Genomic DNA, 70,162 nt, shown 5'->3' with positions numbered 1-70,162 from the left:
ACTTATCTGCTAGAAATAGAAGGGACCTTGAAAGGTCATCAAGTCTAGTCCCTGCCTTCACAGCAGGACCAAGTACCATCCCTGACAAATTTGGTCTCTGCAAGGATTGAACTCACAAGCCTGGGTTTAGCACACCAATGCTCAAAACACTGAGCAATCCCTCCCTCTCAGGTGCTGTTCCACCGGTCTATATTACAACGGCATTCCCTTCAGTTGTGCAGGCTGATACCTTCACTTAGAGGACCGTGTTTTCAGTTGCTTCTCGGCTTGCCCAACTTGAAGCATCAGAACTGAGATGTCTAAGCTGGACAGCTGCTCCCAGCACAGATTTTTTTCCAGTTTCAGGCATAAGCGTTGAACTGAATTGCCAAATGAAGCTAAGAAGGAAGATGGCTGCTTATGTTGACAAAAGATTCTCAACCTTCCAGTGCGGAGCTCTTCCCCCTGCGTGCCTGAGAGGGGATATCATTCAGGTTACAGCTCCCACCCCCAGGCAGATGTGCCCGTATTAATATCAAGAGCCCTGAAATGCAAGAAGAGGAGGGGACAGTGTCTGAGCAGGAATTCATTGCGGCTCCTGAGGTCTTCCCTCAGTTTTTATTCTAAGCAAAATTTTGTCTCAGGGCAGTATGAGCAAATTAGGAGCCATGGAAGCAGAATTTGGCCTTGTATCATACATCTACTGACACCTTTCCCCCTGAAGGGTTCTCTGTGATACCGAGGCAGGCACATTGGATAGGGAGCCATGCGCTGGGGGGATACATTGAAAAATGTGACATTTTGGCCAGTGATACTGGAGCAGTTATAAACTGTGACAAGAACCCTGTGATGGTTACAGTCTGTGTGGAGCAGAAAGGGCCCCGGCTGACTCCCTGTCCCATCATACACACCTGGCCCTGGCTTTGTTGAGCCAGACGTGCATACCTGTGAATTTGGAGGCATAATGATTTTCCTGGGGAATCTCTCTTAGGCTACCATGTGCCACATCCATCTGACTCCAACCTCCGCTGAAAAATCCCATGCCAAGAGCTGATAGCAACCGGCACGGTTTATAACACGGCTCTGTGCAGTCCCGGTGGGGTTTGCTCAGCCTGTAATGGAAAAGCGGCATCTCCATGTAAACAGGCTGGAGACCAGCTTGTCTCTGTCTCAGTGTGCTTTATGCAGCTCTAGGAATAAACAGCAATTAAGGACCGTTCCCAAAGGGAGAGGAGAACTCTTGGGCTCTGGGGTGAGTCAGGGAGGAGCTGGATGTTCTGTCCATTCGTATTTCACACTTAGAGTTAATTGAACTTTGGATCATGTGGAGATCTCTAAAGGGTCTGATACTCTGCAAATGTCCAGGGTGGATGAGTAAATAGTGGACAGACAGACAGACAGACAAGTCTGGAGAAAGGGGCCTGAGATGTCCACATGACCAATTTTTGCCAACTAAACTCATGTCAACACTCAAAAGTCGACAAAACACAAATTGCCAGAGGGTGTTCATGCTTGCTCCTTCTGTCGACAAGTCACGTCCACATTGGGGGCACCATCATCGACATGTGCGAAATGCATTGTGGGAATGTGTCCTACAGTGCCATGCTGTGGGATGGCAGAGCAGATCCCTGCACATTTTGGGGTTTCCTCTGAGTTCTCCCGAAAGCAACCTCAGCTGCCGGGAGAACCATGAGCCTATCTGTGAGCTCTCCATGGTAAGGAAGATGAGAGTAGCAGTGTTTTTCCTCCCTCACCCCGCAGCAGCAGCCTGCCTGTCGTGTGTTCCTAGTGCCAGCCAGAACAGGAGCAATCCAATGGTTTGTTCTTTGATTGTTACACAAAGGAACAGCTCACTCAGTTGTCAGACACGTCCCGGGCTTTGGAAGGGGAGGGGCACAGGCCTGCGGGGCAGCAGAGATCAAAACACTGAGCAGAGCCATCAGGGCAGGCTTTCTGGGATACTGGGGGAAGCCAGTTCTGTCAACAAAACAAACAGCAGACACTGCACTAGCTCTTTGTTGACAATAAAGGAAGGGTGAAAAAGGTCTCTTGTGGGAGGGGGGGAGTATTTTGTCTTAAACTGTGGGGCTATGTCTAGACTGCCCCCTCTTGCCAAAAAATGTGCAAACGAGGCAAAGCATGGAATATTGTCATGCCTCATTTGCATAAGTAACGAGGCCCCATTTTTGTGGGAGAGGCTTTTGCGCAAAAAGGAGCCAGCTACACGGCTCCTTTCTGTGCAAAAACCCCCTCTTGCACAAGAGCCGTTCTTCCTGAAAAAAAGAGGACTAACGGCTCTTGCGCAAGAGGAGGATTCTGTGCAAAAAGGAGCCATGTAGATGGCTCCTTTTGGCGCAAAAGCCTCTTGCGCAAAAACGAAGCCTCACTAATTATGAAAATGAGGCATGGCGATAGTCCACGCTTCACCTCATTTGCATTTTTTTTGCTCAAGAGGGGGAAGTGTAGACATAGCCTGGGTGTTTTTCTGGACACAAGGCCCATTGCAGTGTGAACACTCTGACTGTTGTGTCACCAAAAAGCAGTTTGGGACAGTAAAAGTTGGCCCTGTAGACATGCCCTGAAAGGAGGCACAAACACTTTCTCCAGGCATATGGGCTGACTAATGGATTAGTGAACACTCAATCTCATCATTATACCTGTCAGCAGCTTTCACTGAAGGATCTGCTAAGCACCTAGCAAAAGAAAAAGTGACTTTCAACATATCCCCATTGTACAGATAGGCCAACTGAGGCAAGGGGAGACATAACTAGGCCAAGATTACCTAGAGATTGAGCGTCAGGCTCAGAGACAGAACCCAGGTGCCCTGGCTTCCCTGCTGTAACCAAGGTCTCTCTGTCACGCCAAGAGGGAAATGGACTCCCGCTCTGGCAGGGCCTGTTCATTGGGTGGGAGACAGAGGAAAGGCTGGAAGAGGGAGCCTGAGCCTTCACCATCCTCCCAAGGTGAATCTGAGGGTTTGAGACCGAGCTGGAGCATGTGAGATGTGAGATGTGAACCCCAGGACTTCACTTCTGCTGCAAAGAAATGGGGGACCGATGTGGATGCTGACGACCCTTGGGGGAGGCTGAGGAGCCCCAAGGCGGGAGCTTGGCCTGCCAGCAGGCGGCTAGGCACACTGAGAGCAGGTCTGAAGCAGACAGCACCACCTGATGGACGGTGGGAGTCTTGGGGACCGGGCCCAAGCTACACGGCCACCCAAGGGAGCCGACTTGCTGCAGGAGCCCACCCAGAAGGGCTGCGGGGAGAGTGGGGGGAAGAGATGTCACCTTGGTAACGAGCCTTGTTCAGAGCTGCCTGATGTCAGTGAGGAGTGAGAAGCCACCGGGCCCCATCCGCAGCCTGAGGAGACTGCCAGACAGCAGGGAGCACAGAAGATTTACTAGGCAACAGGGGCACAGACTTGTCAGAACAGAAGCCAGAAGCAGCCGGCAGCATCCATCTTGGGAGAGGGGGCTTGGAGTGAAAGGCCATGACCCTCCTCCCTGCACCTCATGCCAGCCAAGACACACTCAGCTCCCTGGTCCAAGCCTTTCAGGTCTTGGCCTTCGTCCCACTTCCTGGGCAAAGGAATCCCCTGTTCTCTCCCGGCCTGGGCTCAGGATATGGAAACATCAACCATTGCACCCATGGGGAAGACGGTCACACCGAAATCCCCCTCCCCACCTCGGTATTGGTGCAATGCCCAGGGAACAAAGGATAAGACTATATTAAAGGGGTCTCAGAACACTTGGGGGAGCGAGCAGCACAAGGGCAAGAGGGATTTACTGTTGAACAATGCACAGTCATGCACATGGCAAAGAATAACCCCAACTAGAAATGCCAAATATTGGGCTTTCCATTCCCACTCACGAAGGAGTCACTGTGGACAGTGCTTAGAAAACATCTGGCCAGTGTGCAGTGGCAGGCCATACAGCTAACAGAATATTGGGAACCATGTAGATAAAGGCTAGACAATAAGGCTATGTCTAGACTACAGAGATTTTTCCAAAAAATGTCACCTGTGTCTAGACTGCCATCGCGTTCTTTCGAAATTAAATTGAAAAGACACGGTGTTTTTTTCAACAGTGGTAAACCTCATTTTACAAGGAAGAACGTCTTTTTTTTAAAGAGCTCTTTTGAAAAAAGGTGTTCTTGAACGCAAACAGGGCTTTTTCAGAAGAGAGCGTCCAGATTGCCTGTATGCTCTGTTTCAGAAAAGGAGCTTGTTTCTCTGAAAGTCTTGTGGCTGTCTAGATGCTCTCTTTTGAAAGAGGCTTGTAGTCTAGACATACCCTAAGATACAAGTATTATATTGCTTCTATATAAATCCATGGTATGACCACTTTTGGAAAACCTGCATGCAGATATGGTCTGTCCATTTGAAAAAAAAAAGTTCTATTGAATTTGAAAATGATACAGATAAGGGAACGAGAAAAGGATTAGGCATAAAGAAGTCCTTCCATATGGAGAGAAACTTAAAAGACCAGGATGTTTCAGTTTCGAAAAGAAACGATTAAGGAGGGAGATGCTAGAGGTCTAAAACATTGTAAATGCAGGGGGGAAATGGAATAAGGAAATGTTATTCATTTCTTCACATGGGACAAGAGTCGGGGACAGCAAGGCTATGTCTAGACTGGCATGATTTTCTAGAAATGCTTTTAATGGAAAAGTTTTCCGTTAAAAGCATTTTCGGAAAAGCACGTCTAGATTGGCACTGACGCTTTTCCGCAAAAGCACTTTTTCCGGGAAAGCGTCCATGCCAATCTAGACACACTTTTCTGCAAAAAAGCCCTGATCGCCATTTTCGCGATCGGGGCTTTTTTGCGGAAAACAAATCTGAGCTGCCTACACTGGCCCTTAAGCGCAAAAGCTTTGCGCAAAAGGGACTTTTGCCTGAACGGGAGCAGCATAGTATTTCCGCAAGAAGCACTGATTTCTTACAGTAGGAAGTCAGTGCTTTTGCAGAAATTAAAGCAGCCAGTGTAGACAGCTGGCAAGTTTTTCTGGAAAAGCTGCTGATTTTCCAGAAAAACTGGCCAGTCTAGACACAGCCAATTGGCACTTTATCCTTCTCATGGTAGCGTACCACCCTTATTTTCAAATAAAGTAAAATAGGAACGTATGTCCAGCACAAAGGGTTCCCGTGTTTTCTTTATTTATGGCAGGAGTGGGGAACCTTTCACGGGTCTGGGAGCCCCTGAGACACAGAAAAAACAGTTGGGGACCACACAAGGGAGAAGGGAAAAAAACCTCCTTCAAAAATCCCCAACCTTCACTGCTGTGGCCCCCAACTTCACTCCTCTGTGCTCCAGCCCCATTGGGGGAGGGAGAGGGGGAGGGGGAGGGGGAGGGAGAGGGGGAGGAGGAGGGAGGACTGAGGTTAAAAATTTCCCATAGGCCAGATTCACTCTTCTGGGGTTTCAGGATAAGTGGATTTTGTGGACCCCCCCAGGCTCTGGGTTGGGACAAAAATGGTGGAGCGGGGTTTCAGTGTGCGGGACAGGGCTGCCAGTGAGAGGAATGGGGTGCAGGATCTGGGTGGACAGAGGGGTGCAGGAGCAGGCTGGGAGTAGATGTCTGACCAGCAGGGAAGGTGCAGGAACAAGGGAAGGTGCAGTCTCTGGCCCGGGGGAGTGTACAGGAGCAAGGGAGGATGCAGGAGCAGGTTGGAGAGGTGGGGTCTTGGCAGGGTGGTGGTGAGTGAAGGGCTGAAGATGCGGGGGTCTGGGTGTGGGGGGGCACTTACTTGCCTTCATGCCTTGCACCAGGCCCAGGCACCACCTCCGCTACTCCCATTGGCTGGATTTCACTGGAGTGCCAGTGCCGGCTTCCGGGGGGGGGGGGGAGCGGAGGAGATGGGGAGAGAGAAAGCTCCGAGCCTCATTGCATAATCTGGGAAGAACTATGCGGGTGGAGGGGCGAGCTCTGGCTCCCTGAGGCAGGGGGAAGAGGGAAGCTGAGCTCACGCCTCAGACCACATGGAAGGCAGCCACGGAGCCCCCTCCAGAACCCACCTCACCCCCCTGCCTTTAGTGGGTCCCTGTGCTGGTTGTCTGGTCACTCCCAGGGTGGGTGTGGCTTGAGCTGCTGAGGGCAGGGGGACTGAGACTTTAACCCACAACCCTACCCTCCTCAGGCAAGGGCTGTATCCCCGACTCCACTCCAGAACCCACCCCACTTCCCTACCTTCTGGGGTTCACACCTTTCACTCTCCCTTCCCCCCCGTGAAGCCTGCTGGAAGAAAAAAGCCAGCCATCAGGGAAAAGGCCCCAAAGGGGAGGGCTGGAGTCAGAGCTCTTCACTGCACCCCCCTGACTGTAGTGCCCTGGGCTTAGACCTGGATCGCCCAGCCCTAAGGCCGACCCTGACTCTGTTCTGCACGTCCCAGGTCTCCCTTTGCCAGAAGCTGGGACCGAACAACAGGGCTGAATCCCTCAGGGTATGTCTACACTACAGCACTAATTCGAACTAACTTAATTTGAATTAGTTAATTCGAACTAAGCTCATTCGAACTAACGCATCCAGACTAAAAAACTAGTTCAAATTAGCGTTTTGCTAATTCCAACTAGCATGTCCACATTAAGTGGACCCTGAGCCGGGGTTAAGGATGGCTGGAAGCAGTGCCGGCAGGGCAGCAGATGAGGACTTAGAGCGTGGAGCTGCTGTCTCAGGCTAGCCGAGGGCTGTGCTTAAAGGGACCCGACCCCCATCCCGGACAGACAGTTCTCAGGGTTCCTGGCTTGCAAAGCAGTCCTGGCTTGGAGTGTCCTGAGGGCCCACACTGGCCACATCACAGCACTCGGCCATCAGCCCGGCTGCACTTGCCACAGGCTGCCATCTGGGGAGAGGGGGCAATTGGGGGGCTGCAAGAGAGCTTCCACCCCAGAAGCCCGCAGAGCCAGCCCAGTACTCCCCATCGGGGGCTCGTACCCCATTCCTCCCTCACCTCCTTCCACTTACCCTTCCCTAGCCCCCCTTCCTGATGTACAAAATAAAGAAAACGTGTGGTCAAAAATAGAATCTCTCTTTATTGAACAAAACTCGGGGAGACTGGGAAAAGGAGGTGGGAGAGGGGAAGAGAGAGGGTGGGAGAGGGGAGGGCAACTACAACGATCAGGGGTTGGGAACAGGTCCCATATGAAGAGAGGCTAAAGAGACTGGGACTTTTCAGTTTAGAAAAGAGAAGACTGAGGGGGGATAGGATAGAGGTCTATAAAAGCATGAGTGGGGTGGAGAGGGTGCATACAGAAAAGTTCTTCATTAGTTCCCATAAAGAAGGACTAGAGGACACCAAAGGAAAGGAATGGGTGGGTAGCAGGCTTCAAACTAGTAACAGAAAGTTGTTCTTCACAAAGCAAAGAGTCAACCTGTGGAACTCCTTGCTGCAGGAGGCGGTGAAGGCTAGAACTAGAACAGAGTTTAAAGAGAAGTGAGATAAACTGATGGAGGTTGGGTCCATGGAGTGGTATTAGCCAGGGGGTAGGAGCGGTGTCCCTGCCCAAAGTTTGTGGAAGGCTGGAGAGGGATGGCACAAGACAAATGGCTTGGTCACTGTCTTCGGTCCATCCCCTCCAGGGTCCCTAGGGTTGGCCGCTGTCGGCAGACAGGCTACTGAGCTAGATGGACCTTTGGTCTGACCCAGGACGGCCATTGTAAGCTCAGGGCTCAGGGTCGGGGGTCTCAGTGGACCCCCTTGATTTTCATGCACACCTGCTCCTGGGTGGCCAGGCTGGCAGCTCTCCTGCCCTAGACGGCCACTTTCCTGTGCCTAGTGCAGAGGTCATGGACGAGGTCCACGATGTCCGTACTAGCTCAGGCAGGTGCCCGCCTCTTGCGGTCCCGGGCAAGCTCCCAGGAGACGCCAGCCTGGTCCCAGGAAGAGGGGGAGGGCTGGGGGGCATCAGGAGGCTGGCTCTAGCTGTGCCAGGTGCAGGGTCTGCTGGCTGGGTGCTGGCAGGCTTTCACCTGGCACAGGCACCGTAGCCAGCCCGTGCCCCTTTAAGGGGTCCGGGGCCGGGAGGGGGGGAAATAGAATTTCCCTGGTGGTGCCCAGAGTGGCCACCAGGGAAAGCTGGGGAGGGCTAGCCTACCACTAGTTCGAATTAAGGGGCTACACAGCCCTTAATTCGAACTAATAAGTTCGAACTAGGCTTAGTCCTCGTAGAATGAGGTTTACCTAGTTCGAACTAAGCGCTCCGCTAGTTCCAATTAAGTTCCAACTAGCGGAGCGCTAGTGTAGCGCTTATCAAAGTTAATTCGAACTAACGTCTGTTAGTTCGAATTAACTTTGTAGTGTAGACATACCCCTAGTGTTTCCCACTTCTCATTCCGTCGAAAGCGCCTGCTTTTGGGCACTGCTGGAAAGCAGGAGACTGGATTGGTTGGACTCGGCATGGCCATTCTGACACTGTTATAGGGAACCTGCATGTATCTGTCCTTCTAGAGAACCCAGAACGTCTACTCCCCTCCCAGATCTGCAGGAGAAACCAAGAGGCCTGTCAGAGTTTCTCCTTCTCTGCAGAGTTACTAACAAAGAAATTACAGGAAATTATTAACCTAACAAGGGTTCTGAAGAGACTAGCCACGACATATGAGACCATGGTGGGATTAGAGCTCGGTGCTTTTATTATTGTTTTATTTTTCTTTCTTTTCTATAAGAATGAGATATAGTTCTCCTGTCAGCTAATTTCTCTGCCAGAAAACTGGAGCTTTCAAGGGCATAAGTAGCCACTGGTATGAAGCTCAAAATCCCCACAGTGACAAAAGATAAAATGGCTCCCTTGTAGCATTGGGAAGGGGAGGGAGAGATGATCCAGCGAGTGAAGAGGAAAGGGTGGCAGCAAATGATAGGGGCAGAGTCCTGGGCAGTAGAAGAATAGAAGAAGCAAGGGTTATGGCCATGAAAGCACAGTCAAGAACAATTGGACTGGTGGCTCACCTATCACTTAATCAGCTTCCCTATTGAGTCATGCTAATACACTACAGAATGGTCAGGAAATGAGCTATGTCCTTTTGGGTATGTCTACACTACCCCCCTAGTTCGAACTAGGGGGGTTAATGTAGTCATACGGAGTTGCAAATGAAGCCCGGGATTTGAATTTCCCGGGCTTCATTTGCATGAAGCCGGCCGGCGCCATTTTTAAATGCCGGCTAGGTTGGACCCCATGCCGCACGGCTACACGTGACACGGACTAGCTAGTTTGTATTAGGAAGCCTAATCCGAACTAGCTAGTTCGTGCCGCGTGGCTACTAGCCGGCATTTAAAAATGGCGCCAGCCGGGATCATGCAAATGAAGCCCAGGAAATTCAAATCCCGGGCTTCATTTGCAACTCCGTATGACTACATTAACCCCCCTAGTTCGAACTAGGGGGGTAGTGTAGACATACCCTTTGATTAACTAGTACCTAATTTAGGACAGAGGGCCCACAGCCATGTCACCTGCCAATGAAACCTTTATGTTCTTTTGTGAGGCAAGAGATGGAGAAGCCTGTCCCGTATCTGTCTGGTCCTCACCCCATAGATGATGGGATTAACCATAGGGGGCACCAGGAGGTACACATTGGAAAGGAGAACGTGGAAATGCAGGGCCACACTGTGGCCAACTCGGTGCATGATTAAGGAGAACAGAGCTGGGACATAAAATGCTAAGATGGAGCAAAGATGGGAGCCACAGGTGCCAAAAGTTTTGAGCCGGGCGTCCTTGGTGGGGAGGCTGACGATGGCCCTGAGGATCTGGATGTAGGAAATGGAGATAAAAATCAAATCCAGACCGGTCACAAAGAATAACAAAAAGAGGCCGTAGTAAGAACTCATGCGGATGTCGGCGCAGGCCAGCTTCGCCACGGCCATGTGCTCACAGTAGGTGTGGGGGATGAGGTTGGTTCTGCAATATGGCCACTGCCTGGTCATTAAAAGATTGGGAAGTGTGAACACGCTGCTGCGCAGGGCCACAGCCAGACCTGTCTTGCCCACCACGGGGTTTGTCAGGATGGTGGAATGTCTCAGGGGATGGCAGATGGCCACGTAGCGATCCAAAGCCATGGCCACAAACATCCCAGATTCTGTCACTGAAAAGCTGTGAATGAAGAACATCTGGGTGAGGCAGGCACTGAAATCGATCTCCCTGGAATTGAACCAGAAGATGCTCAGAGCTTTGGGCAGGATGGAGGTGGTCAGGACCAGGTCGGTGACAGCCAGCATGCAGAGGAAATAGTACATGGGCTCATGGAGGCTCGGCTCCCTCTTCACAATGAAGAGGATGGCGACGTTCCCCAAGAGGGCTATGGTGTACATGGCACAGAAGGGGATGGAGATCCAGACATGGGAGGCCTCCAGGCCAGGGATGCCCACCAGGATGAAGTTGGAGGGGTTGGTGAAGTCGGTTGAATTGAAATTTGACATGGAGAAGAGGAGGTTTCCAAATCTGAGGCAGAACGGTGTCTCGTGCATGTATCACATGTTCCCCTCAGTCTCTGTAGGTGCTCAGGTTCCAGAGGGATGGTTGCAGGAGAAAAGCCTGGATGGAGAGAGAATGTTAATATGAGACACGACAGGCACTAAGTGAGCGTGGTATTTTTTTTTTTCATTTTTTGAATGGGTGAAGCAGATTGGTCGCTTTTCACACTCTGAAAAATGACAAGTTCATTATTCTGATACTGAGTTATGAACAACGGACCCCACTAATGGCACTTCCATATCTGATGGCGCTCCATGTGCCAGTAATTCCTACCCAGCATGGCATGGAAAACCCTTATGTGCCCCCGCAGGAAACACAAGTGTGAATATTAGTTATTGCTCCTCATTGTTCCTTAATGCAGGGAAAGCCAGGCTAGAGAGTCTATGCAGAACAGCGTGCATCATGCAGCCATTTTCCCAACACTGAGACTGTAAACCACCCCAAATCTTTGCCAAGACAAGTGCCAGGGAAAACCAACTAGAGCACCCCTCATCTAGGTTCAGGGCAATTCTTCAAGGAAGAAAGGAAAGTTGACAATGTTGCAGAAATGTAAGATGTGTACAAGAGATAGCTGTGTTCTGCATTTTGAGGTATTCATACCTCATGGGTGACCCAATACTTTCCAAGGTGTAGGCAGTCCAGCAAGATGTTAAGCAGCACGGACAGCGGAAGCCCAGAAATATGAACATCAACATGGAATCATAGAATACTAGGACTGGAAGAGACCATGAGAGGTCATCGAGTCCAGTCCCCTGCCCTCATGGTCTAGACCCAGTACTGTCTAGACCATCCCTCATAGACAGTTATCTAACCTACTCTTAAATATCTCCAAATATGGGGATCCCGCAGCCTCCCTGGGCAATTTATTCCAGTGTTTGACCACCCTGACAGGTAGGAAGTTTTTCCTAATGTCCAACCTAAACCTCCCTTGCTGCATATTAAGCCCATTGCTTCTTGTTCTATCCTCAGAGGCCAAGATGAACAAGTTTTCTCCCGCCTTCTTATGACACCCTTTTAGAAACCTGAAAACCGCTAATATGTCCCCTCTCATATTCTCTTTTCCAAACAAAACAAGCCCAATTCTTTCAGTCTTCCTTCATAGCTCATGTTCTCTAGACCTTTAATCGTTCTTGTTGCTCTTCTCTGAACCTTCTCCAATTTCTCCACATCTTTCTTAGAAAGTGGTGCCCAGAACTGGACACAATACTCCAACTGATGCCTAACCAGCGGAAGAATGACCTCTCGTGTCTTGTTCACAACACACCTGTTAATGCATCTTAGAGTTATGTTTCCTTTTTTTGCAACAGCATCACACTGTTGATTTATATTTAACTTGTGGTCCACTATAACCCCTAGCTCCATTTCTGCCATGCACCTTCCTACACATTAGCTTCCCATTCTGTATGTGTGAAATTGATTGTTCCTTCCCAAGTAGAGCACCTTGCATTTGTCCTTATTAAACTTCATCCTGTTTACCTCAGACTATTTCTCCAATTTTCCAGATAATTTTGAATTACGATCCTATTGTCCAAAGCACTTGCAACCTCTCCCAGCTTGGTATCATCTGCAAACTTAATAAGTGTACTCTGTATATCGATATCTAAATTATAGATGAAGTTATTGAACAGAACTGGTCCCAAAACAGACCCCTGTGGAACGCCACTTGTTACTCCTTTCCAGCAGGATTGTGAACCGTTAATAACTACTCTCTGGGAATGGTTATCCAACCAGTTATGTACCCACCTTATAGTAGCCCTATCTTAGTTGTATTTGCCTAATTTATTGATAAGAATATCATGCGAGACCATGTCACATGCCTTACTAAAGTCTAGGTATACCACGTCCACCACTACTCCCTTATCCACAAGACTCGTTATCCTATCAAAAAAAGCTATCAGACTGGTCTGACATGTCTCTTCTGCCGACTAAAGAAGCCCAAATCTCTCAGCCTTTTCTCATAGGTCATGTGCTCCAGCCCCCTCATCATTTTGGTTGCCCTCCGCTGGACCCTCTCCTATGCATCCACATCCTTTCCATAGTGGGGTGCCCAGAACTGGACACAATACTCCAGGGCTGTGTCCAGACTGGCAAGTTTTTCTGCAGAAGTAGCTGCTGTTGTGGAAAAACTTGCCAGCTGTCTACACTGGCCACTTGAATTTCCGTAAGAACACTGATGATCTCATGTACGAAATCAGTGCTTCTTGTGGAAATACTATGCTGCTCCCGTTTGGGCAAAAGGCCTTTTGCGCAAATGCTTTTGCACAAAAGGGCCAGTGTAGACAGCTCAGATTTGTTTTCCGCAAAAAAGCCCGATCGCGAAAATGGCAATTGGGGCTTTTTTGCGTAAAAGCGCGTCTAGATTGGCCACAGATGCTTTTGCGCACTTTTGCGCAAAAGCATCCGTGAGAATCTAGACGCTCTTTTCTGCAAATGCTTTTAACGGAAAAGCTTTTCCGTTAAAAGCATTTGCGGAAGATCATGCCAGTCTAGACGTAGCCCAGATGTGGCCTCACCAGTGCCAAAAGAAGAGGACTAATCACTTCTCTAGATCTGCTGGCACTGCTCCTCCTAATGCACCCATGTATGCCATTAGCCTTCTTGGCTATAGGGGTGCCCTGTTGACTCATGTCCAGCTTCTCATCCACTGTAACCCCAGGTCCTTTTCTGCAAAACTACCACTTAGCCAGTCAGTCCCCAGCCTGTAACTATGCTTGGGATTCTTCCGTCCCAAGTGCAGGACTCTGCTCTTCTCCTTGTTGAACCTCATCAGATTTCTTTTGGCTCAATCCTCCAATTTGTCTAGGACACTCTGGGCCCTAACCCTGCCCACCAGTGTATCTACCTCTCCGCCTAGCTTAGGGGCATTGGGGAACCCGCATGCATGCAATTTTGAGCTCCATGTTTTGAGAAGGAAGTTGAAAATGGAAATGGTTCCAAAATGCAGCCACACAAATAACCTGAGAATGGACAAAGTGCCCAGCAGAGGGACTGAAAGTGATTCATTTCGACAATCAAAGACATAATCAAGGGAGATGTGCCGGGGTAGAAAACTGTAGGTGAGGACGGGCTTTTTAATGGAGCAAAGAAAGGCAGGGCACGACCCAGTGTCTAGAAGCAGAAACCAGACAAATTCCAGTTAAAAGCCAGGACCACATCTTTAGCACAGAGGGGGATGAGCTGTTGCTACAAACCATGAAGGGAAGTGCTGGATTCTCCAACTCCCCATGTCTCCAGATCAGACGGCAGGTAGAAGATCAGCTTGAGGTCTTGACTACCCTTCAAAGGCTACAGCTGATCTGCCGTTGGACCTCAGTGCAGACATTGCTTACACCGAGGTCAGGGGTTCTCTTGCCAGCATGGGTTATCCATCTCCCAGAGAGGGGGTCACTGGGTTGGTGGAAGAACAAAGACACGCTCACTGGCAGGTCTTACTCAGTGCGGGGGTAACGGGGTGGAATGTAATGACCTGTGTTATCCAGGACGTTAGACTGGAACACTGAATGGAACATTCTGCCCCCGGAGCCTAGAAAACTATTGATAAAGACTCTAGTCTGGCATTTATATTTACGCTGTCTCACAACACAAGAAGAAGGGAACGTTTCCTTACATTGAGAGTCTCGCCATGTATCGCTGATGAACAAAAATTATTTACATATAATAGCTATGTCACCTCTTGAACTTCTTCCAAAGACATTATAGAATCCTAGAACACTAGAACTGGAAGGGACCACGAGAGGTCATCAAGTCCAGTCCCCTGCCCTCATGGGAGGACCAAGCACCATCTATCCATGAAAGATGTCTGTCCTACCTAGATGGTTTATTAGATGATGAGCTTTCGTGGGCCAGACCCACTTCCTCAGATCAAATAGTGGAAGAAAATAGTCACAACCATATATACCAAAGGATACAATTAAAAAAATGAACACATATGAAAAGGACAAATCACATTTCAGAACAGGAGGGGGGATGCGGGGGGGGGGGAAGGAAGGAAGGTGTCTGTGAATTGATGATATTAGAGGTGGGGAGAGTGGGATGTCTGTGAGTTAATGGTATTAGAGGTGATAATTGGGGAAGCTATCTTGGTAATGGGTAAGATAGTTTGAGTGTTTGTTCATTCCTTTTTGGAGAGTGTCGAATTTTAACATGAATGACAGTTCAGAGGATTCCCTTTCAAGTGCAGATGTAAAAGTGATAGAAATGTAGCCGTGTTAGTCTGGGGTAGCTGAAGCAAAATGCAGGACAATGTAGCACTTTAAAGACTAACAAGATGGTTTATTAGATGATGAGCTTTCGTGGGCCAGACCCACTTCCTCAGATCAAATAGTGGAAGAAAATAGTCACAACCATATATACCAAAGGATACAATTTTAAAAAATGAGCACATATGAAAAGGACAAATTGTTTTAAATTGTATCCTTTGGTATATATGGTTGTGACTATTTTCTTCCACTATTTGATCTGAGGAAGTGGGTCTGGCCCACGAAAGCTCATCATCTAATAAACCCTCTTGTTAGTCTTTAAAGTGCTACATTGTCCTGCATTTTGCTTCAGATGTAAAAGGTCTTTGTAGCAGAATGCAGGTGGTTAAGTCATTGAGACAGTGTCCTTTCTGGTTAAAATGGCAAGAAACTGTTTTTTCTTTGTGATCTTGTCTGATATCTCAAGATGATTCTTACCAACAACCACAGGTCATGCCACACTAATACCAACCCTGGTACCTTCCCTTGCAACAAACCCTGTTGCCAGCTTTGTCCACATATTCACTCTGCTGATACCATTCTTGGACCTAACCAAGTGAGTTATAAGATCAAGAGCACATATTCCCGCGCATCCAGAAATATAATCTATGCTATCATGTGCCGAAAGTGTCTGTCTGCTATGTACATTGGACAAACGTCTCAGACACTTCGCCAAAGGATTAATGCCCACAAAACAGATATCAGACAAGATCACAAAGAAAAAACAGTTTCTTGCCATTTTAACCAGAAAGGACACTCTCTCAATGACTTAACCACCTGCATTCTGCTACAAAGACCTTTTATATCTGCACTTGAAAGGGAATCCTCTGAACTGTCATTCATGGTAAAATTCGACACTCTCCAAAAAGGAATGAACAAACACTCAAACTATCTTACCCATTACCAAGATAGCTTCCCCAATTATCACCTCTAATACCGTTAGCTCACAGACATCCCACTCTCCCCACCTCTAATATCATCAATTCACAGACACTTACCTTCCTTCCTCCCCCCCCCCCCTGCATCCCCCTCCTGTTCTGAAATGTGATTTGTCCTTTTCATATGTGTTCATTTTTTTTAATTGTATCCTTTGGTATATATGGTTGTGACTATTTTCTTCCACTATTTGATCTGAGGAAGTGGGTCTGGCCCACGAAAGCTCATCACCTAATAAACCATCTTGTTAGTCTTTAAAGTGCTACATTGTCCTGCATTTTGCTTCAGCTACCCCAGACTAACACGGCTACATTTCTATCACTGTCCTACCTAGTTTTACATATCTTCAATGATAGAGATTTCACAAACTCCCTAGGCAATTTATTCTAGTGTTTAACCACCCTGACTAGCAAGAAGTTTTTCCTAATGTCCAACCTAAACCTCCTTTGTTGCAATTTAAGCCCATTGCTTCTTGTCCTGTCCTCGGAGGCCAAGGAGAACAATTTTTCTCCCTCCGCCTTATAACTCCCTTTTAGGCATTTGAAAACCGCTATCACGTCCCCTCTCAGTCTTCTCCTTTCCAAACTAAACAAGTCCAATTCTTTCAGCCTTCCCTCCTAGCTGATGTTCTCTAGACCTTTCATCATTTATTGTAGCAAATGGCTTTGCTGTATGTTATTCACAAATGGACTGGCCATTGTTATCAGAGCTACTGGCGTAGCCCACACAATACTGGCAGTACTGTATATCAAGTGTCACTTAGAAGAATCTGGACTGCAATGTCTAAGCTGGAAGTCTGCTTCTACCATAAATTTGTTTGTTTTTAAGACTCAGGCACAACAGTTCAAATGAAGCTAGGAAAGGTGATGTGTTTTGCCCACGTTGACTAATACTTTCACCTGCAGACCTGATAGCAGGTCCACCTGCAGACCTGATAGCAGGTATAATTCAGATAAGAGCTCCCCCCCCCCCCACACACACACCTGTCCCCAGTAACATCCAGAGACTTGACATGCAAGAGGCGGAGAGGACAGACTCTGTACACCAATGGCTCCGGAGGTCCTAACTTAGTTTTTATTCCAAGCAAAATTTTGTCTCAGGGCAGCCTGAGCAAATTATGGGCAATGGCCTCAGAATTCAGCCTTGTATGATACATCTACTGACACCTTCTGTCCTGAAGGGTTCTCTGTGCCACCGAGAGGCAGCCACTTTGGGACTAGAGCCAAGAGCTGGGGGCTACATTGAAAAATGTTGGACAGTCACAATGGATTCACCTGTGGTAAGCGCCCTGAGACGATTTATGGCTATGCAGTGTGGAAAGAACCACAGACTTGTTTCCCATCCCGTCACACTCACCTGGCATAGGCTTTCTTGAGCGAGAACTGCTTCCTTGGGAATTTGGAGACAAAAGTGTCTTCCCGGGGAATCTCTCTTAGGCCACCATGTGCCACATCCCTCTGGCTCTGGCATCTGCTGAAAAATCCCACAGCAAGATCTGACAGCAGTGGGCACAGTTTATAACACTGCTCTGTGCAGTCCTGGAGGTGTTCGCTCAGTCTGCAATGGAGAAGTGGCATGTCCATGTAAACAGGCTGGAGATCAACTTGTCTGGGCTTCTGGGATTTTTATGCCACTGTAGGAGTAAACAGCAATTAAGGGCCCTTCCCAAAGGGCGAGGAGAACTCCTGGGCTCTGGGCTGAGTCAGGGAGGAATTGGCTGTTCTGTGCATTTGTGTATTTCACAATGACAACTAATTAGGAAGAAAAACCTTTGGATAATGTGGGAATCTCTGAAGGATTTGAAACCCTGCAAATGCCCGGGATAGATGAGTAAATAGCAGACAGACAGGTCCAGAGAAAGGGGACTGAGATGTTCACTCAGCCAAGTTTTGTTGATTAAACTCAAGTCAACCCCCAAAAGTTGACAAAACGGAAATCTCCAGAGGATGTTCACACTTGGGGTACATCTAAACTATAGATTTGTTGTTTTCGCAAAGGCAAATGAAGCCGTGATTTAAATGATCGCGGCTTTATTTAAATTTACATGGCTGCCGCGCTGAGCCAACAAACAGCTGATCAGCTGTTTGCCGGCTCAACGCGCTAGTCTGGACGCTCCCCTGCCGACATCAAAGCCCTTTGTCGGCAGCCCCGGTAAACCTCATCCCTAGGTAACCCAGTCCAGTGCTTCCTCACCCTCCTAGTGAAATAGTTTTTCCTATTATCCAACCTATACCTCCCCCCACTGCAACCTGAGCCCATTGCTCCTTGTTCTGCCACCTGCCACTACTGAGAACAGCCTCTCTCCATCCTCTTTGGAACTCCCCTTCAGGAAGTTGCAGGCTGCTCTCAAATCCCCCCTCACGCTTCTCTTCTGCAGACTAAGCAAACCCAAACCCCTCAGCCTTTCCTCATAGGCCATGTGCTCCAACCCCCTCATCATTTTGGTTGCCCTCCACTGTACTCTCTCCAATGCGTCCACATCCTTTCTATAGTGGGGGGCCCAGAACAGGACACAATACTCTGGATGTGGCCTCACCAGTGCCGAATAAAGGGGAATAATCACTTCTCTGGATCTGCTGGCAACGCTCCTCCTAATGCAAACTAATATGCCATTCGCCTTCTTGGCTACAAGGCCATCCTGTTGACTTGTATCCAGCTTCTCATCCCCTGTAATGTCCTTTTCTGCACCACTGCTACTTAGCCATTCAAACTGGTTTTAGCCACACTTGCTCCGTGCGTCGACAGGTCATGTCCACAATGGGGACATGGATGTAGCTAACACCATGTGACCACCATGGATGTAGCTGGCAAGTGTGGTTTGACCTTCACTTGTCCTGTAAGGGGGAAGGGTCCAGGCCCGGTTTGGCTGGATTCTTATTGTTATTTTCGGTGATTATTTGTAATGAGGAAGCCTCCCAAAGCCCTGCTGAGTTCAGGATCCCATGCGCTGTGCCCTTTGCTTTGGCCCAGGACGGCCGTTCCCATCTGCTTATTTGAGTATTCTAAAGGTGCGACCCACATTTGGCAAGGAAACGGGGGACCGATGGGGACACTGACAACCTGTGGGGGAGGCCGAGGAGACCCAAGGCAGGGGCACAGCCTGCCAACGGGCTGCTGAGCACGCTGAGGAGGCCTGAAGCAGACAGCACCACCTGACGGATGGAGGGAGTCCTGGGGGCTAGGCCCTAGAAGCACCCCCACTCAAGGGAGCCAACTTGCTGCAGGAGCCCACCCGGAAGGGCTCTGGGGAGAGTGGGGGGAAGAGATGTCACCTTGGTAACGAGCCTTGTCCAGAGCTGCCTGATGTCCCCGAGGGGCGGGGAGCCACCAGGCCCCATCCGCAGCCTGAGGAGACTGCCAGCCAGCAGGGAGAACAGAAGGTTTTCTAGGCGACAGGGACACAGCGTAGCACAGTTTTGTCAGCACAGCAGCCAGAAGCAACTGGCACCACCCGTCTTGGGAGAGAGGGCCTGGAGTAAAAGGCCATGACCACGCTCCCTGCACCTCAAGCCAGCCGAGACTCACACACACACTCTGCTCCCTGGTCCAAGCCTTTCAGCCAGCCCCTCCTACTGGCCTCAGTCCTGCTTCTTGGGGAAAAGGGGTCCCCGGTCACTCCCGGCCTGGGCTCAGGATATGGAAGCCTAAGCCATTGTGCCCGTGGGGAAGTCTGTCACATTGAAATCCCCCTCCCTGCCTTGGTATTAGTGCAATGCCCAGGGAAACTGAGGCACACACATGGGTTCACTACAGGACAGGAAAAACCACATGCCACATAACAAGGGGAATCAAATACCCACAATCCCCCCTTCCTCACCCCTGATCTTTGTACTGAGGGCAGGCTCAGGCCCAGTGGGACATCCAGCACCAAGGGTGTGTGGGGTGACACCGTGTGACACAGCCAGCTCACCCAGTGTTTGCCATGTGCATGCTGCTGGGTTTGCACCTTAGGCCCCAGGGCCCATGTCCTGCTGCTCTCCATGGGGTAAAAAACCACCCCTCGGGGGTTAGAAAATGACATGTGACTTAACAGGGTTTCCACCCCTCTGGGGTTTTACCCAACCAGGCCATTGGTTGGCCTCTGTGTCCTTGTGCCACTGCGGGGTGCCAGGTACCCACCTTGTAAACAGAAAGTCTGGTTGCAAAGAGGATCTGGCAGCGCCCAGGTACTGCGGCCTGGGGGAGGTGTCGTGTTATTAACCTCTCCCCCTGGTGGTTCCATGTCAGGCTGCAGCAGCTCCTGTCCAAACGCCGGAGTCGAGGGACCCCAGCTGGGCAGGGCAACACTGAGGGGAGTGGGGGGGGGGCATAGGCCTCCTGAGCTTTGTACCTGAAGATCTACTCCTAGTGAGCGGTTGAGACCCAGACGAAACTCGGAACTGCTGACGGTTGATGTGGGATGAGTTCTGTGCTGCTCCCCACTTGCACCTGGGGGGCAGGGAACCTGTTCATAAAGCGAGGCCGAAGGCTTCCCCCTAAATTGCACATGGGATCTTGAGAGCCCTGCCAGGTGCTGCAGTTGAAGGTTAGGAAAGAAATGGCGGGAATAGTTACAAAGGGATCTCACAAAACTGGGGGACTTGGCAGGTGAAATGTACTGTCGAAAAATGCATGGTCATGTACCTGGCAACGGACAGCCCCAACTACAAATGCCAAATGTTGGGCTGTCTATTAGGTGTTACAGCGCAAGTAGGAGACCTGAGAGTCATGGTGACTAGTTCTAAGAAAACATCTGGTCTGTGTGTAATGGCAGTTAATAAAGCCAACCGAGTGTTGGGAAACAGATAGGTATAGGGTAGACAATAGGGCTATGTCTAGACTACACTATTTTATTGGGAAAAGCTTCATTAATTGCACTCCGCAACTTGTGTTGCTTTTTCTGATTGGTTTTTCGGAAGAGGCTTTTCCGACATTTGTCCCGTGTAGACGGGGCCAAATGGTGGAATAGCCTCCTTTTTTTGGAAGAGACTATTCCTCATGAAACAAGGAATACAGGGCTCCCCAAAAAAGTGCGTCTACTCTTCCGCAAAAAAAAGCCGAAGAGCAGACACGTTCTCTAGATGTGGTGGGTTTTTTCCGGGATACTCCTGGTATTCCGGAAAACCTCTGCAGTGAAGACATACCCTCAGATGCAAATATCAAAGTGCCTCTTGTATAAATCCATGGCAGGATAACATATGGAAAACTGTGTGCAGGTATGGTGTGTCCATCTCGAAAAAATGATATATTGGGTTTGAAAAAGATAAAGGGTACATCTAGACTACAGGCTTTTGTCTACAGAGGCTTTGTCAACAGATACTGTCGACAAAGCTTCTGTCGACAAAGAGCATCTAGAGTGCATCCAGTTCTGTTGACAAAGCAAGCTGCTTTGTCGACATGACAGCATAGATGCAAAGGACAGTGTAGATGCAATAACGTCTTCTGTAGGCAGAACTCTGTCGACAAAGGGCGTTACTCCTTGTAGAGTGAGATTTACAGCCATCGACAAAACTGCCAAGTTCTGTCGATGTTATGTCGACAAAACTCGGCGGTAGTGTAGACACAGGTATCGTTTTGTTGACAAAAGTCCAGTGTAGACAGCTCAGATTTGTTTTGTGCAAAAAAGCCCCGATCGCAAAAATGGCGATCGGGGCTTTTTTGCAGAAAAGCGCGTCTAGATTGGCACAGACGCTTTTCCGCAAAAAGTGCTTTTACGGAAAAGCACCCGTGCCAATCTAGATGCTCTGTTCCAAAAATGCTTTTAACGGAAAACTTTTTTCCGTTAGATGTAGCCAGAGTGTTTATCTGCCAAAAATCAAGAGCTTTCAAGGGCCTAAGTAGTCATTAGAATGAGGGTTACAGTCTCCCCCCCAAAGCCAAAACTTAAAGTGGGTCCCTTGCAGGATGATGTGGGGGAGGTGGAGATGATCCAGTGAGTGACAGAAGGAAGACAGGAGAAGGAATTAAGGCACGATCTTGAGGGGAAGTGGCAGAGAAGAGTCAGCATGTTGGCAGAAGTTGAGGGGCAGGAGGGGTTGCTCCATGGGTACTGTTCTGAGCGATAAGATTGGTGGCAAACGTCTCACTTCATGAGTTGGACACACACCACTGCCCCAGTCTGTCATGCTGAAATAGGAGAGTAAGGTCAGGAAAAAATATAATGTCATCTCTTTGACTGGCTAGTAGGTGACTCAGGGAAGACAGCCCAGCACCATGTCACCAGCCAGCTCTGAATGAAGCTTAGTCTGAGAGCTTGAGCACCCGGACAAAATGTTAGATCCCTTTTTGAGTCAAGAGACGGAGCAGCCTGTCCCAGATCTGCCTGGTCCTCACCCCGTAGACGATGGAATTCAGGATAGGAGGCACCAAGAGGTAGATATTGGCAAAGAGAACATGGAAATGCAGGGCCACACTGTGACCGAATCGGTGCATGAGTAAGGACAACGCACATGGGATGTAAAAGGATAAAATGGCACAAAGGTACCTGCTATTGGCCACTGTTGGAAGGAAGGATACTGAGCTGGCTGGACCATTGGTCTGACCCACTTAGTCCACTTTAATCCTCTGAACTGTCACTCTGAACTGTCATTCATGCTTAAATTCATGCTTAAATTTGACACTTTACGCCAAGGTCTTAACAAAGACGCTAATTATCGTACCCATTACAAAGATAGCTTCCCCAATTATCACCTCTAATATCATTAGCTCACAGACATTTACCTCCCCCCCCATCCCCCTTTTGTTCTGAATTTGATTTGTCCTTCTCATATGTGTTCACTTTTTTTATTGTATCCTTTGGTATATACGGTCATGCCAATTTTCTTCCACAATTTGATCTGAGGAAGTGGGTCTGGCCCACGAAAGCTCATCACATAATAAACCATCTTGTTAGTCTTTAAAGTGCTACTTAGTCCTGTTTTTTTGTTTCACCTAGACTAGACTATATGGCTACATCTAGACTAGACTAGACTAGACTAGACTACATCTCTATTACTATTCTACATGCATGGAGCTTAACTTCATTCTTATGCCAATGGTTTGAATCGGGATATCAGATGCCTCCCACATTATCAATTAACCAAACAATGAAGGTGCTAATGGTTCTTGATGTCTGTTTAAAATCTGGTTTTGGTCATCTTCCTTTCCAAGTGCTAACTAATGGTTCTTATTAGCCTCTTGTAACTATTCAGTCTTTAAGATGCTACTAGACTGTTCATTGTTTTTCAAGTTTTTCCTGTTACAGAATCACTCGGCTATCCCTCTAAAGCTTATCTACACTCTGTTTTTTTTTTCTTCCTCCCCTTCATTTTTTCCCCTTCCCCTCCCCCCCGCCCCTCCTCCTTCCCTTATTTATTCTTGGCTCTGCATTTCCAATGCTCCTGGTCATCTGAAGAAGTGGGTTGTGCCCACAAAAGCTCATGATACCATCTACACGTTTTGTTAGTCTCTAAAGTGCTACCAGACTATTTGTTGATTTTTAAGTTTTTCCTGGTACTTTTCTGTTACTAGTCACAAAATACCAGAACATGTTGGTATTAGAGATAAGTGCATTTATTATTACCTTCATTTTCTTCATTTTATACAAGAATTAGGTACAGTGCTCATGACAGCTAAGTTTATCTCCCAAAAAAACTAGAATAGTCAAGTGCCTAAGTAGCCACTAAAATGAAGGTTAAAATCCCCCCCAAATCCAAAACCTAACATGGCTGCCTTGCAACAGGGAGAGAAGGAGGGGAAGATGATCCAACAGGTGATGGTGGAAGGACAGGAACAAACAATAGAGGGGTCTCGAGGGAAAGGTAAAGAGCAGACGTAGAGAAGAGGAGGGGAAGAGGTATAGCCTTAGAAGTCCAGTTATGAACAATTAGATTGGTGGCAAACCTGTCACTTAATGAATTCTACACCGACCGCTTCCATAGTCTGTCATGTAGAAACATCAAGTAAAGTCAGGGAAGGGTTTAATGAGCCTTTGACTGTCCAATAGGTGCTTCAGGGAAAAAAGTCCAGCTACTCAGGAGACGGAGCAGCCTGTCCCGGATCTGTTTGGTCCTCGCCCCATAGATGAGAGGATTTAACATGGGGGGCACCAGGAGGTACACATTAGAAACAAGAACATGGAAATGCTGAGGCACATTGTGGCCAAATCGGTGCGTGAGTAAGGAGAACACACATGGGATGTAAAAGGCTAAAATGGCACAAAGGTGGGAGCCACAGGTCCCCAAAGTCTTGCGCTTAGTACCCTTTGTAGGGAGGTTGAAGATGGCCCTGGAAATCTGGGTATAGGACAAAACGATACAAAACACATCCAGACCCGTCACAAAGAATAACACAGAAAGGCCGTAGTAAGAACTGACGCCGATGTCAGCGCAGGCCAGCTTCACCACGGTCAGGTGCTCGCAGTAGGAGTGGGGGATGATGTTGGTTTGACAATATGACCACTGACTTGCCAGAAGAACACTGGGCATAATGAGCGTGCTGCTGCGCAGAGCCACGGCCAGGCCAAGCTTGGCCACCATGTGGTTTGTTAGGATGGTGGAATGTCTCAGGGGATGGCAGATGGCCACGTAGCGATCCACAGCCATAGCCATGAGGATCCCAGACTCGATTGCTATGAAGCAGTGAATGAAGAACATCTGGATGAGGCAGGCACTGAAATGGATCTCCCTGGAATTGAACCAGAAGATGCTCAGAGTTTTGGGCACGATGGAGGTGGACAGGACCAGGTCGGTGACAGCCAGCATGCAGAGGAAATAGTACATGGGCTCATGGAGGCTCGGCTCTACCTTAACAACGAACAGGATGGTGAAGTTCCCGAAGACGGCGATGGCGTACAAGGCACAGAAGGGGATGGAGATCCAAACATGCTTTCCTTCCAGGCCTGGAATGCCTAGCAGGATGAAGGTGGAGGGGTTGGTGTATTTGGTTGTGTTGTAATCTGACATGGAGAAGTCGAGAAAGTGTTCAACCCTGAGGCACAATATTGTGTCCTTAGTTCACGGTACGTTTCCCTGACTTCCTGTATGCCCCCAGGACCCAGAGCGTCAGTGGCAGTAGAAAAGCCTGTATGGAGAGAAAATGTTAATATGAGACATGACAGGCTTTTCACATTGGGGAAGCAGATGAGTTGATTATCACACACTGAAAAATGACATTATTCCTATTCTCTGAAATGTATTATGAACAACTGGTCCTACTAATGCCAATCCCATATTTCATGGTGTTCCATGTGTCAGTAATTGCTACACATCATGATATGGAATAACTTTATCCACATCAGTTGGACACACAAATATAGCTATTGATTTTCTCTCATTCTTCCTTAAAGAAATGAAAGCCAGTTACGAATTCCTCATGCACCCAGTTGCTCCAAATCAGAGAGATTGAAACCGCTGGGAGAGGTTTGTATAGAGAAGAGACAAAGAAGGGGCATAGGTTAGGGTATGAATGAAGTAAAAGATTATAACTGATTCCATTCCAATGGACAAAGCACACTTCCTAATCAGCAACATCTGTGGATACTTAATACTATGAAACGGCTAATTCCCCAAATGCTGAAGCCAGCTATCATTAAAAACTGATTGGGGGGGGGGGGGGGAGTTTAGATCCAGAAATACGAAGAAAAATTGTGAGTGTTTTAAGAAGAGTTTATTAGATTGCTAAAAATCCTTGAAGACTAACAAGATGGTTTATGAGGTGATGAGCTTTCGTGGGCCAGATCCACTTCCTCAGATCAATGTGTGGAAGAAAATTGGCATGACCATGTATACCAAAGTGATACGGTTGTGCCAATTTTCTTCCACAAAAGAAAATTGGACCACGAAAGCTCATCACCTAATAAACCAGCTTGTTAGTCTTTAAAGTGCTGCATAGTCCTGTCTTTTGTTTCAGCTAGACCAGACTAACACGGCTACATTTTTATCACTATTCTAAAAATCCTTGATTTCATAAAGCAGGAAGTTCACAACTTTGGCTAAAAACACGAGTTAATGGCACATTGAAGGCAGCAAAGATAGGTCCATGTGGAAAGCAATATATAACAAACAGAATGAAGAGAAAATCGATAGCAATCAATGCACACTGAAAGATATCAGAATTCATAAGAGACGTTAAAATACAAGACAAAATATTAGATGACCTTTGCAAAAACTCTGGTGAGGCCACATCTGGAGTATTGCGTTCAGTTCTGAGTCCCCCACTACAAAAAGGATGTGGACACATTGGAGAGGGTCCAGCGGAGGGCAATCAAAATGATTAGAGGGCTGGAGCATATGACTTATGAGGAGAGGCTGAGGGAGTTGGGTCTGTTTAGTCTGCAGAAGAGAAGAGTGAGGGGGGATTTGGTAGCAGCCTTCAACTTCCTGAAGGGGGGTTCCAAAGAGGCTGGAGAGAGGCTGTTCTCAGTAGTGACAGATGGCAGAACAAGGAGCAATGGTCTCAAGTTGTGGTGGGAGAGGTCCAGGTTGGATATTAGGAAAAACTATTTCCCTAGGAGGGTGGTGAAGCACTGGACTGGGTTACCTAGGGAAGTAGTGGAGTTTTGATCCCTAGAGGTGTTTAAGACTCGGCTTGACAAAGCCCTGGCTGGGTTGATTTAGTTGGGATTGGTCCTGCCTAGAGCAGGGGGCTGGACTTGATGACCTTCTGAGGTCTCTTCCAGCTCTATGGTTCTATGATTCTATGATCCTGTGAAACCTACTCACCCTGTCGCTTTATGAGTCTATGCTGTAAAAATTCCACTGTAGACCATGTCTGAGTCAAACATACGTTATGGAACTCAATGTAGGGGTGACTGGGTGAAATTTGATGATGTATGTTATACTGGAAATCAGACTGGCAGATCTAACGAAAGTTCCACCCTTGAACCCTATAAATCAACCGATAAAGAAATTAGATCCGGCATTTATATTTATGCACTCTGACAACACATGAACACATGTATCTCTGGGTATGTCTACACTGCCACCCTAGTTTGAACTAGGGTGGCTAATGTAGGCATTCGAACTTGCAAATGAAGTCTGGGATTTAAACATCCTGGACTTCATTTGCATGTTCCCAGGAGCTGCCATTTTTAAATGCCCCGTAGTTCGAACTACCTGCCCACGGCTACACGCAGCATGGACTAGTTAGTTCGAATTAAAGCTCCTAATTCAAATGACCTTTATTCCTCCTGCAAGGAGGTTTAACGGTAGTTCGAATTAGATGTTTAAATCCCGGACTTCATTTGCAAGTTCGAATGCCTACATAAGCAATGGATTTGGCCAGTGTAGATGGTGCTGATATCACCTTCAGTAATGGAGTCCTATACCTTAGAAGTTCTTGTTGCCAGTCACTTTTCTGTTTGCCAAACTCACAACGTTTGGAAAGAAATTTCTGAGCTAGGGGTCTGCTTTCGACAGGATTTCTTTCTATGGAAAATTTCAGGCACAGCAGTTCAGCCGACCTCTCAAATGTAGCTAGGGAAAAAAAGATACCTGCCCATTGGAGGAACACTGATAATGGTTCCAGTGAGGAGCCCTTCCACCTGTACACGTGACAGCAGATAAAATTCAGGGAACAGCCTGCCCACCCCGTCTGTCCTCATTAACGTCCAGAGTCCTGAAAGGCAGGGGAGGAGGTGACAGTGTCTGTGCATTAACACACATCTGATTCCTGAGGTATTGACTCAGGTTTTACTTCAAAGGAAGTTTTGTCTCAGTGGAGCCTAAGAAAACCATGGGCCATGTCTTAAAATATGGCTTGTATCACATATCTACTAATGCCTTTCCTTCTGAAGGATCAATGCACTGTTCCACTGTGCCACTTTGGGTACGTCTCAACTACATCCCTCTTTTGAAAGAGGGATGTAAATTAGACAGATCAAAATTGCACATGAAGCTGGGATTTGAATTTCCCACGCTTCATTTGCATAACGGTGGCCGCGCGGCCTTTCAAAAAAGGGGTTTTTGAAAGAAAAACTGCCATCTAGATGGGGTTATTTTGACCAAAAAAAACCCCCCTTTTTGAAAGATCCTGTACTCCTTGGGATTTTTTTTTCATCTAGATGGTGGTTTTACTTTTGAAAAGCCCTTTTTCGAGAGACCGCACAGCCACCATTATGAAAATGAAGCATGGGAATGTAGTTAGACATATCCTTTGGGACTAGAGGCTACCAGCTGGAGGTGCCTTGAAAAAGAGAGCCATTTTGGCCAGTGATACTGGAGCAAAGTTATCACTGTGACAAGAGTCCTGGGTATTTAATGACTATGCAGAGCAGAAAGGGCCACAGACTTATTCTCTATCCCATCATGCCCAACTTGCACTGGCCTTGTCAAGCAAGAAACAGATACCTGTGATCCTGGAGACATCAGTGTCTTCCCTGGGAATCCTCGTTAGTTCACCGTGCGCCACATCTCTGTCCCCACAGCAGCTCCCGACACACCCCAGGCTGAGAGCCGACACAGGTTGGTGAGCTGTTTATAATATAGCTCCGTGCAAACCTGGTCGGATTCACTCAGCCTATAATGGAGAAATGGGCTCCTCTGTGTAAACATGCTGGAGACAGTCCTGGCTGCTCTTCTGGGCTATTTATCCAGCTGCAGAAGTAAACAACAATTAAGAGACCTTCCCACAGGGAGAGGGGAACTCCTGGGATCTGGGCTGAGTCACAGTTATAACTGATTAGCAAGAAAAACTGAGATTTCCATAGGGTTTGATGCCCTGTAAATGGCCTGGATGGACGGGTTGACAGTAGACAGAAAGATCTGGAAGAAGATGACAAAGGGGAGACACGAGCACTTTCTCCAGATGTGTTGTCGCCAATGGGTCAAAGATCAGTGATTCTCATAAGTAACTCTCACCGCATATCAGAGAGGTAGCCGTGTTAGTCTGAATCTGCAAAAGAGACGAGGAGTCCTGTGCAATTTATAGACTAACAGATGACGAAGTGGGTCTTTGCCCACGAAAGCTTATGCTCCGATAAATCTGTTAGTCTATAAGGTGCCATAGGACTCCTTGTCTCATCACATTGGGCAGCATCTTTCACTGGAAGATCTTTATAACACCGTAGCAAAGAAAAGCGACAATGAACATATCCCCATTACACAGATAGGTGAACTGAGACACAGGGCGACATGAACTGGCCAAGATCACCATGAGTATGTCTACACTATTGGATGAAGTTGAATTAAGATACGCAACTTCGGCTATATTAATTGCGTAGCTGAAGTCTCAGTACCTTAACTTGGCTTTTGGCGCTGTCCAGGCTGCAGGAATCAAAGTGAAAACTCTCTTCCTTTGATTTCCCTTACTCCTCGTGGAAGCAGGACTACCGGCATTGACCGGAGCACCCCTCTCACTTTGAATTAGCTGTCTTCACTAGACCCACTAATTCAAACCCTGGAAGACTGACAGCAGCAGTGTAGTGTAAACATAACCCTAGAGACTGAGGCTAAGTTTAGATTGCATCCCTCTGTCGACAGAGGGATGCAAATCAAACATATCGAAATTGCTAATGAAGCAGCGATTTAAATATCCCACGATTCATTAGCATAGACATGCCACCGCTTTTTTTCAAAACGGAGTTTTTTAAAAAAAAAGACAGCAGTCTAGATACAGATCTGTCGAAAATAAGCCCTTTTTCAAAAGATCCTGTATTCCTCAAAAAATGAGGTTTACAGGATCTTTTGAAAAAGGTTTTATTTTCGACAGATCCATCTCTAGACTGCTGGTTTTTTAAAAAACAAAAAAACTCAATTTCAAAAAAAAGTGGCAGCCATGCTTATGTTAATGATTCACGGGATATTTAAACTTCACTTTTGTTGACAAAACTATACCTGCGTCTACACTGCCGCTGAGTTCTGTCGACATAACTTTAACAGAACTCAGCAGTTTTGTTGATGGCTGTAAACCTCATTCTATGAAGAATAACGACTTTTGTCGACAGAATGCGTTATTGCTTCTACACTGACTTTTGTGTCTACATTGCCATGTCAACAAAGTGGCTTGCTTTGTCGACAGAACTGGATATAGTCTAGACGCTCTTTGTCGACAGAAGCTTTGTCGACAGATTCTGTCAACAAAACTTCTGTCGACAAAAGCCTGTAGTCTACACGCAGCCTGTGATACATCCTCGGTCTCTCTGCGATGCCAAGAGGGACTCCTGTTCTGGCAGGATTGTTCAGAGGGAGGCCGAAAAAAGGCTGGAAGAAGAAGCTTGAGCAGATTCTCATGGGCTACGTCTACATAGGCACCCCTTTCAAGTGATTTCTTTGAAGTAGGAATAAGAAATCCTCCGGAAAAGAGCTTATTTTCCGGAGAATCGCGTCTAGACTGGCGCTTTTCTTTGGCTTATCCCCAAGCCGGAAAAAAGCAGCAGCCTTGTAAATGCAAATGCCGCGGGGGATATTTAAATCCCCCGTGGATTTGCAATTCCGACTCGTCTCATTAGCATCCCTTTTCCGGAAAGGGGTGCCAATGTAGACGTAGCCATGGTGTTTCAGAATCAGCTGAAGTCTCTGAGCTCCCGTTCCTTGTGAGGAGACATCCACTCTACAGAGAAGATCAAAGTTGCCACTATTGATTTTCCTGCATTCAAATTAGAGGTCTAGTGAAGACACACTAATTTGAACTGAGACAGGTGCTCTGGTCAATGCCAGGTAAGTCCTGCTTCCACAAGGAGTAAGGAATGTTGAAGGGAAAGGGTCTCCCTTCGACTTCCTGCAGTGTGGACAGCGCCAAAAGTTGAGTTAAGTTACTTTGATTGCAGCTACACAATTAACATAGCTGAAGTTGCGTATCTTAATTTAACCTTATCCCATAGTATAGACACGCCCCGAGGTGTGAACTCCTAGATTTCACGTTTGCTCCCACTCAGAAACCTGTCAACACATCACAGTCACTGGGGTTACTTTGGGGAAGAGACTCGCTAAAGGCAACACCAAGAAAATGCTCCTGTGGATGGAGGGCAGCTGGGGCTCCAGGGGACAGAGGCCTCTCCTCCCTGCACCCCCCAGGCTGTGCTGGAAGAAGGGGAGCCTTGTGGGCAAGGCAGAGATTTCTCTCTTGGTCCATTTCCTCCCACGCTCGCCCAGGGGGAATTGGAATCTGAGGGTCTAAGCTGAGTCAGACTTTCCAGCCCTGCCCTGGCGGTAGGGCTCTTGGATGCCCCGGGCTGGACTCTCCGCCTGCTCATCCAGTTAATGGGGGTAATTCTACAGTGCAGTGCACTGGGGATGAGGCTAAATGGATTCTCTTGTCTCAACAGATCCGGGGGTCTGAGTCCAGCTGAATCCAAGTCACTAACACGCTGCAGCGGGCACGCCTGCTTTGACTTGCACGTGTCACTAAAGGCAGAGGGCTGGCAAGGTTCCCTCTAGGCAGCGTGGCAGCACGGCCCCGCTGATAGTTAATAGGCCCTGCCTAGGGGCTCAGGCTGTGCGAAGGCTGACGATGCTGGACCTGCAATGCGGCCACCACCTTCCAAGGAGGATATCGGGCAGTACAAGCTTGCAATTATACAGCACCATGACCAGGCCAATCTTGGCCACCAAGGTTGGTTGCATGTCTGACATTCACTTAGGTCAGTGGAATGTCCCAAAGGATGGCAGATGGACACATAGTGATCCAAAGCCATGGCCAAAAACATCCCAGACAGCGTCACTGAAAAGTAATGGAAGCAGAAGGGATGGGTGAGGGAATTCAATCTCCCCCGAATGGAACCAGAAGATGGTTAGCATTCTTGGCCAGATCGATGTACAGAGGATGAGATCAGTGGCAGCCAGCATGCAGAGGAAATAATTCATAGACCCATGAAGATTTGGCTCTATGTTCACGACTGACAGGATGGTGAAGATCCCCAAGAGGGCTATGACATACATGGTGCAGAAGGGGATGGAGATCCAGACATGATCCACCTTCAGGTCAGGGATGCCCAGCAGGATGAAGGTGGAGGGGTTGGTGATGTTAGAATCTGACATGGAGTAGTGGAGAAGGTGTTCACATCTGATGCAGAAAAATGTCTCCTGCATGAACTGTATGTGCCACTAATGTCCTGTATGTGCCTAGGGTCTAGGGTGACGGTCGCAGTAGAAATGCCTGGATGGAGAGACAATGTTCCTATGAGATGCTAGGGTCAGAGGATGGGTGACACCTCTGATGATAATATAGAGATGGGTCTTTTTCTAAGCAATATCTAAAATATGAGGTGGAAGGGGCAGCCAGCCTCACCATCCGCATGCTGAGGCAGGGCCGAGGAAACCTGGCTCATCTCTTATGGGCGTTTGTCCATCCTGTGCTTAAACCTCCCATAATGGGCATTCCTCAGCCTCCCTAAATATCCAGTTTCACTGTTATCAACGCTGGCTATTGGAAAATCGGTCTACCTCGCTAGGCTGGTTCTTTTCTTTGTGATGCTTCTGCCCTACCCTAATTGCCCTGTTGCAGTAAGATGAGGGCCTGAAACATAGGCCCATGAATCACAGGCCGGGTATGAAGCCTGAGGCCTAGATAGCAATGACCATGATTTTGCTAATATAAAACAGAGTTAACCTGTGAGCAAGAGGCAACCCAGTCATACATAGGGATGGAGATTTCAAAACTGCCCTGGGCAATTTATTCCAGTGCTCAACCACCCTGACAGGTAGGAAGTTTTTCCTAATGTCCAACCTAAACCTCCCTTGCTGCAATTTAAGCCCATTGCTTCTTGTCCTATTTGCAGAGGACAAGAGCAAAAAAAATTTTCTTCTTCCTCCTTTAACAGTTTTTTCTGTACTTGAAAACTGTTCTCATGTGCCCCCTCACTCTTTCTCCTTTCCAAACGAAACACACACCCCCCTTTTAAAAAAAATCTTTCCACATAGGTCATGTTTTCTAAATATTTATTTATTTTCATTGTTCTTCTTGGGACTTTTTCCAATGTGTCCACGTCTTTCCTGAAATGTGGTCCCAGAACTGGACACAATACTCCAGATGAGACATAATCAGCATGGAGCAGAGCAGAAGAATAATTTCTCCTGTCTTACAACATTCCTGTTAATGTAGCCCATAATTATTTTCTCTCTCTCTCTCTCTCTCTCTGTGTGTGTGTGTGTGTGTGTGTGTGTGTGTGTGTGTGTGTGTGTGAGTGAAAAACTATTGCACTGTTGACTCACATTTACTTGTGGTCCACTATGACCTCTAGATTTCTTTCTGCAGAACTCCTTCTTAGACAATCATTTCCTATTCCGTGTGTGTGAAGTGGATCGTTCCTTCCTAAGTGGAGCACTTTGCATTTGTCCTCATTAAACTTCATCGTGTTTACCTCAGACCGTTTCTCCAGTTTGTCCAGATCATTTCAAATTATAACCGTATCCTCCAAAGCACTTGCAACCCCTCCCAACTTGGTATCATCTGCAAACTTAATAAGAGCATTTTCTATGCCGTTATCTACATCATTGATGAAGATATTGAACAGATCCTATCCCCAAACTGGTTGCTGCAAAACCCCACACGTTATATCCTGTTGGTATGACTGTGAACCACTGATAACTACTGTCTGAGAACAATTATTCAGCCAGGTAGGCACCCAACTTACAGTAGCCCAATCTATGTTGTATTTCCCTAGTTGTACTCAGATCAGTTCTCTAGTCTGTCACACTGAAATAGCACAGTACAGACAGGAGAAGACTTAATGTCTGTCTAGTAAGTGATTCAGGAAAGAGGTCTTTGCCCGACATCACCAACCAGATCTGAAGAGAACTTAGTGTGTGATCTGTAGCACAAGTAGAAAATGTTAGGCCCCTTTCTGAGTAAAGAGTGTGAGCAGCCTTTCCCGGATCTGTCTGGTCCTCACCCCATAGATGATGGGGTTTAGCATGGGGGGCACCAAGAGGTACACATTGGCAATGAGAACTTCGAAATGCAGGGCCAAATTGTGGCCAAGCCTGTGCGTGAGGAAGGAGAAGAGACCCGGGATGTAAAAGACTAATATGACACAGAGGTGGGAGCCACACGTCCCAAACGTCTTGAGCTGAGTCTCCTTTGTGGGAAGACTGAAGATGGCCCTGAGGATCTGGGTGTAGGACACAGTGATAATAATGGCATCCACCCCAGTAACTAAGAATACCACAGAAAGGCCATAGTAATTACTGATGCGGGTGTCGGCACAGGCCAGCTTCACCACGGCCATGTGCTCGCAGTGCGTGTGGGTGATGATGTTAGTTCTGCAATACGGCCACTGCCTCGCTAGGAAGGGAGTAGGCAGTACAAGCACAGTGCACCGCCCGATCACGGCCAGGCCAATCTTGGCCACCATAGGGTCTGTCAGGATGGTGGAATGTCTCAGGGGATCACAGATGGCCACATAGCGATCCAAAGCCATTGCACCAAGAATCCCAGATTCTATCGACAAGAAGGTGTGAATGAAATACATCTGGCTGAGGCAGGCATTGAAGTCAATCTCCCGGGAATTGAACCAGAAGATGCTCAGTGTTTTGGGCACAATGGAGGTGGACAGGATCAGGTCGCTGACAGCCAGCATGCAGAGGAAATAGTACATGGGCCCATGGAGGCTCATCTCCCGCTTCACAACGAACAGGATGGTGAAGTTCCCCAAGACGGCAATGGTGTACATAGTGCAGAAGGGGATGGAGATCCAGACATGGGCTGACTCCCAGCCAGGAACGCCCAGCAGGATGAAGGTGGAGGGGTTGGTGAAGTGGGTTGCGTTGGAATCTGACATGGAGCAGGGGGGAAGGCGTCCAACTCTGAGACAGAACAATGTCTCCTGCATTTATCGAACTTTCGTCTGATGTCTTGTATGTTCCCAGGCTCCAGGGTGATGGTCACAGTACAAATGCCTGGATGGAGACATAATGTTAACATGAGACACAACATGCACTACTGGAGGCTGCTGTCATGGGTGAAGCAGATAGATTGGGCTTTACACAGTGATAAATGGTATTTTCATCATTTAGAGAAATGAATTATGAATAACTACCCTTACCAAGGCTAATGCCAATGCCAATGCCCTATTCTATCATTCTTCCTTCATGTGTAATTCGTAAACATCATGATGCTGGATATCTTAATAATGTCTATAAGGAAACAGGAGTGTGATACTGGGTATCCCTCATTATTTCTTATGGCAGTGAAACCCAAGCTAGAAGGTCTGTGCTGTAGGGTGTCCCCCATCCACCGCTTGCTCAAAATCTGAGCATGGAAAAAATCCAAACCTTTGCCAAGACCTGTGTCGGGGGAAATCAGCCCAGATGGAACACATCTCATTGTGTGTCAATGACAGCAACTCCATGGAAACATCTGCTCATTCACAGCGGTGGCCCAAAGAAAGAGAGTGTTCAGTTGCCAAAGGAGTGGGGTAGAGAATAACTTGCTGTGGACAAGAGCTCAGTTTTGGTCACCCAGTCTCTATGGAGGACATAGGTGATAGAAAAGAGGTTCCGAGAAAAGTTGTGAGATGCAGGGGTGACCATGTGTGGACAGACTGAAAAGTCAGGGACTGGTTCATTTTGGGAAGAGACAAAGAGAGCACCTGAGTCAGGAGAACAAAATAAAAGGTTGGAACTGATTTCACGCCCGTAGATGAACAGAGAACAGCTCCCAACCAGTAAGTAATAGCTGCAGATACTTGGGGGTTAATTCCCCAAAGCTGAGGCAAATTATCAGCACATCTGAGTCAGAGAAAAACTTTAGACAGGGAAAAAAACATTTTAAAATGGGAATTCTTTGATAAGTGTTTATTAGTTGGCAAAAATCCTCAATTCCACAATCTAAAAGTGAACAACTTTGGCTAAAAAGTCAGTTCATTTGCAGCAATTAAAGGACAGGGAAGGGAAGAAACCAATATATAACTAACAGCATAAAAGAAAAATAGATTGCAAGCAATATGTTTTGGAAGTGATGAAATTTGACAAGTGTCAGCCGACGGTCAGGTCAGTGTGTGTGTGGACAGACGCCCCTTTATTTATAGGAAGAGATTATTACACCTCAGATTTTAGCTGCTAGGATACAGGATCCCTTCGCAGCGGGCAGTCTAGGAAAGACTGAGAGATGCCCCAACGGATCTGTCACCTGGGAGTGGCATGATCCAAACGCTCAAGCTCTTCCTATACCTGTCTTTTATGACCGGCTGAAGTTCTTTTAAATTGTGCTTGGTTCTGTTACAGCAACTGAAGGAGTTAGGTTAAAGCTTAAACAGTTACAGGTTTATTAAAGAAGCTTATAAATCATATGGTTACAATGGCTATCGCTCTATTTCTTAACTGCTAGCAAATATAGACCTTAAAAGAAAATGGTTATAAAGAAAATAAAGAGAGAAAATAATGGTACCAAATGACAGCTTAATCTTTAAAGAGCTGTAACATGATGTGTATATATATATATACTTAAACAAAGGACCACATCCAGGTACAATTTTTACCTCCTTCTGTGCCTCTCAACTCCAGCATGTCAGGCCAGGGCCGGTCTCTCAATTCCTAGGAAAGATGAATACGAGGTGGAACCTCGGGAGATCAAACTCCTAACCCGACCAGCAGATAGATGGTAGATTGATGCTGCTGGACCCATCTTTATACCCCTGGGGGCCCGTATTCTCTTTCTTATCTTAAGATGCCAAATTGTACTAGTCCATTTTGTGGCACCAGTTCTTACAAGGGAATTTCAAATAATTTAAACTTGTAAGAGAGGAAGATAGCTAAATTAGGAGTGCCGGATATTCTTTGCTGGGAGGGAGATTCCTCCCCCCGCGGACGGCTGTGTGTTCGTATCAATATGGGTTAAGTCAAGGGCACTCCTCTGCAGCCTCTTGGTCAGCGATTAGTTTGACCACCCTCTTATCTCTGCTTACAGTTGTCCATGATCACTGAGCCAGCATATCTAAACCTCCTGCTCCAAGGTTTTCAAAGATCATGCTGTTTTTACTGCTCTGTGTGCCCTGCATGCTTTCAAGCAGACAAAGATGGATGTTAAAGTGGGGGTTCATGTCTGGCTACAACAAGGGACATTAAAACATGTTTGGCAGGTCTCAGAATCACAAGAAGGGGGATATTATATATATTAAAGTAAAAAAGAAAAAGAAATCCTAAAAAAAGGTCAGGCCCATTTCTGAGAGAGAAAATTAACTTGTTAATGTTGCTGAGAAGGTAGAACTAGATTCAAGAACTAAATTTGTTCTGCATTTGGGAAGAAGCAGGGTTTGGTTCTCATGTCACAGAAGTCAAGGAGGATGTTAAAAGCATGTTGAATAAAACGTAAGAGTTAAAAGCATCAAAGTTACACTCTGACCGATCACCCACATATCTCATTAGAAATCAGTGGCAGACAATCAGAAAGCTGCAGAACAAAATCTAATTAAGAGATATTAGTTAAAAATTCTGGGAATATAATTAATGTCAGTCAACAACAGGTTTTCCCAAATAAACTCGATTCCATTCTGGTTGGTCAAGAGAATTGAACAGATGCAATAGGCTTTGGTTTCTCTGAGGCAATGGATTTAATGAAAGAAAACATTCAGGAAAAAAAAAGGCGCTTCACAGTATCAGTTGGGCATACATTTAATGGATAAACTCATCATGAGCTCTCAGTGCATCCAGGTTTAGGGTCGACATTTTGAAAAGGTTGTTGAACAACTGGAGAGGGTGCAAAGAAGAGCCACCAAAATGACTTGAGGCTGGAGAAAATGCCGGAAAGTGAGAGAGATGCATAGAGCTCCATCGACCTTACTAAAAAGATTATCAAGTGAGATGTTCATGAGGAGAAAATAGTGAGTAATAACACAGTCTTCGATCTAGAGAAAGGCAGAACAACACTCAAAGGCTGGGAGCTGAATCCAGACAAATTCCAGCTGGAAATAGGAGGAAACATTTAGCACTGAGGTGATCATAAGAGAATGAACTCAGAATAAACACTGAGGATGAGTAACCATGGGAACATACTACAGAGGGGAATGGTTCATTCTCCAACTTTCCATGTCTGCAGATCCAAACTGGAGGCTTTTCCGGAAGATCTGTTGAGGGCTTGTCTACTCCTAAAAGGTACAGTTATGAAGCCCTCATGGTTCAGTGTTGACTTGACTTACATGGACAGCAAGGGTTCTCCCGTCACTGTTGGAAATCCACCTCACTGAGTGGTGGGAGCTGGGTCAATGGAAGAATTGGCCTCATGCTGTCTACACTAAGGTTAGATCATGACAGGCAAATGTTCAGAGCTTGGATAATTTTGTTATAAAAAATGTAAAAGGTAGTTTGGGTGGCACTGACAGAGGAGTAGCCTGCAAGCCACGGGAGAGAAGCGTGTTCCACTACTTGGTGCTGGCCAGGTCTTGGCTGGGGTGTTGTGTTCAGGTTGGGGCACTGGTGTGTAGAAAGAACGTTGAAAAACTGGAAAGGCTCCAGAAGCGGGAGACGCAGATGGTCCCCGGGAGGCCGTACAAACCATGTGAAAAACAGGCCTGGAGATATTGGGTGTGTTGAGTGCGGAAAGAGGAGATTAAGGGGTGACATGATAGCAGTGTTCAAATGCTTGGAAGGCTGCCATAGATAAAATGAAGAAATGATCTCCCCTGCTACATCACCCATGAGAAGAAACAAGGGGCTCAAATTTCAGCAGAGCAGATTTAGATGAAACTTCAAGAAACAAAAAGTACCTAACTGTCAGAAGAGGAGGACAATGGAACAGACGCCTTGGAGGTCGTGGCAGAAACTTCCGTGAAGGTTTTCCAAAGGGGGAAACCTGGATGCTTCAAAGTCAGTAAATCTTGCAACTTGGCAGATTTACTCAAAAATATCTCCCTCACTGTCCCTTCTCACCCGTGGCTCTGCGACTCCAAGATGTAAAATCCTAGTCAGACCCGGTTTGAGTGTATCACAAGTTATGGAGCCCAGTACAGGGGGAACTCATAAACTCATAGACTTTAAGGTCAGAAGGGACCATTATGATCATCTAGTCTGACCCCCTGCACAGTGCAGGCCACAGAATCTCACCCACCCCTCTTAGAATAATCCTCTCCCCTAGATCTCAGATATTGAAGCCTTCAAATACTTTGAAGACCCCAAGATGCAGAGAATCCTCCAGCTGTGATCTATACCCCATGCTACAGAGGAAGGCGAAAAACCTCCAGGGCCTCTGCCAATCTACCCTGGAGGAAAATTCCTTCCCGACTCCAAATATGGCGATCAGCTAAACCCTGAGCATGTGGGCAAGACTCAACAAGCCAGACACCCAGAAAGTTCTCTATAGTAACTCCTATCATCCCTCCATTGACCTATTTCCCACTCATAATGAATGGTCAATGCAACTCAGTGGAATGCAATGTCCTGTGTGATACAGGAATTAGGGCTGCGTGATCGAATGGTTCCTTTTGGCCTTGACTTAGAAAGCTGTATCAGGCACTCACATTTATCCTCTTCCACAGCACACAGACAAGAGTGCTGTGACTTACACTGACAGTCTGATTATATAACAATGATGGAAGATCATTGTTTTCATACTAGCCAGACAGCCTTTATAATACCTTGCCACTGATATTATTGGAGGAAAAAAGCGTAGCTGAATGGGATTCCTAAAGGGATTGGACATTGAGGGTACGTATATACTGCAATGCTATTTCGGGATACCAGTATATCCTGAAATAGGTATCCTGAGTCTTCACAGCAAGCCTGTTGCTATTCTAACATCCCTGTAAATCTTATTCTATGAGGAGTAAGGGACCTTTTGGACTAGCGGTTTATTTCAAAATTTGGTGCCGTGTAGACAGAGCCAAATGACAAAATAAGCTATTTTGAAATAGCATCAAAATAAGATACACAATTTATGTAGCTCAAATTGTGTCTCATTTCAAGTTACGGTGCAGTGTAGACACCACATTTTGTTACAAGCCCTCGTTTTCGAGTGTTTGTACATTTGCCAAAGTTCTAAGCATTTGGACCTTAACTGCTCCCACTAGGCGTCCGCTCTAAGATGAATAAAATATAACAGCTCAGCCAACTTCTCAAATGCAGGGAAGAGAGGAGAAGTCCGGGTCTAGCTGAGAAATCTGCATAATTGTCTAATGAGGAGTCCTAGCACGTCCCTGCTTTTCAGCAGATACAAGTTAAGTAACAGCCCCAACACCCTCTGGCATTAACAGCCAGAACTTGCAAATACGATGACAGTTTTTCTGCATTAACACGCCACTGACTCCTGAACTCTTCCTCCAGGAAAAACTTGTCTCAGTGGGGCTATAGCCTCAGAATGTGGACTTGGGTTTTATTTCTACTAACAGCTTCTGCCATACAGCCACCTTGAGGCTGGGGACCATTAGCTCGGAGGAACACGGAAAAGAGGGACATTTTGGCTACTTGAAACTGTAGCAAACATATGCCCTGTGGCATGGGCCCTGGGATATTTAATTGCTGTGCAGAGCAGACAGGACCACAGACTTACCTTCTATCCCATCACATCTAACTTCTAGTTGGTTTGCTGAGCAGGGTCATCTTCAGCAAGAGATGGGGCCCTGTGAATTGCAAGGTCACTGAGAATCTTCCTCACATCTCTGGTTCCCACATGTCTCTGAGCCCAGCATCACCTGGAGCACCTCACATGGAAAGCCGACACACGGGTGCTCACTATCTATAATATATCTCTGGGCAATCCCAGTCGGCTCTGGAAATCTCTACGAGAGAAGCGAGCCGCTGGATGTAAACAGGCTGGATATAAACAAATTAGAGTGTGTGTTAATTATACATCTTCAGGAGTAATCTGTAATTACAGGACTTTCCCAGGGGAGAGGAGAACTCATGTGCATGGTGCTGGTGAAATTGGCTGTTCTGTGTATTTTTGTATATTTAAAAATTACAGTTGATTAGGAAGAAAAACTTGGGAAACTAATCAGCTCTCCATAGGAAGAGATGGAAGTAGATGACTGAAGGGAAACACACACACTTTCTGCAGGCAGTGAGTAACGGTTCAAAGATCAGGATTTCTCATCAATAACTAACATCATACTGGGCAGCCCCTTTTGTTGAAGGATCTTCAAAACTCCCAGCAAAGGACAGTGACTATGAACATATGCCCATTGTCCAGATAGGTAAACTGAGGCACAGAGCTACATGAATTAGCCACAGTCACAGAATGACTAGGCATCAGGATGAGAGACAGAACCAAGAAGTCTCAACTTCCCTGCTGCGAGCAGGGTCTCTCCATCATGCTGAGAGGGAAATGGACTCTCGCTCTTGGGTGTGTCTAGAGGACAGGTTTTTTTTTTTAAAAAGCGGCCTTTTAAAAAAAAAAACTTCCCCTGCTGCCAGACTGTTGCTGTGTTCTTTCAAAAGTAAATGGAAAGCACACGGCAGTTTTACGACTGCAGAAAACCTCGTTTTATGAGGAAGAACGCCTTGTTTTGAAAGTGCTCTTTCAAAAAAAGGTGCTATGTAATGCAAACTATGCTTTTTCGAAAGAGAGCATCCAGACTGCCTGGGTTCTCTCTTTTGAAAAAGCGGCTTGCTTTTTCAAAAGTACTGGTTGTAGTCTAGACTCTCTTTTTCAAAAGAGGCTTTTTCGAAGTATCTTTCGAAAAAGCCTCTTTCAAAAAAGCCATGTAGTCTAAAGGTACCCTCTGGGCCTGTTCATTGCATCTTGTCCTAGGGATTAGTTCTCTTCCCCTAGGTCCATACAAAACACATCTACACAGTTACATTTAGAAAACTACAGGAAACTACAGACCAGTTAGTTTAACTTCTATGCCAGGGAAGATAATGGAGGAAGTAATTGAGGAAACCATCTGTAAGCACGTGGAAAGTGGCAAGGTGATAGGGAACAGCCAGCATGGATTTGTAAAGAATAAATCATGTCAAACCAATCGGATAGCTTTCTTTGATAGGATAACGAGTCTTGTGGATAAGGGAGAAGCGGTGGATGTGGTATACCTAGATTTTAATAAGGCATTTGATACGGTCTCGCATGATATTCTTATCAATAAACTAGGTAAATACAACTTAGATGGGGCTACTATAAGGTGGGTGCATAAATGGCTGGATAACCATACTCAGGGTATGTCTACACTACCCCCCTAGTTTGAACTAGGGGGGTAATGTATGCATACCGAACTTGCTAATGAAGCCCTGGATTTGAATTTCCCAGGCTTCATTAGCATAAAGCCGGCTCCGCCATTTTTAAAAGCCGGCATGTTCGAACCCCGTGCTGCACGGCTACACGCGGCACGGGCTAGATAGTTCGAACTATGTAGCCATTCCGATCTATCTGTACACCTCATTCCACGAGGCTCCCGGGAGCCGCCAGCCTGGTCCCGGGAAGAGGCGGAGGGCTGGGTGGCAGCGAGTGGCTGGTTCGTGCTATGCCAGGTGCAGGGTCTGCTGGCTGGGTGCTGGCAGGCTTGCACCTGGCACGGGCACCGTAACCAGACCGTGCCCCTTTAAGGGCTCCGGGGCCGGGACGGGGGCAGACGAGTTTCCCTGGTGGTGCTCAGAGTGGCCACCAGGGCAATCTGGGAAGGACTAGCCTCTCACTAGTTTGAATTAAGTGGCTACACAGCCCTTAATTCGAACTAGTTAATTCGAACTAGGCGTTAGTCCTCATAGAATGAGGTTTACCTAGTTCGAATTAAGCGCTCCGCTAGTTCGAATTAAGTTCGAACTAGCGGTTTGCCTGTGTAGCATCTATCAAAGTTAATTTGAACTAACGTCTGTTAGTTTGAATTAACTTTGTAGTGTAGACATACCCTCCAATATCTTATTAAGTTTGCAGATGATACCAAGCTGGGAGGGGTTGCAACTAATCTGGAGGATAGGGTCATAATTCAAAATGACCTGGGCAAATTAGAGAAATGGTCTGAGATAAATAGGATGAAGTTTAATAAAGACAAATGCCAAGTGCTCCACTTAGGAAGCAACAATCAGTTTCATGCATACGGAATGGGAAGCAACAGTCTGGGAAGGAGTATGGCAGAAAGGGATCTAGGTGTAAGGGGACTGTTAGCCCCTTACTAAAACTCTGTAGGAGTTTTTGGTTCACCAGCTCCCAGTGTCAAAAGGGGAAGGATCCATGAGAAATCAGGGCCCTGAGACTGACAGACCCCAGAGACAATGGAAAGCAGCCAACACTCCAGCTCGGCCTGATTGACAGGTTGAACAGGCCAGTGAGGAAAGTGAGAGGCCAGGCCCCGTCCTCCCTGTGAGCTGGGATTGTTCTGGGTCTCTCTGAGCAAGGAGAGAGCTGAGAGCCAGCTAAGAGGAGCAAGCTGTGTGGAGAAGTCCTGCAGCAACAGAGCCAGGCACACACAGCTCAAGGAGTGCAGACCCTGTGTTGAGCAGCAGACTGGCAGTGCTCAGAGAAGCCAAAAGGGACAGAGAAGCAACGCAAGGAGCTGGAGACTGGCCAAGCAGCACAGCCTGCAGCTGGGTGTGGTGAGCAGCTGGGTCCAGCAAAGTGCGGGGAGAGGCTCTGGACTGGGAGAGGGGTCTGGCCACTTAGAGTTTGAGGCTGTGTGGTCACTGCCAGAGCAAGCGTGTCCAACCTGCAGCCCCCCTGCAGCATATCCAGGGTCTCTAAGGGGCCTATAAGGAAGAGACTGTGGACTGTCCTTACACTCTGCAGGCTGCTGTTTTGATGTCCCCGTGCTACAGAGCAGGGCTGTGTGTTCTCATTTAACCATTCTCATTTTTTCTTATTCTTTTCTCTTTAATCAGTTGATGTTTAATAAATTGTATTTGCTTTGAACCTTATGAAGTGATCACTGGGCCAAGAAGGCCTGCAGTGTGAAGAGAGCACCTCGGAGCGGGGACACCCTAACTCCTGCCCCTAGTGACGACAAAGTCAGGGATTAAGCCCCAGGAAACCTGGGTCCAGCCTTGTTGGGGTTTCGAGGACTCTGCTACTCAGGAGAGTTCAAACCAGGGAGGCTAATGAGGGCGACCGAAATTGCAAATGAAGTGTGGGATATAAATATTCCGCACTTCATTAGCATGTTCCCGGCCGGTCGCCATTTTGGAAACTGACTAGCCTGGAATAACTGCCCATGTCTGCATGCAGCAAACGGGAGAGCGAAGTAAACCCGCTTAACTCGAATTAGCTGTTATTCCTTGTGGAAAGCAAACGCTCTCTTTCACCATCCCTGTAAACCTCGTTCCACAAGGAATAACAGCTAATTCGAGTTAGGGGTTTACTTCAATCTCCTTTTTGACTGCCGTGTATAGAAGCGGGCAGTTATTCCAGGCTAGTCAGTTTCCAAAATGGTAACCGACTGGGAACATGATAATGAAGTGCAGGATATTGAAATCCCACACTTCATTTGCAATTTTGGTCACTCTCGTTAGCCTCCCTAGTTCGACCTAGGGGGCTAGTGTAGACGTACCCTCACTTCCTCCACATTGGCTTTCCTGTCTCCCTGCCAACATTTCCTGGATACCCTCTGTTTCTGGGTTTAAGTAACTTAATGTCCCTCATGTCTGGAAAAGGACAGAAGCCCTCCCATCCATCACCCACCCACCTTCTCCACTCTCCCCCGCCCCTCCAAATCATGGATGGTGTAGGGCAGGGAAGTTCATACTGGATGTAATTTCTTCCTAGAGGAGAAAACCACTAGTAAGATATATGCACACACTGAATTCACTACTGAATACATGAAGAACTAAACAAGATTCTCCACATTCAAGGAATACAAAGACTTAGATTATTGGAACAGGTTTAATGGACTGACTCTAGGAAACTCTCATGAGAGAGTGCACCAGCCACTCTATTCGAAGCTTCTGAAGTCAAAGTCTTGGAGAGCCAAGGTCCACCGAAGGAGATTTTTGTTATTGTCTGTGACTGTATGAAGACACATCAGTATTGAACAGTCAGTCTGACATTTTAAGTGCTGTCCCTCGAATTAGCTGTGTTTCTCTAGAGCACACACCATGGTACAGCCTTTTGTATCTGAGACAGGCCAGGGTCTTTCCCTCCCAGAGGGCTTCTTACTGAGAAACATGACAGAGTGGAATAGCCCATTTGGCTCTCTCAGCATTAAAACTGCCCCCACACCACGCTCTGACATGGCTGTGGTGACGAAGAAAGGTTTGTCATAGTGTGGGGCCCTTCATGCATTTGGTTTGTCCTGGAGTGACTGAAAACATCAGCATGAAATTGGTCCACAGTTCCTTGATTTTCTGTCGCTGCTCACAGCAGAGGCTCATAGACAGGGTTAAGTCTTTGAGGCCAGCCTTGGCTTTACCTTCATAGTAGCCTCCTTCAGGACACTCAGGGCACATCTACACTACATGGCTCCGTCGACGCTTCATTTAAATTAAAATGGCTGCTGCCCTGTGCCACTTAGCTGTTTGTCAGCAGAGTGCTGTAGTCTGGATGCTCCGTGGACACCATCAAAGGTATTTGTCGACCTTCCCGGTATGCCTCATGGGATGAGATTTACTGGGCAGGTCGACAAATGTACTGAGGAGCCTCTGGGATTGCCTCTGGCCTTCAACCCAGTGGAAGCAGAGGACCCCCTATGAACCAGGTACCCATGAAAGATTGGGGAGGATATGCCCAAGGGGCAGCCAACCGTAATCTGGCTGTGTGGAGGTCACTGAATACCTGGTGTATTTTGGCTGGATTCCCCAGTCAACAAGAGGCAGAATTCCTTGTCATCAAGCTCTAGATGGGGTATGATGGGATTGGGAGGGCCTACTCTTCCTCTGCCTCATCACCCCACCCTTTGCATAATGCTCCCCAATCTCAGGGCCAAAGAGGCTGTGCTTGTCGGCCATCTCTGGGTCTAGGATGCCCAATCCTCTTGCTTCTTGGCCCTGGGTATATACTTGAGCCACAGACATTTTTACTGCCCTGCCTGGACTAAGAGCTTAGGGCTACTAACCGTAGGGTTGCTACTTGGCCTGAGGACAGCCTGAGCCACAGACCCTTCACTGCCCATCCCGATGGAGGCCTGAGACTCATATTGTCAAATTCAGCCCTGACTAGAGGCCTCAGTCACACACCTTTCCCTGACCAAGTCCTTGATGCCAATAACCATGCACAGCTCGGCCCTGGGCCCAAGCCATGGACCCTTCACTGCCCACCCTGACTGATTTTCCCTCACCAACTGCTTTGAAGATATAACAGTGAAAGGTGCTGCGCAGTGAGATGATACACACAGATGAGAACTATTGATTTCACATCCCTTAAAAACAGCCACAAGTGCCTATGTCTGTGTCTCCCTCAGTCATCTGTCTGCAGATCTGTCTCTCTACTGTCTACACAGCCCTCCTGGGCATTCACCTGTTAGCTGATCTCCTGTGGAGCCCTCGGCATTAGCCCTAGTTTCTTGTTAACTAATCAACAATAACTGGAAAATTTACACAACTACACAGAGCAGCCACCTGCCCTCTGACTCAGCTGAGACTCTGAATCTTCTCATCTCCCACTGGGAAGGTCCCTTAATTACTGTTTATGGCTACCCCTGCATAAAGAGCCCAGCGGCAGACATGGAACAGAGACTCTGCCCTGAGTGTCTCCCGTCGCCAGCCTGTTTACACCCGGATGCCGCGTCTCCTGTAGATGCTGAGGGAAGCCCAGAGCTATGTTATAGACGGTGCAATCCCCACGTCAGCACTCAGCCTGGGATGTTGCTGTAGATGATGTGGTGAGAGTGATGTGGAGTGCAGCTACCTGAGAGAGATTCCCACTGAAGACATTTCCATCCGAGGATTCACAGGTACCATCCACTGCTGGGGAGCTCTCCTGCTCCATACCCTGGTGCATCATGGGTCCGATGGGGGAGGGAGTATGTCTATGGTTCTTTTTGCACTGCACCGACCTTCAACCTACTCGGTTCCTTGCCACAGGGGATGGATTTCCTCCATTACCAAAGGTAAAATGGTTATTCCTCGTGGAATGAGGTTTACCGGGGCTGCCGACAAAGGGCTTTGATGTCGACAGGGGGAACGTCCAGACTAGCGCACGAGCCGACAAACAGCTGATCAGCTGTTTGTCAGCTCAGCGCGGCAGCCATGTAAATTTAAATGAAGCCGTGATCATTTAAATTGCGGCTTCATTTGCCTTTGCCAAAACAACAAATCTACATGCCTCTGCCGACAGAGGCATGTAGTTTAGACGTACCCCTAGTGACACTAGCCTGCTGCGCCTCTGTTAGAGCAAACTCACTTGACATCTGCCCTTTGGAAGTGCCACGTAGAGATGCTGATCTGTCACGGTGACCCCTGTGTGCTCAGCATGAGGCCGATGGCTGAATTCTTCCATTGACCATCCTGCAACCTCCCAGGGAGAGGATGTGCCAGTGTGATGGGAGAACACCTGCCGTCCGGGTGAGCGGTACACACTGATGTACTAAGGCAGCCCCACTGTAGCATTTCAAGTTCAGACAGCCCTCCAGCCCCTCACCCTGCAAAGCAGCCAGGCTGTATCTTTGGGAGAATCCAACCCTTCCCTTTGCAGTTACCCTCGTGGTTAATCACCATGGGCACATCTACACAGCAGGGCTAAGCGCTAAATAAGCTACACAACTTGGGCTACTCTAATTGTGGAGCTTAATTCGAAATAGTTTAATTTGACGTTGGCGCTGCCTACACAGAGGTTATATCTAAATAGAGCACTCTTCCCCGATTTCCCTTACTCTTGGTACAATGAGGGTTACAAGCATCCAAGTCAGCAGTCCTGGCATTCGACATGATTTCAACAGTATGTCAAAATAACTGCTTGCGTATAGACATAGACTACGTTGTTTAAAAATAATGTCAATTATTCCAAAATAACACTGCTGTGTGGATACAGCCCATCGGTGCTAAATATTTGGCCTTTATTTCTAGCTGGAATTTGACTGGCTTCAGTTTTCAGCCACTTGGGCATGCTCGACGACAGAGCCGGGTGTTACTGCGTCAGATGAAACTCCTGCATTCTATCACTAGCCAGCCTTTTCTCCAGCTTTCAATCATTGTGTGTCTCTTTTGTGCACAACACACTCCTATATTTCCACAGGTGGATCTGAGGGCTGAACGCAGATAGGTCAGGGAGAGAGATAAAGTCCTTCTCTTGTCCCATCTCCCCACTGCCTTATTTATGCATCCAGGGCCCTTTTGGCCACAACATCACAGAATTTCTTTTTTTTTTCCTTACTAGGCTCAACAACTTACTTTGTGGGATCTCTTGCCTTGCAAAATACAGGGGGGTGGGAACCAATGGGACGGAGGAGCAGATGGATTATGGTAGAGAAGAAACAGGTGACTCAGGAGTGGATGGGGTAAACAGAACTGCTTTATTGCCTACGTACATTTACCTTGGACATTCAACACAACATCCAAGTGGCAACAAATCACTGGAATGGGTTCCCTAGGGAAGTAGTGGAGTCTCCATCCCTAGAGGTGTTTAAGTCTCAGCTTGACAAAGCCCTGGCTGGGTTGATTTAGTTTGGATTGGTCCTGCCTAGAGCAGAGGGCTGGACTCGATGACCTTCTGAGGTCTCTTCCATCTCTATGGTTCTATGATTCTATGAAATCGGTATTAGTCAAATCCTTTTATCTATTTTAGTATGTTAATTCACACGTCTATCACTACTTTTCCTAAAGCCTTATTTAGTAATGTTACCTCCCACAAAATGAATATTAATAAGCAAATAATGGATACAATTACACCCACCCCAATCACTATTTACATAATTTCTTATTGAGTCAGCACTTGTCTATACTACAAACTAACAGGTTACAGAGATTGTAAGGAATTTGACTCTGAAAATGTGTTATGCAGAGCCAATGAGGGTAAGCAAGAGACATAACAAAATAGAGCTACTCCATACTTATGTGGTCTCCGAGGCTACGAGAATGAAGAGAGAGAACATGTTTATACATCAGATACGGGTTTTGACCAAATTCTTAATCCATCTTCCCAAACTACAAAAACAAAAGGAAAAAGCATGCTGTGGCTGACCCCTGAACCACTAATGTAGAGCCATTTCAGAATTATTAATTTTTACATATCGCAACAGATTGGCCAGAGACATCTCTTATGGGAGGGTCTATTAATAGAGATTCTCTATGTTCTAGTCAGGAGGAGAGGCTGGAAGATGATAAAGTATGGGTCAGATCAGATGAGGAACAGTCAAATGAAAAAGAGTCTAACACACCAGGAAACGGCAAACCGATACATAGTGACACATTTTTAAAGTGCTTATACCCAAATGCTAGAAGTCTAAATAATAAGATGAGCAAACAAAAGTGCCTCCCATTAAAAGGTATTGATATAATAGACAGCATGGAAACTTGGTGGAATGAGGACAATCAATGGGACACAGTCATACGAGGGTACAAAATATATCGGAAACAAATTGTCTTTTTCCATCGAGGGACTAGCTCAACCTTTTCTGTGATTTCGTCTGTTCTTAATATGCTGAATAGCCTCCTTTCTGTCATCCTTAGCTCTGAGAGCCACAGATGTTTCCATGATTTTTTAAAAATCTCTCACCGATGTTCAAAACTTCCAATCGGTATAATTTGTATAATTTGCTTTTTTCCCCTTCCCCCCTTTGTTATAGATTGCTCCCTCCATCCCAATTTCTTCCTTCCCTTTTTCACTCAGCTGAGTTTTAGCCTCAGTTTTTCACCAGCAGTTACTGCAATATTTTAGCTTTTATCCCTTATTATCTATAGATATTACTGGCTGGGAAGTTTCCCTCTTTTTTTTTTCAGTTCAGTGCAATAGTGTCAACTTTTTATCATCCTTTCCTCTATCACGTCCCCTTCGTTGGTTTCTTCCCTAAATTAAACTGTCTCTGACTTTTCAGTCTGTCCACATAGAACAGCCTTCCCCATTCCCATAGCCTGTCTCAGAAGCCCCCTTTCCATCAGCCGTATCCTTTCCAGAGACCAGGGGATGAAACCTGACACATGTCCTGAGCAAGTTGTTCTCCATCGCAGTCCTTTGGCGTCCCACGATTGTCCTGCCTTTGGCCACAGCTGTGACTGAACAGGGGTTTCTGTGCAGTTGCTGGCTATGACCCCTAGGACTTTTCACTGTGGGCTGCTGTACCTAAGATGGTTCCCTCTGGCACAGGTCTTGGCAATAGTTTGAGTATTTGCTCAATCTGAAATGTTGAGCAACCAGGAAACTCTCTACAGCACAGAGTCTCTACCCTGACATTCATTGCATTAACCACCAGAGATGGGTAATAGGGGTCCCAACCCATTTTTTCCTGCTAGGGTCTATTACAGTTCCTCAGACCATGGTGCATTATTGAGCGTGGAGCTCCTTGAAATACGGCATTCACATTGGAAAGGGCAGCTGTTCATCAATCATTTATCTGAACTATGGAAACGTCACATTTCAGTGTCGAGACACCCATGTGTTCCAACCATCACACCCTTTACCCGTCGTGCATGTGTTGTCTGATGTGAATATTGTCTGTCCTTCTAGGCACTTGTCCTGTGACCATCATCCTGGACCCCAAGGACAGAAGAAGACATCAGGAGACCGTACGGTAGATACCGGAGACATTGGTCCCATTCTACTCTACTCCATGTCAGATTCCAACACAACCCATTTCACTAACCCCTCCGTCTTCATCCTGCTGGGCATTCGTGGCCTGGAGACAGCCCATGTCTGGATCGCCATCCCCTTCTGCATTATGTACCTCATAACCCTCTTGGGGAACTGCACCATCTTGTTCATTGTGAAGACTGAATCGAAGCTCCATGGACCCATGTACTATTTCCTCTGCATGCTGGCCATCACTGACCTCATCCTGTCCACTTCCATCCAGCCCAAAATGCTGAGCCTCTTCTGGTTCAATTCCAGGGAGATCGGTTTCAATGCCTGCCTCACCCAGCTTTTTTTCTTTCACTGTTTCTCAGAGATAGAGTCGGGGATCTTCGTGGCCATGGCGTTTGATCGCTACGTGGCCATCTGCCATCCCCTGCGACATTCCACCATCCTCACAAACTCGGTGGTGAGCAATGTCTGTCTGGCCGTGGTGCTGCGTGGTGGCTTCATCATACTGCCCTACGTCCTCCTGGCAAGGCAGCGGTCATATTGTAGATCAAACGTCATCTCTGTGCCTTTTTGCGTGCACATGGCCGTGGTAGAGCTGGCCTGTGGTGACACCAGTGTCAGTAATTATTATGGGTTATTTGTACTATTCTGTGTTAATGGTCTGGATGTGATTTTTATTGTTGTTTCCTACACTCAGATCCTCAGGGCCATCTTCCGCCTCCCCACAACGGATGCCCGGCTCAAGACTTTTGGCACCTGCATTTCCCATCTCTGTTCTATTATAATATTTTACATCCCTGGTCTTTTCTTCTCCCTCGTGAACCGATTTGACAAGAAGAAGCCTCACCCTTTCCATGTTCTCATTAGCAACCTCTACGTCCTGATGCCCCACATGTTAAACCCCATCATCTATGGGGTGAGGACCAAACAGATCTGGGACAGGCTGCTGCAGCTTTTTATTCATAAAGGCCACTGAGGTTTTCTCTTGGTGCTCTGACTTCCAAATTGAGGTCTGTGCGGAGCTGGCTTGTGACATGGTGCTGGGCCCTCTTCCCTGAATCACTTACTAGCCCATCAGGGTATGTCTACACTAACCCTCTAGTTCGAACTAGGGAGACTAATGTAGGCATTCGAAGTTGCAAATGAAGCCCGGGATTTAAATATCCCGGGCTTTATTTGTATCTTCGCGTCTGGGTGACATTTTTAAATCCCCTTACTCCGAACTCCGTGCCTGCGGCTACATGTGGCACGGAGTAGGTACTTCGAATTAGGATGCAAATGAAGCCCAGGATATTTAAATCCCAGGCTTCATTTGCAACTTCAAATGCCTACATTAGCCTCCCTAGTTCGAACTAGGGGACTAGTGTAGACAGACCCTCAGAGAGTTATTAAGCCCTGTGTAGCTTTTCCTCTGCTCTGCCAGTGAGACGAGCTGGTGAGCTGAACAGGGTACATCTCATTGATTCATAGGGTTTTCCACCTTTCCATTCTCTGGTAACTGGACCTCTGCGGCCCTATGCCCTCCCTGCCTGTTCCCTTAAAGCCATGACCTCTGCCCAAATTTTCCCCACCTTCTTTTCCATTTCATTCCCCACTTCTCCACCTCTGTTCTGACTCTCCAGTGCACCAGTGGTCTCACCCACCGCTCTCTGCCAGTCCTCTATCATCTCCACCTCCATCCGCACCAGCCGGGTTCCCTCAGAACCAGGGTAGTGACAAGAGCTGCCACAGACTGACAAGAAGCCTGCAATGGGGATTCAGTCCTGGGGCCAGCAGGCCTGCCATGAGGACAGAAGGAAGACAGGAATTCGTATAAAAGCAGCCGAGGGTTGGGAGCAGGGTTCTGAGGCAGGTAGGGGAGACTGGGCATCATACAGCTTGTGGGCCCTAAATCTCCGCTACAAAGCCCTGAGGGCAAACACCATTGTGAGGCCAATGTCTTTAGCTTGCTGTTCCCTTTGTTCCTTCTGGCTGGGGGCCTGTCGCAGGCAGGGTCCCTGAGGTGGGTGTGGTCTGGGGGCCTGTGCCCTGAGACAGGCCATGGGGTAGGGCCAAGAATCAACTTTGAAGCTGGGAGGACAGTCGGAGTGATGTCAAAGAATAACGCCCTGTCGGTGGGGAAGGCTGGAAGCTGAGCAGAGGCTGGGGTTGTATTGGGATCTCATGGGGAGTGAGAAAAATGGCCCAGCTGCCACGACACCAGTGGTCCTCAAGCTGTTTTTTTTTAATGAACACATGAAAATGGCTGAGAGTGCTTTGGATTAAAGTGCTACAGTAAAAAACCTTAATAATAACTAACCTTGTTTCTGATGTGCTGTGAAAAATAACTCTGTCTTTACACCTCAGAGCAGTAGCCACGTTAGTCTGTCACCTTGACACAGGATGTTGCTCACGCTGAAGAAATGGGTGAAGAGTGATGTCTCCTGAGGCAGAGGGTAGAAATATATCACTCGGGCTTGAAGGACATAGGAAGGAGCAGTGAAAGAGCTGCTGGGAGAAATCACCCCTCGTACCCCAAAAAGCACAGCTCATATCCCTCCGAGAAAGGGAGGAAGTGGAGCAGGTCTTAAACAGTTCTGGACATGTTAGGAGAAGTAATCAACAAGCACTATGGTGACACTGCTATGATTATGGTAGGGGAAACTGAGGCAGACAGTCTCATGACAGTGATGAATATTTATATTAAGTAATCACCACCAGTCAGTTTAACTTCTATGCCAGGGAAGATAATGGAGCCAGTAATTATGAAATTAATTTGCAAGCATCTGGAAGATAATAAGGTGATAGGTAACAGCCAGCATGGATTTGTAAAGAAGACATTATGTCAAACTAAGCTGATAGCTTTCTTTCATAGGATATCAAGCCTTGTAGATAAAGGCAAAGTAGTGGACTTGGATTTTAGTAAAGCATTTGAACCGGTCTCCCATGACCTTCTTATCAATAAACAAGGGAAAGAAAACCTAGATAGGGGTACTGTAAGGTGGATGCATAACTGGGTGGATAACCATTCTCAGAAAGTAGCTTTTAACAGTTCATGGTCATGCTGGAAGGGCATAACAAGTGGAGTTCTGCAGGGATCTGTTTTGGGACTAGTTCTGTCCAATATCTTCATCAATTATTTAGATATTGGCATAGAGAGTACACTTATTAAGTTTGCAGATGATACAAAGCTGGGAGGGCTTGCAAGTGCTTTGGGGGAGAGAGTTAAAAATCAAAATGATCTGGATAAACTGATGAAATGGTCTGAAGTCAAGAGGATGAAGTTTAATCAGGACAAATGCAAAGTACTCCATGTAGGAAGGAAGAATCAGTGTCATGCATACAGAATGGGAAGCGACTGTCTAGGAAGGAGTACTGCAGAAAGGGATCTAGGGTTATAGTGGACCATAAGCTCTCAATGTGAGTCAACAGTAGGACACTCTTGCAAAAAAACAAACCAACCCCCCCCCCCCAAAAAAAAACCCAAACATGATTCTGGGATGCATGAACAGGAGTGCTGTGAGCAAGACACAAGAAGTCATACTTTTGCTCTACTCTGCGCTGACTAGGCCTCAATTGGAGTATTGTGTCCAGTTCTGGGCACCGCATTTCAAGAAAGATGTGGAGAAATTGGAGAAGGTCCAGAGAAGAGCAACAAGAATGATGAAAGGTCTAGAGAACATGACCTATGAAGGAAGGCTGAATGAATTGGATTTGCAAAGGAGAAGACTGAGAGGGGACATGATAACGGCTTTCACGTCCCTAAAAGGGTGTTACAAGGGGGAGGGAGAAAAATCATTCTCTTTGGCCTCTGAGGATAGAACGAGAAGCAATGGGCTTAAACTTCAGCAAGGGAGGTTTAGGTTGGACATTAGGAAAATCTTCCTAATTGTCAGGGGGGTGAAGAACTGGGATACATTACCAAGGGAGGTTGTGGTATCTCCATCTCTGGAGATATTTAAAAGCAGGTTGGACAGACACCTGTCAGGGATGATCTAGACCAGTGTTTCTCAAAGTGGTCGGTGAATCTACGTTGAGAAACCTGTTAACAGGCTGCGCCAGTTTGTTTACTTACCAGCACTGCAGCCACGGAGCTGGCTCCATTTCATCGTTTTCAGCCCAGGAGAGACACGGGAAGCAGACTTCTGGCTCAAGCCACTTCCCACGGCTCCCATTGGCTGCAAACGGTGAACTGAAGCCAATAGGAGCTGTGAGGCTCTGTGGCTGCAGTGCCGGTAAGTAAACAAACCCGCCTGGCCAGTTAACAGGTTTCTCAAAGTTCATGGTCCTGCCATGAGGGCAGGGGACTGGACTTGATGATCTCTTCAGGTCCCTTCCAGTTCTAGCACTCTAGGATTCTATTCTGTGATTTAAAATCTATGCTATTATACTTAATGCATCCGTTTTAGAGTCTTTTAGCTGTGATCTCCACATTGAGGGAGGGATTGACCAGAAAAAAAGGCAGAAATTTCTGTCGCTGTGCAGAGCATAGTCCAAGATGACGTACTGCCAGATGGGTGTCTGAACTCGTATCAGTAGATTACAAACTCCCCATGGCTTTGGCTAAAGTGATCGTACAACCTAAGGCCTTGGAGGCCGTATGATCAATGGGGAAAGCAAATATAGACCTTTTCTGATATGACTAGAAGACTTCGGCAGCATTGCCCGAGTTCTTCAAGACAGGGGGCTGGTGGTATGGGGGGTTCAGGAGTCATGGCTGGGGGTTGAAGAGGGGCTCAAAGCATAACAACACGAAAACATAAGAACAGCTATACTGGATCAGAGCAAAAGTCCATCTAGTCCTGCATCCGCTCTTCTGAGAGTGGCCAATGCCAGGTATCCCAGAGGGAATGAACAGAACAGGGAACCATCAAGTGATTCACGCATGTTGCCCATTCCCAGCCTCTAGCAAACAGAGACTAGGGACACCAGACCTGCCCATCCTGGCTAATGGCCATTGATGGACCTAACCACCATGTATTTATGCAGCTCTTTTTTAACCTTGTTAAAGTCCTGGTCTTCACAATGTCTTCTGGCAAGGGTTCCACAGGTTCACGGTGTGGTGTATGAAGAAATACTGCCTTTTGTTTGTTTTAAACCGACTAGCTGTTAATTTCATTTTGTGACCCCCAGGTCTTATGCTATGGGAACAAGTAAATCACTTTTCCTATTTACTTTCTCAACACCAATCATGATTAAATAGCCCTCTATCATGTCCGCTTGTAATCTCCTCTTTTCTAAGATGAAAAGCCCCATTCTTGTTAATATCTCATCCAGCAGCCATTCCAAACCCCTCATCATTTTGCTGCACTTTTCTGAACTTTTCCCAATCCTAAGATATCTTTTTTGAGACGAGGCTCTACCCAGCTACCCCCGGTATTCCAGATGTGGGCATACCTTGGATTTACAAAGAAGCAATAAGATATTCTCTGTCTTATTTTCTATCCCTTTTTACATTATTCCCAACATTCTGTTTGCTTTTTTTGGCTGCTGCTGCCCATGGAGTAAGTGTTTTCAGAGAACTATACACAATAACTCCAAGCAACATGCATTACTTTGCATTAATCAACGTTAACGTTCACCTGCCATTTTGTTGCCCGGGCACCGAACTTTGTGAGATGCTTTAGAAGCTCTTCACAGTCTGGTTTGTACTTAACTCTCTTGAGCAATTTGGCATCTTCTGCAAATGTTTCCACCTCACGGTTTACCCCTTTCTCCAGATCATTTATGAATGAGTTGAATAGGACTGGACACAGGACTGACCTGGGGACACCACTAGTTACCCCTCTGCATTCTGAAAACTGACCATTTATTCCCACCCCTTGTTTTCTATCTTTTAACACATTTTCAGTCTGTCAGAGGGAAGGGGCTGGAGAGGTGGTGGGGTGTGAGAGTGAGTGTTGGGGCACAATGAGGGGCTCAGAGTGGGGTTCCCATCCAGGGAAGGCCTTCTCTTCCTTCCTGCACTCCTGGCTGGCAAGGCCAACTGTGTCCCCACAGCACATCTGACCAGCAGGGGCGTTATCTCCTGGTCTAGCCTCCCTGGCCGTTAGGAGCTTCCTTTCTATCACCAGCCCCTGTGGCCAGCAGGGGCCTTTCTGCCCACACAACATTGAGGTCAAGGGCCAAGAGGGGAAAGGGTTTGATGCTGGGGGGCTATTTCCCCACTCTGGTGGCAAGCAGGAGGGCAAGCTCCAGCCCCATCTGGCCAGTCTTGGTGGTGTGGCTACCTCAGTACTCACTCTGAAGAAGTGCTCTCCTCTGCAGTCACTGCCCCCAGTATCACGGGCGACCTTTCTGTGTCTCCTCCCTTTCCATGATGTGGAAAACAGCCCCCTTCCCTGCACTGCAGCAGCATTTCCAGCATTTGAGGATGCACCTGGGATCCAAACCACATGTGGAAGCAGAAGAGCAGCAGACACATGGGGCCAGCAGCTGGTATCCCAGCCATGCAGGGAGGCACTGAGGCAGAAGAGCCCCAGGGATACAGGGCCGGTAGCTGGAACTCAGCACACAGAGGCAGCAAGTGGCTCCACAGCCACTTGGGGAGGCAGAGCAGTGCCGGGTGCATGGGGACATCATGCAAAATCCAGCAGCCTCACATGACTAATTTCTGCACCTCTGGTGTTGTCCGCCTTCCCCACTGTGACAGCCACCGTGCTGGGAAGGAGGGATAGATCTCTTCCCCTCTCCTCCATCCTCATGGCCCCGATGTCTAATCTTAACCCGAAGACTCACAACAGGTTTTTCTACAGTTTCATATTTCAGCTTTCAAAATTCAGTGCTCTGATGTGCACTGCAACTTCTCCACCTTTTCTTCCCCACTTCCGCTTCCTGAACTGTGCATACCCATCCATGAGAGTGCTCCAGTCCAGGGAGTTACCCCACCCAGTCTCCGTTAGTCCAGTCACATCATTATTTTTTGTGCCACGACTTCCATTTCTTCCTGTTTGTTTCCCAGGCTTCTTACATTCATGCACAGGCATGGATGATAACAAGCCGACTTCCCTACCTTCTTGGTGTGAATCTGCTGCCTCCTCCTCCTTCTGTTTCCTCCCAGTCCTCCACTTCCCCATTTACCTCAGGGCTTACGTCACCATTCCCTGGAGAAACTGGTTTAAAGTCTGTCGGATAACCCAGGCCTGTCACGAATCTTCGGGATGGGTTTGCAGAAACCGCTGAGCGGCATGGGGCAATGCGTGGAAGTGGGAGACACCTGCTGGATATCACAAGGACGGTGCGTGGTCCTGCCATGAGTGTAGGGGCGTAGACTAGATAACCTCTTCAGGTCCCTTCTCGTGCTATGACTGTAGGGCACTGGGGAGGAACCTGCAGATGCCCTGGGTGGGTTTCTGTGTGGCCTGCGAGACACTTTGTTTACTGTTGCCCCACAAGCAGTGGCCAGATGTTGTGATATTTCATTAGGTTATTTTCCTACTATTATTACAAAAATGACATGCACTTAAAGCAAGGGCATTTGGAGTGCGAGATGTTTGCACACAACCGTGGGAGAGCCGTGCGCTCGCTCTGCATCCAACCAAAGCGCTGCTTCAGCTCCATTGGTTAAGCCTGCACGTTCTACGTGCATGAGCGCAGCCAGCAAGGTAACCCCATCCCAGCAGACCGTCCTGAGCTTTACATCGCACGGCCCATGAGGGGAACGAGGGTCACTCCTGCGGCCCGCTCTCTAGCCTAGGCTGCCCCTCACTCTTCCAGGCTGTCGACCTGAGGCTTTGCTGATGTTCATTTATTAGGATCCTCTGCTCACACGGGGCGGGTTGCCGGGGAGGGAATGTTTGGGGTGGGTCACCCAGGGCTCAGACTGTGACTGTCACTCTCTCCATGAGCACTGACAGGCCACCTCTCCGTGTGTCGCTCCACACGAGGGTGTGTTCGGAGGGACTTCCCTGTGCTAGGCGCTTCCACGGCCCTGCAGGGAAGGTGCTGCCCAGAGTGAGGAGAGTGACCGAGAAGAGCCGCTGTGCTCCGGCCCCTGCATAAGAGCCCTGTGGGGCTGCAGAAAGTGTCTGTGCTGGCCCATAGCCACCTTCTCCATGTGTCTCTGTCACCTGCCCATCCCCACCCTGGGCGCTCACAGGTGCCACATTCTGTGCAGACCTAAGCCTGGTGCCTAACGTTCTCACTAACCAAATATCATTTTAAAGGAAACACAGAGCAGCCAATTGCTCTGCGGCTCAGCCCAGAGCCCACAGTTCTCCTCTCCCTGTGGAAAGGTCCTTTAATTGCTCTTTGTGCCTGACGCTGGATAAATAGCCCAGTCTCCAAGCTGGTTACATCCAGATGCTGCTTCTCCCCTAGGAGCTGAGTAAACCCCCCTGGGATTGCCCAGAGATGTGTTATAAACAGTTCACACGCAGTGCCAGCTCTCGGCGTGGGACCCTGGGCTGAGAGAGGTGCAGGACACGGCTGCCTGAGGGGGAGTCACACCTACCATCTCCGCATTCACAGGTACTATCTCTTGTGGATAATCTCAGCTGCTCAATAACCCCTGAGCTGTGGAGACATGCTGAGATAGAGGGTAAATCTGGGGGCTTTTCAGCTCTGCACAGCCATTAACCATCCCCGGACTCTGGCCACAGAGGATGAGTTTGCTCCAGGATCCCTGGCCAAAACACTCCTCTTTTCTGTGCACCCACACCCCTCCCCAGTGATGTGCTCCAGCTCAGAGGTGGCTGCATTCCCATGGTATTAGGGTCCTTCAGGAAGAAAGGTTTTAACAAATGTAGAACAGAAGGCCCAGTCCTGAGGCTGTGGCCAGCTTTTGGCTCAGGCCAAACTGAAGCAAAACTCCCCTTGGAATGAGAGGTGAGGAAAGAGCTGAGGAGCCAGATGTGTGTCCCTTCCCAGACGCTGTCCCCTCCTCCTTCTCCGGCATGTCAGGGCTCTGGCTTGTCATGGGGGCTTGTTCCTGCCATTAGCTTGCTGGGAAGTGTGGAGGTGCCAGGGCTCCGCACTGTAACCACTGAACCCACTGTTCAGCAGAGGGAAGACCAGGGTTCCCAGTGCAGCTGTAAGGCTGTGACACTTTAATGCTTTAAGTGCTCATGAGCTCACAAGCCAATGCCCAGAACAGCCCCCAGCCGGGTTCTGCCGGCACTGGGAGTTGGAGAATCCACCCCTTCCCCTCGCAGTCTCTCCGCAGGTTGAATCACGCTCAGGGCTCAGTCTTTAGCTCGAGTTTCCAGACAAAATTTGTCCGGCTTCAGCCTCCAGCCTGTGGGCCTGGTGCTTCTCATCTCAGTGAGATCCCAGAATCTGACATTCCCTGTGGTTTAGCCCTGACCCAGTCTCTGCCTGAGCCTCGTTTGATAAGATAACGAGATGAACGTTCATTCGGTCCCTTTGGATGGGATTTCACCAGCCTCCGTTCATCTACGCGGCTCTTTTCCTCACCCTCTCCCAGTGTGGATCTCAGAGATGTCACCCAGTCGCTTTCACCGCTGCCGTGTGCAACGGGGAAACCTGCCCCTGCTCCAGTTCATGTGACCAAGAATCCCAGCATCCCTTTGGCCGCAGCCCAGCACTGGGAGCTCTCCCCGAAGTTGTGGTCTAGTCCAGGCTCCGCTTGCTCCATGACATGGGGCCCTCATCTCTGTTACCATAGAAACATAGAAAGACATAGACACCTATGGGGGGGGGGGGGCGGAATAGCTCAGTGGTTTGAGTATTGGCTTGCTAAACCCAGTGTTGTGAGCTCAATCCTTGAAGAGGCTATTTAGGAATCTAGAGCAAAATCTGTCAGGGATGGTCCACATGTGAAGGCAGGGGACTGGACTTGACGACCTTTCAAGGTCCCTTCCAGCTCTAGGAGATAGGTATCTCCAGCCATATCAAATTGTAGGAGGCCTTCAAGCTCTTTCCCCTTCCCCCATACAGGGCTGAGCCGTTCCAGGCAGGTGCTGGGTGATCTGCAGCCCCTGGCCACACACAACTTCTGAGGAGAGTCGGGCTGGGAGACATTTTGTTGATACCACCCATCCTCAGGCACCGCTCCCCGCAGCTCTGCATGACTCTGTCCCCTGTGTCCATCCAGGGAAAGCGGTGGGAAGGGCAGCCCCCTCACCTGCAGACCCTGCTTCCCACAGCTCTTGCTTCAGCTTGTACACACTATGGTGCTCCACTCCGCACACTGACCTGTCTGCTCCCAGCTTTCCTGAAATGTGGTGCGGAAAACTGGACAGAATATTATAGTTGGGGAAAATGGAGTGCAAAGCAGAGAAGAAGAATTGCTCTTCTGTGTTGCGTACATCATCCCTGTTACAGAATCCCTGAATGAGATTTGCTTTGTTTTTCAGCTGTGTGACACTGCTCACTCGGATTTAACTTGTGGTCCACTAGGAGCCCTCGATCCCTTTCAATATGGATCCTTTCTTGGGAGTCCCTTCCCTTTTCATGTGTGTGTGTAAAGGCTGTACTGCACTCTGACACAACAAATGCAGAAGTAGGGACCCGCAAGAGCACCCCAAAATCTTGTGTCTACGGGCTTTGGTACAAAAACTTCCCCCCAAATCCTAATACCCGGATTTTGGGAAATCTGCTGCCACCACTCTACTAAAACCAAGGAAGAGATCACCTGTGAAACCTCCTCCCTGAGGTAAAACTCTCCCCTGCCCCAAACTCTGTTTTGCTTGGATTTAGGAAAAACAGGAGACCCACAGACAGACCTTCCAGGACACAACAATCAATTAGTATCCATTAATTAAATTAAAAAAATAAAAGAAAATTTTATTATCAAAACAAATCTACAGTTGCAAGCATAGTAAAGTAGCTAGATGGGAAGCGCCACCAATTGATAAAGATTCTCAGGGAACCCCTGGGTAAAACTTAATCACAAAGAAAGACCAAACACTTCACCAGCTCAGACATTAGTTCCAAATTCCCAAACCAGGAAAACTACTAAACTTTGCCCTACATACACACCATAAGAAGTCTATTCTTGGGGAGAGATGGTCCTCCCATCTCCTTCAGTCTTTGAAAAAAGCACTCTGCTTTTCAGACAAATAAGGGAAAGATAAAGATTCCTTTGTCCCAGTTTGAAATTCCTACCAGCATTATTATTGGTTGACCAGATACCCGGCTAGGGACAGAGTTAATTCCTCAATCACCAGGTGCTGGTCAGCACTCCTGATTATGACAGTGTGCAAGTGATTTTTCCTTCCTAAGACTTATTTTTGAATTAATCCCATACCCAGGTTTTCCATTTTCCCCTAAGATTTCTTTGGTCAAACTTTGCCTTTACTTTTAGTATTTTATGTTTAAAAGAAACTTGCCCCATATTTGCCTTTTTTATTGTTTGTTTTTGACTCTGATGATGCCCAAAGGAGCACTTTTGGTTCTGAATGAGATGTGTGATTGATTGTACACTTTGAAACTATGGGTATGTCTACACCACAGAGACTTTTCCAGAAAAACAGCCATTGTTCTGAAAAACTTCAATTACATCCACACTGCAATTGCATTCTTTAGAAAGAACAGAGGGTTTTTTCTGACATTGGTAATCCTCATTCTAGGAGAAAGAAGCTCTTTTGCGAAAGAGCTCTTTTGGGAAATGACATGTGTGGCTGGGGAAGAGGGAGTTCTTTCGAAAGTAGAGAACTAAGGAAGAAGCTCAGTTTCTCTGCTGGCCACACCATCCATAGTAATCACAGATTACATGTGAGTTAGTGTCCATTCAGTGTGGACGCTATCTTTTGAAAAAGGAGATTGCTTTTTCAGTGCCCTTTGGCAGTGTGGACGTGCTCTTTCGGAAGAAGATTTTCCAGAAGATCTCTTCCGGAGAAGCTTCTTCCAAAGAAGCCTGCAGTCTAGACATAGTCTCTGTTACTCCCAACCCAAAGATGCCACTGTATATGGAGTTTAACACTCTTCTTCATTGGTCCAAAAAGTATTTCCTCACTTTACACATTATGGGTACTTTATGCAGCTTCTTTCCAAGTGCAGAACTAAACTATGTCTTGAGAATGTCTACTTTTTCTGTAACATCAACAAGTTTCCTGTCTCATGCTAGGACTTGCCCTAAAATTTTCTAGCATTTCTTATATTTAATAAACTTATATAAATGGGAAATTTACCCACTTTACTTGCGTGCTTACCTCAATTCAGGTGGTTTTTTTTACATAAAAGGAGAATGTAAATGACTTATTCGAATGATTGTATTTTTTAAAATAGACAGTTAATGTTATGAAGTTAATTTTATTTGGATTTTATCAAAAAAAGGATTGTTACATTTTTACTGTTTAATATTTGTTAAATTTTTTAAATAGGAATTCCATCAAGGGTTTTTTTCCCCTTCATCCCTATAAACTGACTCTTTTTTAACAAAAAAGGGGGAAATGTATTTAGCTTCCAATAACATTTTATTCTATTTTTCAAAGCTTAAGCACTGATTTACCTATTCCAAAACAGAGTCTGCATTTTATCCCTTTTATTAAAGGCCTATTGAGAAACAATCCTACTGCAGATTCATCCTATTTTAAGCAATGGGATCAAAAGGCGGCAAGGGAGGTTCAGGTTGGAGATTAGGAAATACTTCCTTCCTGTCAGGGTGGTGAAACACTGGAATAAGATTCCTAGGGAGGTTGTGGAATCTCCATTACTGGAAATATTCAAGAGCAGGTTGGACAGACACCTGTCTGGGATGATCTCGACCAGGGCTACTTAACTTTGGAAGCTCCGGATGCCACAATGATACTCCCAGCATATGCTGAGGGCCGCAGCTTAGATGTGGTTGCATGTACATATAAATATATATGCAAATATATGCAAATAGCTTCTTTCACACTGAGGAGCATGAATACAAAGACTATGGCAAGACTGCACGACACACAGTGCCCATTTGAATCAGTTCTGCTGATATTAATAAAAGGCAATAGCTACCCGAGTTCCACCCATATGACAGCACTTTCAATGAGCAATGACAGGCCAGGAATTTAACTACTAAAACGCATCTCAACGGAAGACAATTATACCGACTTCTTTTTTGATTTGGCTCCCACCCATGAGCCGTGTGTTGAGGCCTGCGTAAACTCAAACCAGACTGTGTGTTGAGGAGCCCGGATCTACTCAGTGCATGGTCCTGCCATGAGGGTAGGGGACTGGACTTGATGACCTCTCTTGGTCCCGTCCAGTTCCACTGTTCCATGGTTCTATGATTCTGGCTCAACTTGGTTCAGCCGTGTTCAACATTCACTGAGTTCTGGCAGTTTGCATGACTAGTTGATTTGGTGATTGCTTCTGTTTGGATTTATGAGCAGGGCTCGCCAGCCACGCTGTCTGGTGTGCTGCACAGGCACAGATCGTTCTGCGCATGCACAGATTGCCTGAACCTGGCTCTTCCGGGATGTAATCTACTTGCCACGGGTGAGTAGATTACATAGATTGTCGAGCCCTGTTTATGAGCAGCAGTCCCCTTCCAGGCACACCCGTTTTCCTGGCACAGTAAAACCCGTATGTGCTTTTAAGCACTTTTTGGACTGTTGAACTATGGCTATTTATATGCCTACTATACGCATGCTAGAAAAACATCCAATTTCCATTCTCATTTTTCCGGCTAACATTTCCCCCCATTTAGTTGTGCTAATGTATGGATATTACGGGTTGGAAACTCTTCTTTCGTTGTCCACTGGAATGCAATCAGTTCTATTCTTTAATTTACTTTCCTCCATCATCTCCCCCTTCTTCTTTGTTCACCTACTGTTCAAACAGTCCATACAGAGCTGCTTCCCACATTTGCATGGTTTGTCTTGAAACACCCCTTTCTATCTGCTGTATCCTCCACAGAGATGAGGTCAACACAACTGAGCACATGTCTGACGGGGTGATTGTCCATCCCATTCCTCTGGCATCCAAACATGAGATTTCCTTCTGCCAGTGCTGGGAATGAACTGGGGTTTCCATGGTACTGATAGCAGTGAGAACCTGGTGTTCTCCCTGAGGTGTGCTTCCTGCTGTTCTCTTTTAGGATTAACCACAGCAAGAGACGTAGACATGACTGACACAGGGAGCACCGTAAAATACGGTATTGCCACTGCTAGGGTATTTTGTTCATATTTCATTTCTCTGAATAAAGAAAATGTTGGGGGGGAGGGTGTTTCAGTGTGTGAAGAGCAACCGATCTGCTTCACCATAAAAATAGTCTCCATCAGTGCATACTGTGCCATATACTAACGTTCTCTCTCTTTCAGGCATTTGTACTGTGACCATTGTTCCTCCATTGATCCTGGCCACATAAAGGGGATCGTAAGGTACATACAGTAGACAGCCTTCTGCCTCAGTGTTGGACACGTTCTCCGTCACTCCATGTCAGATTACAACACAACCTATTTTACCAACCCCTCCACCTTCATCCTGCAAGGCATTCCTGGCCTGGAAGCCGCTCATGCATGGATCTCCATCCCCTTCTGCATCATGTACATCATAACCATCTTGGGGAACTTCACCATCCTGTTCATCGTGAAGATGGAGCCAAGCCTCCATGAGCCCATGTACTATTTCCTCTGCATGCTGGCCATCACAGACTTGGTCCTGTCCACGTCTACACTACCCACAATACTGAGCAATTTCTGGTTCAATTCCAAAGAGATCGATTTCAGTGCCTGCCTCACCCAGTTGTATTTTGTTCATTCCTTCTCGGCGATTGAGTCTGGGATATTGATGGCCATGGCTTTGGATCGCTACGTGGCCATCTGCCATCCCCTGAGACATTCCACCATCCTGAATAACCCCGTGGTGGCCAAGATCTGCCTGGCTGCGGTGCTGCAAGGTGCCATACTTGTACTGCCCTTTCCCATCCTGGCGAGGCAGTGGCCATATTGTAGAACCAACATCATCCCCTACACGCACTGTGAGCACATGCCTGTGGTGAAGCTGGCCTGCTCTGACATCCACATCAGTAGTTACTACGGCCTCTTTGTGCTATTCTGTTTCTGTGGTCTGTATGTGATTTTTATTGTCATTTCCTACACCCAGATCCTCAGGGCCATCTTCCGCCTCCCCACAAAGGACGCCCGGCTCAAGACTTTTGGGACCTGCATCGCCCACCTCTGTGTCATCTTAACATTTTACACTCCAAATCTCTTCTCCTCTCTCATGACCAGGTTCGGCCTCAAAATGCCCCTGCATCTCCACATTCTCTTTGCCAACATTTACCTCCTGGTGCCCCCCATGCTCAACCCCATCATCTACGGAGTGAGGACCAAACAGATCCGGGACAGGCTGCTCAGGCTTTTTACTCTGAAAGGGAAATAAATGTTTTCTCGTGCTTCTCTGGCTCTCAGGCAGAGCTCCATGACAGTGTGCTTGGCCCTCTTCCCTAAATGACTTACTGGCTAGTCAGAGAGCAATTCACTCCTTTCCTGATATTTCCTTCTCATTGTAACAAATTAGGGAATCGGCCTGTGTGTGACTTATTCATAGAATCATAGAATCATAGAACTGGAAGAGACCTCAGAAGGTTGTCAAGTCCAGCCTCCTGCTCTAGGCAGGACCAATCCCAACTAATTCAACCCGGCCAGGGCTTTGTCAAGCCAAGACTTAAAAATCTCTAGAGATGGAGACTCCACTACTTCCTTAGGGAACCCATCCCAGTGCTTCCCCACCCTCCCAGTGAAATAGTTTTTCCTAATATCCAACCTAGACCTCCTGCACTGCAACTTGAGACCATTGCTCCTTGTTCTGCCACCTGCCACCCCTGAGAACAGCCTCTCTCCATCCTCTGGAACCTCCCTTCAGGAAATTGATGGCTGCTATCAAATCCCCCCTCACTCTTCGCTTTTGCAGACTAAATAGACCCAAATCCCTCAGCCTCTCCTCATAAGCCATGTGCTCCAGCCCCCTAATAATTTTTGTTGCCCTCCGCGGGACCCTCTCCAATGCATCCACATCCTTTTTGTAGAGGGGGGCCCAGAACTGGACACAATACTCTAGATGTGGCCTCACCAGAGCCGAATAAAGGGCCTTGCAGGGGATAAATGCTGAGTTTTAGTGCATAATAGAAGAGTAGCAAGCAAGTGGGGAACAGCTACAGCAAGGGGAGACCCCAAGATGATCGAAGAAGAGTTTTGAACTAGAAGGGCAGCAGCAGCGACAGCACGCAAACAAGGAGGCAGGCCTATTGCTACAGGGTCAAGCGGAGAGCTGAAATAGGCAACTGGACGCTGCTTATCCCCATGAGTCTGAGTAAGCAGCCCTTGAGCGATTCCTTCCTGCTTGTGACAAAAGAGAGTGAAAGGCTTGCTGTGATCAGGGAGACCCAAGGCGGGAGCCTGAGCCAGGGCCCCCTTAACAGCAGTGAAAGCTCTTTTGGCCTCAGAGGTCCATGACAAGGGTTCAGGGATATCTGGACGAGCCAGCAGCTGTAGTGGCTTTACAATAGATGCATACCCCAAAATCCATTGCCTACAGTAGCCAGTCATGCCCAAGATGGGGAGCATTTGAGGTACTGTGGGAGGCCTGGGAATCTTAAGGATTGCTTCAACCCTTTTGGAAGAAAGATTCCCCTCCTGAGCCGAAATGTCATGTCCTACGTAGTGAACACGGGGCTGGCAGAGTTGTAATTTGGCCTTGCAGGCTTTATGGCCTTTCTGCGCCAAAGAAGTTAGCAGGATGAGAGAGTCTTTTTTACCCGCTTTTCGAGAAGGAGAACGAAGACGCAGGTCATCAATAGATTGGACCAAGGTCGACCCATCAGGGAACTGGATATCCTCCAAGTCCCTTTTGAGGATTTATGAAAAAAGAGAAGGGCTTTCAGTGTAACCTTGTGGGATCCTGGTCCAAGTATACTGCAAGCTTTGATAAGGAAAGGCAAAAAGAAATCGACTATCAGGGTGGATGGGAATAGAAAAGAATGCAGAGCAAAGATCAATGACGGTGAAATAAGTAACTGTGGGTGGGATACAAGACGAAATAGTAACAGGGTTAGGGACAACAGGAAAAGAAGGGAGAATAGCGGCATTAACAGCTCTCAGGTCTTGCAGAAATCTCCACTCATCTGTTTCTCCTGACTTCCAACAAGAAGAATGGGGGTTTTGCAGGGACTCTTGGGCTATGTCTACTCTGGTGGGTTTTTGCACCAGAAATATGCAAATGAGGCTAAGCGTGGAATATCGCCGAGCCTCATTTGCATACCTAATGAACCGCCATTTTTGCAGGAGAGGCTCTTGCGCCAGAAGGAGCTGTCTACACTGCCCCTTCTTGCACAAGAAAACCCTCTTGCGCAATGCTGCTACACCAATTATTTTCAGGAATAACGGCATTGCGCAAGAGGGGTTTTCTTGCGCAAGAAGGGGCAGTGTAGACGCTCCTTCTGGAAAAAGAGCCTCTTCTGCAAAAATGGCAGCTCACTAGGTATGCAAATGAGGCTCGGCGATATTCCACGCTTAGCCTCATTTGCATATTTCTGGTGCAAAAACCCACCAGTGTAGACATAGCCTTGGCTGGAACAATGATACCTTGCTGTAAGAGGGAGGTGACTACCGGCTGAATCCCTTGCTCAGCTTCAGGTCGAAGCAGATACTGAGGAACTCTAGGCAAAGGCTTAGTGGGGATCAACGTAATCCTAACAGGAAGGGCTGACTGAATGAGGCCGACCTCGTTGGAATGCAGAGACCACAGGCAAGACATTACTAATGCCAAGAGTTTCTGCTGCTGATCAGAAGGCAAAGCAGATGGGGCAGAGTCCTCAGAAGCCTCAGTAAGAGCTGCCAGGCAAACAGCTCATTCTCTTGGTGTACTTCGAGGAAGACCCTATCCAGATTACAGTACATAGTACAGCTCAATTTACAAAGCAAGTCCTGTCCTAACAGATTAAAAGGAGAGGAAGGGCTTAAAAGGAAGGCTTGTTGATCGGATATGGAACCCAATGGTAAGGCAGAGGGATTGGGAAACTGGATGGGGAACAACTTGGTTAGAGATACCCACTGCATTAATGGATTCAGAAGACTTTGGAATATTAGGAAATTCTTGTGCCTGCAAAGTGGAGCGGCTGGTGCCTGTTTCTACTAAACATTTAACCTTGGAGACATTTATAAGACAAGAAACATAAGGACCAGTTTGATCTAAGGATACAAGCGGGGCAGAGATGATGTTACACTCCCTAAAACTGGCCTAACAAGACTGACCTGGCGCAACAGGGTTGGATGGGCTTGGAAAACACAATGGCTGTGTCTGCATTGGCACCCTTTTCCGGAAAAGGGATGCTAATGAGACCAGTCGGAATTGCAAATTCCGCAGGGATTTAAATTTTCCCCATGGCATTTGCATGAACATGGTTACCGCTTTTTTCCGGCTTGGGGCTTTGCCAGAGAAAAGCGCCAGTCTAGACGGGATCTTTCGGAAAATAAAGCCTTTTCCGGAAGATCCCTTATTCCTGATTTTAAGTAGGAATAAGGGATCTTCCAGAAAAGGCTTTATTTTCCGAAAGATCCCGTCTAGACTGGCGCTTTTCTCTGGCAAAGCCCCGAGCCGGAAAAAAGCGGTAGCCATGTTCATGCAAATGCCACGGGGAAAATTTAAATCCCCGCGGAATTTGCAATTCCAACTGATCTCATTAGTATCCCTTTTCCGGAAAAGGGTGCCAATGTAGACACAGCCAATGGGTTTTGAAAGCCCGGAAAATTCTGAAAATTGGGGGTTGACCACTGCAGGGGCAGTCGGTTCGGGCATTTGTTTTTCCAATGCCTGGGGCTCGTGCAGTAATGTCCTTTGAGCATGTTTTCTGCCTTTGTTTGTGAAGTCTGGAAGGATAAATAAAGGGTCAGACCAAGGCAGGTATCATCCATTCTGATGTATAAATAAGCTTTTTCCCTCTGATCTTGAAGCCTGCAAAGATGGTTGCACTGAACAGTGTCTTCTCTGTTTTGTCATCTCACTTGCTCTATAAAAATATTTTCAGGGTCACATTCTTTGTTATCACTGTAACCTGCAAACTTTAAAAAGTTTATAATATTTTTAAATGTGAATTTAATTAAACATTTATAAATAATAACTAGCGGCAGGTATAATAATATTAATGACCAGCCTATTAATATTCATTGCATAAATAGTAACATTACTATCTAAACATTTCAAAAAGTAATAATAAACATATACATTAACATACTAAAATAAATAAGAAATATAACTAGTGACAAATTAGAGCTCACTAAAAACATTATGTTACAAGCCGTAGGGAAACAATTATCGGCAATAAAAAAATTAGTTTATCCCATCTGCTCCTGGATTGCCTCTTTCTTCTCTAACAGCCCTCTCTCACACATTTACCTTCACAATTTGTTGATATTTAGTGGGCCATTTCCTTCAACAGAGAGGATGGATATGGACATGACTTGTCCCTCACACTCATTTATCCTTCTTCCCAGAACTACAGAGTCTGCAGTGACTTCCTATGGGACATTCTTGACAGTATCATTGGTGCCCAGATGGAGAAGTAGTAAGAGGAAGCCGTCCCGTGACTTGATCAGCCTCAGCAGACACTCCATCACCATCTAAATTCTAGCTCGACATGGTAGAAATTGGTGCAAGACATGGTAGAAATTGGACCTTTCGTCCTTTTAATGTCTCTTCTATAATATGGAGACCAACTTGCACTTTCTACAGGTAAATTCACTTCTATCCCCTGAGAAAAAATGAAAACATTGCATGTCTTGTGTACGTCACAACAGCTGATTGCTCACTATCCATATTGTCGTCCTTCTACGATCCTCTTCGGATGTTGTATTTACTGCTCACGGAAATGTGAAAGGCACAGAAACTCAGTGTGAACTCCCTCATCTCCGAGGCACAATGTCCAGGCAAACTCCCTCGTTTTGCCCGGCAGTTGACAACTGGCTGTGGGTTTTTGTTTGTTTGTTTGTTTTTATAAGGCTGCTGGCTCAAAGCAGTTGGACCAGCTCAAAGCCTTCCCTCTATTCAACACTCAAGGCCTATCTGGAACAAAGCCCCCCAATTCACACTTTTCAAACAGACACACAGTCAAAGGGTCACACTTGCAGCCAACAAACACATGGTCAAATAGTTCCACAACTAGCTCCAGTCAACCTCAGCCATACAGAATTTACTGCCTGCCCCGACTGGAGTTCTGGGGCTCATAACTGACCGCTGCTCATTCCTGACAAAGGGCTCATACTCAGAGACTTTTTC

At 47.2% G+C, this 70,162-nt stretch overlaps 5 protein-coding genes across 5 annotated transcripts; 2 read left to right on the top strand and 3 right to left on the bottom strand.

The window, feature by feature from the left end:
* Positions 1 to 9,433: 9,433 nt before the first annotated feature.
* LOC142827408 (olfactory receptor 52K2-like) lies at positions 9,434 to 10,429 on the bottom strand. Its single transcript, XM_075922944.2, has one exon. The coding sequence runs from the start codon at positions 10,427 to 10,429 to the stop codon at positions 9,434 to 9,436; it is 996 nt and encodes a 331-aa protein (XP_075779059.1).
* Positions 10,430 to 23,547: 13,118 nt separating this feature from the next.
* Positions 23,548 to 24,531, bottom strand: LOC102448854 (olfactory receptor 52R1-like). Its single transcript, XM_089771802.1, has one exon. It carries the CDS (start codon positions 24,529 to 24,531, stop codon positions 23,548 to 23,550), a length of 984 nt encoding a protein of 327 aa, XP_089627928.1.
* An 8,804-nt stretch (positions 24,532 to 33,335) lies between these two features.
* On the bottom strand, positions 33,336 to 34,334 carry LOC102448612 (olfactory receptor 52E4-like). Its single transcript, XM_006112567.4, has one exon. The coding sequence runs from the start codon at positions 34,332 to 34,334 to the stop codon at positions 33,336 to 33,338; it is 999 nt and encodes a 332-aa protein (XP_006112629.3).
* A 15,720-nt stretch (positions 34,335 to 50,054) lies between these two features.
* LOC149526094 (olfactory receptor 52M1-like) lies at positions 50,055 to 51,002 on the top strand. Its single transcript, XM_089771797.1, has one exon. It carries the CDS (start codon positions 50,055 to 50,057, stop codon positions 51,000 to 51,002), a length of 948 nt encoding a protein of 315 aa, XP_089627923.1.
* A 13,322-nt stretch (positions 51,003 to 64,324) lies between these two features.
* Positions 64,325 to 65,272, top strand: LOC142827849 (olfactory receptor 52R1-like). The gene has a single exon (XM_075923969.2). The coding sequence runs from the start codon at positions 64,325 to 64,327 to the stop codon at positions 65,270 to 65,272; it is 948 nt and encodes a 315-aa protein (XP_075780084.2).
* Positions 65,273 to 70,162: the final 4,890 nt, after the last annotated feature.

This window comes from Pelodiscus sinensis, chromosome 1, assembly GCF_052426305.1.
Source record: "Pelodiscus sinensis isolate ZL-2025 chromosome 1, ASM5242630v1, whole genome shotgun sequence".
NCBI classification, from domain to species: domain Eukaryota; kingdom Metazoa; phylum Chordata; order Testudines; family Trionychidae; genus Pelodiscus; species Pelodiscus sinensis.
This window is presented reverse-complemented; position numbering and strand designations above follow the sequence as displayed.

Coding starts and splice junctions, on each gene's coding strand:
- LOC142827408 (XM_075922944.2), bottom strand. CDS start 10,429: ATGCACGAGACACCGTTCTGCCTCAGATTTGGAAACCTCCTCTTCTCC.
- LOC102448854 (XM_089771802.1), bottom strand. CDS start 24,531: ATGTCAGATTACAACACAACCAAATACACCAACCCCTCCACCTTCATC.
- LOC102448612 (XM_006112567.4), bottom strand. CDS start 34,334: ATGCAGGAGACATTGTTCTGTCTCAGAGTTGGACGCCTTCCCCCCTGC.
- LOC149526094 (XM_089771797.1), top strand. CDS start 50,055: ATGTCAGATTCCAACACAACCCATTTCACTAACCCCTCCGTCTTCATC.
- LOC142827849 (XM_075923969.2), top strand. CDS start 64,325: ATGTCAGATTACAACACAACCTATTTTACCAACCCCTCCACCTTCATC.